Raw genomic sequence first — 69,271 nt, forward strand, 5'->3', positions numbered from 1 at the left:
AGTTGCAGGCTATTTACCTAGCCTTAAAATATGTAATTAGGAAAGGTCATCGTCGCTGTGTTATTTACACTGACTCAGTTAGTGCACTCCAGGCTTTGATCTCGTATGAACCTAGTTCTCACTCTATAGTGATTAAAATTCGCAAGCTGTTTTGCCATCTTTTTGCGAGTAATATTTTTGTAAAATTTTGTTGGGTCCCAGGCCATGTAGGTATAAGAGGGAATGAAGAAGCTGACGCAGCTGCAAAGTCAGCAAGTCCTTCTCAGCATACAATGTTTATTGAAGGAGGTGACTTGAAGCTGGTCGTTAAAAAACGACTAGCAGAGAGATGGCAAAATGTGTGGAACGAACAAGTCCACAATAAACTTTACGAGATCAAACCTATAATAGAAAATTGGACACACAACAAACAGTATGACAGGAGATCTGAGGTCATTCTTACTCGTTTGAGAATTGGACACACTCGACTGACTCATCAATACCTTCTGACGGGTGATGACCAGCCTGTGTGTCAGTATTGCAATTGTACTGTAAGCGTTAAGCACATACTGAGCAATTGCACTGCCTCTGAAGGATTCGTAGGCAGCATTTTGGAAATGCAAGTTTTAAAGAGATTTTGGGCCAGAGGCCAAATGTTGATAAATTACTGAACTTTCTAAAAGTTACAAATATTTATAAACAGATTTAGTTGTTTGTTTGTTTATTTTATATTTACACCTTGTTACTATATACACTTTTAATTGTTATTTATTTTTGTTATCGGTTCTATGTTTTTTGTTTTTTTTCTGTTGTTTTATTTTGTTCTATTTTATTATTGTTATTTATTTATGTATATTTATTTATACCATGTGTTGTGGCGCAGCTTGGCCTGTGTTGCCTTTGTGCAAAAAACTATTACCAACCACCAACTGTTAAAAAACGACTAGCAGAGAGATGGCAAAACGTGTGGAACGAACAAGTCCACAATAAACTTTACGAGATCAAACCTATAATAGAAAATTGGACACACAACAAACAGTATGACAGGAGATCCGAGGTCATTCTTCCCCTCGATGTGGGTTTTTGTCCGTGGTGAGGGGACCTCCCAGAGATGGTTTAGTAACCCTTCTTTACCATCCCCCCTCGATGTGGGTTCCTGTCCGTGGTGAGGGGACCTCCCAGAGATGGTTTAGAAACTCTTCTTTACCATCGCTGGGATCTGAACGCCCACCCACGTGTTTGCCGTGCGTGGTGTCCCGTATGCCGGAAAGGGGGATCCTGGTAGTTGAGGGGCAACATACCGTCCCCAACACACTGCTTTGGCCCCTGCTTCGGATAAACGGGAGGCTCAAATCAGGCTCCGTTTGAGTCAATCGGCTGGTCGTTGAGTCATTGTTGACCTCGGCTTGGAGTCAACCGATCGATGCAGACCGGGCAGACACGTCAGACAAGATGTGCTCTTCTTGACTGCATTGTGAGGGTATAGCTCCTGGGAAACCCTGGTGTGACGGTCTATGGGAGTCTCCCATGTGACGGCATCCCCTTGTTGGACTCCATGGTGGGTGGGGTCACTAGGAGCTGAATATTAATTCTTAAATATGGATCCTAAAAACAACAAACAAGCGACAAAGAACCAGACCTCCAGCCAACCCGCTTACTTAATAGTACATGCAACTGGAGAAAAACCCCTTGCTAAGTGTTCTCCTTTTTTGATTCAAAAGCTATTTGAATCAACCATCGGGCATTTAAAAAAAACGCAAAAATTGAGGTCAGGGGATCTACTAGTAGAAACAGCCTCTCCTCAACAAACAGTAAAGCTTTTGTCAATGAAGACTCTTGGAGACATGGCAATTTCGGTCACACCACACGTAAGTTTGAACTCATCACGTGGTGTGATATCTGAGTTTGACTTAATGTCTGAAGACGAATCAGACATTCAGATCGGCCTCTCAGACCAAGGTGTCACTTCCGTTCGACGCATTTCGATCCGCCGAGACGGCAAGTTGATACCCACAAAACATTTAATCCTCACGTTCAACAACCCTGCATTGCCATCCTTTGTTACAGCCGGGTATCTGCGCTGTGCAGTTCGTCCGTATATTCCAAATCCGCTGCGTTGCTTTAAATGCCAGCGATTTGGACATTCTCAGACGTCTTGCCGAGGCAAAAGCTTATGTGCACAGTGTGGAACTGAAGGTCACGACAGTACTGAATGTAAAAGTACTCCACACTGTGTGAACTGCAAAGATGCCCATCCTTCCTACTCCCGGAAATGCCCTGCATGGCAAAGAGAAAAAGAAATTCAACGGGTAAAAACTGAGAAAAACATATCATATCCAGAGGCTCGTCGCATGGTCACTCCAAGTGCACCTATGCAACAAAAGACATTTGCTGCCGTGTTGAAATCTACTACGACACGTGAGGTTCAAACAGATATTTCTGTATTCCCAAGCGAATCTTTTACACGCCATGCAAGATGCTTATTGATCCCATCTACCCAATCAGAAGAAAAGGAGATCACAAAGACTAAAACCTCTGTAAGTAAATCAGGGGTAACAACCAGAAATGTGGGTTCTAAAAAAGCCAGTAAGAACCCACTTAACAAACAAAGAGTGAAAGCAGCCCTCTCTAAAGTTTCAAAAAAATCAGAAGCTCAATCTGTGAGTGAGTTTTCTGACATATCTGACGAAGAGCCTAATACGGAGGTTACGAAACCAAAGTCACCTCCAAAAGAGAGACCCCCTGTTAAATTAAAGAGGGATACCCTCGCAAAGAATGCTACCTCAAACACATAATGGATTATAAAATAATCCAATGGAACTGTCGTGGTTTCCGCAACAACTTCTCTGACGTTAAACACCTGACATACTCTACCTCATCTCTCTGCGTGGCACTCCAGGAAACACATCTAAAACCTGGAGAAAGAATTTCTTTAAAAGGATTCGATCTTTACCGTAAAGATGACGACAGCCACACCCGCGCCAGTGGAGGTGTGGCTGTACTGGTTTCAAACCGCATCCCGTCTTTACCGGTACAAATAACAACAGAACTGCAAGCTGTGGCAGTCAGAATTTCAATTGGCGTTACTGTCACAGTTTGTTCGATATACTTGCCACCAGATGTCAGAGTCAATGACGATGAATTGGATGCCTTGGTTGAACAGCTGCCAACTCCATTCTTTCTACTTGGTGATTTCAATGGTCACAATCCAATGTGGGGCAGTCCCGACATCAATCGTCGTGGCAGGGCCATTGAGAGATTTATAGGCAATCACCAACTGTATATATTTAATACCGGAGAAGTGACATACTTCCATGCCCCAACAAGAACATTTACTGCCATTGATTTATCATTAGCTAGCCCAAACTTGTTTTCAGCATTTACATGGGGAGTTGGATCTAATCCACTCTCTAGTGACCACTTCCCAATATTTTTAAAATATCGAGGCAGAGAAAGCTGTGAAACAGCCCGTCCACCACGCTGGAAATTTGAAACGGCAGATTGGCCTACATTTTCCTCTTTGGCTAACATCACTGAGGAAATGGTCAATACTGCCGATATCAATGATGCAGTAGAAGTTGTCACATCGAGTATTATTCAGGCAGCCGAAAAAACAATGGGGAAAACGTCAACCAGATATCCAAAACATCCGAAACCATGGTGGGATCAAAATTGTGAGGTAGCATTTAAAAAACAAAAGAAAGCATGGGGGATCTTCAGAAGATACCCCACTGCTGAGAATTTGATAGCTTTTAAAAAAGCAAAGGCAAATGCCAGAAAAATAAGGAGGCAAAGCCAAAGGGATTCATGGAGGAAGTATGTATCTAGCATAACATCTTCCACCAGCTCAAAAGCGGTCTGGGATAAAATCCATAAAATTAATGGAAAATATGCTTCTCACTCTCTGTCCATGCTGGAAAATAATGGCACAATAATCAGTGACATAAAAGGTATTGCTGATTGTTTGGGTGAAACATTTTCGTCCTCATCCAGCAATAGTATGTATACAAAGGATTTTCAGGCTTACAAAGTGCAATCTGAAAAACAATATCTAAACTTCCACTCTCCATCTAATGAGGAATATAATGTGCCATTCAGCAGAATAGAACTATGTACAGCAATCTCTCGCTCGGGGAATACTGCTGTAGGCCCGGATAAAATCCACTACAGCATGATTAAAAATCTATCAGACAATTCCCTCAGTAATCTTCTGAATCTGTTTAACAGAATATGGACAGAACATACTTTTCCAGACTCTTGGAGGCTATCTATCATCATTCCCATACCCAAGCCAGGTAAAGACCACAAGAATCCCTCTAATTATAGACCAATTTCTCTGACTAGTTGTCTCTGCAAACTTTTCGAGAGAATGGTAAACAGACGCCTGATGTTCCTCTTAGAGGAAAAGAACTACTTTTCACCACATCAGAGTGGATTCCGTAGGAACAGAAGTACCACAGACAATTTAGTAATTCTTGAAACATCTATACGCGAAGCGTTTGTTAGACGGCAGCACTTAGTGTCTGTGTTTTTTGATATAGAGAAGGCCTACGATCGCTGCTGGCGATACGGTATACTCCGTGATCTGCACAAATTCGGATTGCGGGGTAATTTGCCAATTTTTATAAAAAACTTCCTGCAGAATCGTAGATTCCAAGTCAGGATGGGCAACACTTTTTCTAGGCCTTTCACACAAGAAGAAGGTGTTCCTCAAGGTTGTATTTTGAGTGTGACTCTGTTCCTAGTAAAAATTAACAGCATAGCTAAGTGTCTTCCTCCCAGTGTGAAACACACTCTGTATGTGGATGACTTTCAGATCTCCTGCCAGTCTAGTAACATGGGTTTCATCGAGAGACAGCTGCAAACCTCGCTAAACCGCATAGACAATTGGTCCAAGATCAATGGTTTTACTTTTAATGCAGAGAAGACCTCCTGTATCCACTTTTGCCGAAGGCGTGGTTTGCACCTGGACCCGGAAATTCACCTAAATGGGGTTAAAATCCCAATAGTCAATGAGGCAAAGTTTTTGGGTGTTGTGTTTGACCAAAAACTGACGTTTTTATCACACTTGCGCAATTTGAAGAGTAGATGTTTAAAATCTCTGAACCTTTTAAAGGTATTGTGCTGCTCATCCTGGGGAGCAGACAAATGTTCTATGCTCAGGATTTATAGGGCCCTTGTTCGCTCTAAGCTGGACTATGGATGCGTTGTGTATGGCTCTACACGTGAATCTACTCTTCGGATGCTGGATCCAATCCACCATCAAGCATTGCGTTTGTGCACTGGTGCGTTTCGAACTTCTCCTGTACAAAGTTTGTATGTGGATGCTCATGAGCCTCCACTATCTCTTAGGAGAGAACAGTTGTCTCTTTTTTATTACATTAAACAGAGATCTCAAAATAAACTTTTAGCTGATTGTTCAGATAGTCAGCTGAGGAGATTATTTGCAGCTCGCCCAAGTAGTGTCCCTACATTTGACATAAGAATGGAGAATGTAAGCAGCACGATTGACCTGGACACAAGCAACATTTCGCAGGTCGAGGTCGATAATATATCACCTTGGTCAATTCCTGTGATAAACGTTGATTTAAGCTTAAAGCAGTTTCTAAAAGAAACCACTCCAGACTACGTTTATAGACAGCACTTCGCAGAAATTCAACATCGTGACAGGAATTTAATTCCTATATACACCGATGGATCTAAATCGGATGACTATGTTGGCTTAGCCTTTGTTTGCCAGGATGAAATCGTGGCAGAACAAATAGCACCGAATTCTTCCATTTTTACTGCGGAGTTGCAGGCTATTTATTTAGCCCTAAAGTATATAAATAGGAAAGGTCATCGTTGCTGCGTGATTTACACTGACTCAGTTAGTGCACTTCAGGCTTTGATCTCGTATGAACCTAGTTTTCACTCCATAGTGATTAAAATTCGTAAGCTGATTTGCCATCTTTTTGCGAGGAATTTCTCTATAAAATTTTGTTGGGTCCCAGGCCATGTAGGTATAAGAGGGAATGAAGAAGCTGACGCAGCTGCAAAGTCAGCAAGTCCTTCTCAGCATACAATGCATATTGAAGGAGGTGACTTGAAGCTAGTTGTTAAAAAACGACTAGAGGAGAGATGGCAAAATGTGTGGAACGCACAAGTCCACAATAAACTACACGAGATCAAACCTATGATAGAAAATTGGACACAGAAGAAACCTTATGACAGGAGATCTGAGGTCATTCTTACTCGTTTGAGAATTGGACATACTCGACTGACTCATCAATACCTTTTGAAGGGTGATGACCAGCCTGTATGTCGGTATTGTAAGCACCCTCTTAGTGTAAAACACATACTGTGCAATTGCTCTGTCTTTGAGAGGTTGCGTAAACAGTATTTTCGAAATACAAGTCTGTCAGAGATTTTGGGCCAGAGGTCAAGTCTGGACAATCTACTGGACTTTCTGAAAGTCATTAATATGTATAAAGAGATTTGATCATTTATTTCTTATATAGTTTTATCTATTTTGTTTTTTTACTTAAATTGTTGTATATATTTGTTGTTGTTGTTGTTTGTTTATTTATCTATTTAATTTATTTATTTTATTCTGTTCTTTATTTATGTTTAGTACGTAATTTGTATCATATGTTTATTGATTTGTCTTGATTAAATTTATTTATCATTCGACCTGGCGCAGCTTAGCCTACATGGTTCTTGCGCCAAAAAACAAGAATCAACCAACCAACCAATTTTCTACACGTTTTTTACTAAAAGAAACATCTGATGGCTTTCCAGAACTCCAAAACATAAAAGTATGACGGCTATAACCGAAACACAAGATGAACATACACTTGAACGACAGGCAACCTGTAGTAGTAGTCACCATAGTAATAATGGTCGATACTAACCACAAACAACCAAACATTTACAAACTGTAGCATCCTACTAATCGGACATTTCTAAACTAAAAACGACTTTTTCCCCTTTTCTTCCCGTTTATTACGGAAGCTTAACTGAATGACGATATCTACAGGAAAATCTTCGTTAGTTCAAAATTCAAGGGACGAAATAATCGCGACTTTGTTGTGATTTTTTAAAATCATTGTTGTTTGTAAGTAAATAGCCAGAGTTAAGTTTATATATTCAGGGTTTTTATCTTCTATTCGTTAATTATTGGATTAATCAGAATGCAATTTTTCCATAATAGAGCTGGAAAATAGTTTAAAATTAATCTATTTTGTTATTTACTTTTTATTTAGACTAATTTTAATTTATTAGTATAAACCCTATAGTCTTGTATTCTAATCCTCTCATAACGGAGGATTAGAAACATGACAAAATAATACACCAATAATACATAGATTTAATCCGAGGATTTTTTAAAATTACTTCTATTAGAAATTTGATATTTTTATAATTGAAAGCTTTACAAATATTATAAAATATTAAATAAAAATTATTCTGGTTCAATTTTTCAAAATTAATATTAGACAAATATTTATTACTTATTGTCAGATGATTCTTGCATTCAAGAAAAATATGAAATAAAAGTAAATAAATCAATGCGAAAACGACAGAATTCCTGTTTAAAAAATTTATTTTAAATTTATACTTTTAAGGACCAAATATTTAAGGATTAATGAGAGTTTACAAAATTCGTAATGTAGTAGTAATTACAAATTGTTTACAATTATAATTGTTCTTTCGTAAAAGTTTGTAACGTTTTCATTAATTTGTAAAATCATTCCAATTTAATAGTGAATAAAACCTCACTCTATTTTATAATATATATCTTTCCACCTCGACACTAACTTTGCCTCCACTCTCATCATGGATTTGGTTAAGCCCGCAATGGAGAAATGAGGGACTGGACCCGTCCTTGATATATTGAGGAATAAAAAAGTCCCATGAAAGTTCTTGAGGTTTTCCACCGGAGAATTCGATGCCAGGTCCTCATCGCAGCAGGATGATGCCTTAACAGCCTTGGCCATCCTGCCATCTGCTATATTATTAAAATAGTGCAGTATATAATCTTATGATTAATAAGATCAACATTAACAACAATTCGTTTATATCAACTTTTATCGTTTTTGAAGAGGCGAAATGAAACCTTTAAAAATAGTTTGAACTTGATTATAATAATGAATACATTTACAGTCATATATAGCGTTTTATTTAATATTATTTATCATAGTAATAATACTGTATTTTTGTTTTTTTCTAAGTAAAATAAAAATTTAAATTTCTCCATGTAGATTCTAAGAAATATGTTTAAAGAATTGCTTTATTAGAATTATTAGAATCGATTGAATCTAAAATTTTTAAAATATGTAATCGTGAATTCTAAAAATCAGTGCTAAGGTATATATTCAATAACTGGATCAGGATCAGGCCACTTTGTGCTAACAATAAATAGTTTAGTTGGTATCATAACTGGTATCAATTTCTCTAATTTTTACCAATAAAAAATAGAACAATACTGCCAATACAAAACATATTACGATAATATCAGGTTTCTCATCCATAACTCTATCAGAAATATCAGGTTTTCTGATACTCACGATCACTAAAAATTGTTTAGTTGGAATCATAACTGTAATGTCGTAGTTTTCGTGTTCTTCATTAGAATTAGATGAGTAAATCATTTCAACAGGTTGGTTGAGGATATTACTACAAATTATCGACGATACTTCCATTTCTACTTCATTTCTTGATATATTATCGTTATTAAATAGCTTGATATTTTTCGTTAAATAATGTTTGATAATCGGAATTCCCAAGCCTTTAATTTTATCTTTGTTTCTTATAATTATATTTGGCCTGTTATTCGATCGTTCGTCTTTGATAGTAAGAAACCAATATTTGGATGATGGCAGCAATGATTCTATATCTCTAGCCGGCGCGATAGTTGGCTGAGGTTCGAAAATGGCATTTAAATCGAATGTATTATTTTGCAAACGATATAAAGTTGTGGCAGCAAATTCTTTAAAAAGTTTCTTCTTGGCATTATCCGTGACGAAAGAATAAGCAAGATTATTGAAAGGATTAGTAGGATCTAGGACCAATGGTCTCTGTTGTAAAATATTATCATCAATATTTTTGTAATCATAATATTCAGTACAAATAATTTTTATCTTGTCTAAATTTATCACTATATTAAGAAAACGCTGGAAAGCGTTTAATATCGAAACATTGCGGTATCTGTTTTCTTGTTCAGTCGCTACGTAAAGAGCTATTACCTCAATCAAGTACGATCGTCCTCTGATATAACCTGATATAAAAAGAGTTTTATTCCAGAATTTTGCTAACCTAATAAAATTATGCACAAATTGTGACTGATTATTTATAAAATTGGCTTCAGTTTCACACAAACTACTGCTATATCTGTATCCATCTGTGGATGGATTCGGTAAATTGCTTATCTCCTCCATTACGAACTTCCTCTGCTCGTTTGGATCCTGACTAAAATTTATTGCAGGTACGACATCGAACTTGATATTGTTTACCTTTACTTGAATGGTATTTTGATATTTAGAGATGATGTTATAATTTTTCCGTAATAAAATAACTTCGAAATCGTCAACGACAGAATCAAATGGAGGAAACTCGTCATTAATAAAAATTACACAATCGAAATCGAAATCTATTTTTATAGAAGTTTGTTTTCTTACACTACCAAAAATACCAACTCTATCGATTCTAAACTGACTGTTCCGCTTCAAAAGTTCAAATAATTTTGTTGCATACCTTCTTCCTTCTTCCTCATCTTCTATTGAAGGTATTAAACTTTGAGAAAATTCCAGCAATTCATTTTCCATCGTCGCCTAATTTCTATCCATTTTGCATATCCGTAATCCTAAAATCCTATTATGGTAGCCGCCGGTGGAAAAAACGAACCGAACCTGATGCTCCTACTATAAATCAGTCTTTAGTCGGTTGCCGGAATGGCCAATCGAAATCGACCGAACAAGGACCATAAACTACAACTACAGCCAGATTCCATTCGTTAGCGTGATCTTGGTGACCTATATTTGAACATAACATATACTTTCAAATAACAAAATACGATAAAATGCTAAAGTTGTTTATTAATTAATAACTGCTTATGTGTAAATTACTGTAGAATTTTTAGGTTTAACAAGCGTATTTAATTAAATTTAAAGTATTTTGTTAATGTTTATTTAATAAGTTAACGAGCTATATTTTTTATTACATGGATACCTTACTTAACTTTCAAATTTTTTTTCGGCAATCGTCAACATTTTCTGTAGACATTCTTTTCAAAATTTAAATTTTTTTTTGTTTACGATATTCTATAATTAATTCTAATTTTATAGTTCATAATTTATAAAAATTCTTTATTAAAGAAAAAGGCAAAACTCTTCCTTGTCTTGATATTTCCGCTAACGGTAGGAAGTGACGGCTTTCTCATTAGTCCACGAGGCCATGACCTAGGTGCTAGGTGAACAAGAGTTTGGAGGCGTCCTTTTTACAGCTCGAGTTTGTTAATTCTGATTTTTTTCCTTGCTGTTTTGCAGTCTTCCTGTTGCTTTTAGTACATTCCTACACTGTTGCCAGGATTATCATTTGTGGAATAATTGAAACTGTCGTCGTCAATTTTACGCAGCTTTGAAGGAAACGAAGAGAAATGATTTCTTCATCCATCTAATTGAAGAACTAACCAAAGCAAGGATAAAGAAGATGCTAGAATCACACACTTTGCAGACACAATTGCACTTCTTCGTAAAAATGTTTTACAGAAAAATCCTGCCATTCTCAGGGCGAATCCAACATCTGAAAACAAAATAGCTATTTGTCACATCTACCGTTCGAAAAAACGAACTAATTTACTATTACATATTGCAGTCAGTGCAACCACAACAGCGAGAAACATCGTGCAAATCAATGTACTAATTGTTGCAAATAACTTTTATAATAATAATTCAGTGTCTGAAATTGTATAAAAACTAGTATATTTCATCATACATTCGTTATATTACTGTCAGTCATTATTCTCGCATGAAACTATAATAAACATTTGTAAAATTTACGAAGTTTTGTGTTCCTGTACTAATGATTTATGCGTTGTGATCTAGGGTTAAAACAATAGAGTCCGAGCGCAAGTTACTCGCGCGCCGCTCTGGTGGCAAATATTTACATAACACATAGGAGTTCGCTAAAGAGTGCATATGCGTTATATCTGAGACATTTCGAAAACCGTACCTAGTTCAGTAAATCGCTTATTGTTTTTTTAATTTAGCTTTTAGTTTTAGTTTAGCTTACTCGAAATTAAACGCCCTTACACGTGTAAAGGTTTTTAAAAAAATTGTTGATTTCGAGACAAATGAGATATTTGTAAAATATTTAGAGTTTAAAAGTTCTAAACTTTATTTAAAAGAAAATAGCATATATTATACACAAATCCAATTAGCTTTATATGTAACAAATATTCAATTTTCTTATTTATTTATCTATAATGATGTACTGTACAAAATGTAATACTTAAAGTAGAAAAAAATGAGACGTTCATTTATTCACTAGAGAAGATGCAAATGTTCTACTTTAATTATTATTTACCTGCAATTGTAAATAGTATTAAGTTTCAGTGTTTTCACAATAAAAAAATTTCACCCATTTATAATTGGTGGCTGCAGATTTACTATTACTGCACAAACAAACATTATTTTATCTACATATGGAAGAAGTGAAATGGGTAATCTACAGTTCAATATTTCAAAAATTTTAATTCTACCAATGGTTCTCTCAACGTGAATTCTTACACGGGCAATTTTGTATGTTTCGTCCATTTCATTAGCACTAAACTGATTTTAATATGGAAAACTTGAGTTTCAGAAACATTGTTACTAGTCATGCAAATAAAAAATTTTTAAGTCTCCAAGTCAAAAAGGAGGCATAATTAAAATAGAATTTTTATTTTCGACACCCAATTTAATTTGAGGAAACCCTCTATCAGCTATAACAATATCTCCCTCCTCCAGTTTTTGTAGAATATCACAATCATTTGTATTAAACGAATCTGTACTTCTTCCTCCATACCCACTAGAAATAAAAGTTATGTCCTGATGGGGCAATTCCAATTAAATATTTTACAGTATAAGCAGATTTATAGTAGGAATAAAACTGCATTTGATGTTGAACTGATGATGGCTTCTCAGTTTTAATTTCTGTACAATCGATGATTACTCTTGTTTCAGGATAATTTTCTTTAAATGATTGAGGTAATGTAGCCTTAATAGATAATTTTGTTGGCCAAATAATCCAATCTTCTGTTGCAACAAAAATAATTTCTAAAATTTGTAACATCTATGTTTTAATGGTGGTTCTATGAATTCCAAACAATGCACCTAATGCTGAATAGCACAAACCCAACTTTAACTTCATTAGAAAAATTAGTAACTTATTTTCCCAAGACAATTCATAAATTCTAACAGGACTGTTTGGAAGCGTGTCTAAAAGTAAATTGAAAACATCGAATCCTACTGATATTAGTTCTTTTAAAGATTGATCATCATGAAAATTTGCTACACCACTAAAATGACATGACCTATGATTTTCTCCACATTCTTTTGAAATCATTTTAATATGGAAAACTTGAGTTTCAGAAACATTGTTACTAGTCATGCAAATAAAAAATTTTTAAGTCTCCAAACCGTTCGTTTGTAACCTCTGTTTGAGTTTCAAAATCACGTTTTTGTTTTTGTTTAGGGTCTAAAAAATTGTTTTCAATTGCTACATCAAAGGTGTCTTCCTGCTTCTTCAAATAGGATATTCCTTCTGTTCATTAGGTGTTTATATCTCTTCACTGACTGTTCGTGTCGACAATTATCTTCATTGCTTCTTTTTTCAGGATAGATTGTTGGATTATAATTTGGACATCTTGGACCTTCACTTTTTTCCCCATCTATAAAATGCATACTGCATATCCGTGCTGATTTAGAGGGTAGCCACTGTGATCCGTTTTTACTAAATTTACAAGGATATTTTTATAAAATTATTCGTGTCAATTTTTTAAAAATTAACAATAAATTTTGTATTTCTTCCTTTTGTCTTTTAGCAAAATTTATCCAAATTTGGCGCTTCTGTTTAAGGTGTAGACCTGCCAGAAAACAATAAAATGAAACTTTCGGCGTTACATGTTTGCTAGTGTATTAGAACGTCCAAACACAACAATTTACTTTTGATTTACCCATTTTTAATATTATAACTCAAATACAAATTAAAAAACAATAAGCGATTTACTGAACTAGGTACGGTTTTCGAAATGTCTCAGATATAACGCATATGCACTCTTTAGCGAACTCCTATGGGATTTTTGCTTGTACGAATGTCATATACGTTATACGAGCATAATTAGCTATCCCTGATCGTTCTATAATAATATAAGACTTTTTATATTCTAAAGAGTATTTGAATGATCGACAAAATGTCATTTTTATTGAAATATTAATTTAACTGGTAGATAGATTTCTTATTGGTTATAAGATGTATTGGTTTCTGGCGCTGGACATGGGCCAGAAACCGTAGTGATGGGCGATAGTCGTTACCTGAAAATTCGAAAGCACTTCTGAAGTCAGATGTTTACGTGACTCTGATCACTTTTGGTCAAAGTAAAACATTTTTCTTCATATTTTGCTGAACTTTGGTGGTTAAAGATTTAAAGATTGACAGAATGGGGAGTAGAGGGATCATGGATCATAACTTAGTTGGAATAAGATTTAATGAAAATTTACTCATTATAGGCATTTATAATTTAAAAAAAATTCAACTCTATCCTCAAACGCTTTTTAATAATTAATAATATAAAAGTTATTTTTTAAATTGAATCTCATAACAGATGTAACTTTAAACTTAATCTAGTAAAAATCCTAACTAACTTCTTCCGCGCCTAAACCAGGATTCCTTCTAGAACAGAACCACCAGAATTGCCCGTGTTAGCTACTCACATTCTCACCTGACCTTCCCCGGAGCGACATAGTCACACACACACCATCAACTAATAATGTATTTAGTGGCTGTAAAACAAATTATAGAAGTGAAAAGGAAACTGTTTCTACCTTTACCAAAAGAGCGACTGAGAAGTGTTTGGCTCTGAAAAATTCCCAGTGATTTGATAGGATTAAAACTTATTATATCAGTTATACGCAGTAATTAGAAATTAAGATTTAAAAGTTTTGTAATTTTATAATATAAACGTCATGGTATTCAATTTAAAACAGTATTATCTTTCAAAGAAAACTTCAAAAATTCTGTTAATATAGACCCATTTTATACAATATCTCAGCTGACCCGGCCACGCGTTGTTGTGGCTCAAAATGTATCTATTATAAATGTCTAACACTTCCCTCGTGGGGGGAATTTCAAAAAATCTCTTTTTAGTGTATATTCTGTTGACGTCACCTATTAAAACGCAATTAAAAACGCAAAAAACAGCATGTAAAATAGTATAAATAGAAGCCGAGTTCTTCACAGTAAGCCTTAATCCTGTCTCTTTCCCGGCTGGAGAATATCGAAAAATCCCTTTTTAGTGTATATTCTGTTGACGTCACCTATTAAAACGCAATTAAAAACGCAAAAAACAGCATGTAAAATAGTATAAATAGAAGCCGAGTTCTTCACAGTAAGCCTTAATCCTGTCTCTTTCCCGGCTGGAGAATATCGAAAAATCCCTTTTTAGTGTATATTCTGTTGACGTCACCTATTAAAACGCAATTAAAAACGCAAAAAACCGCATGTAAAATAGTATAAATAGAAGCCGAGTTCTTCACAGTAAGCCTTAATCCTGTCTCTTTCCCGGCTGGAGAATATCGAAAAATCCCTTTTTAGTGTATATTCTGTTGACGTCACCTATTAAAACGCAATTAAAAACGCAAAAAACCGCATGTAAAATAGTATAAATAGAAGCCGAGTTCTTCACAGTAAGCCTTAATCCTGTCTCTTTCCCGGCTGGAGAATATCGAAAAATCCCTTTTTAGTGTATATTCTGTTGACGTCACCTATTAAAACGCAATTAAAAACGCAAAAAACCGCATGTAAAATAGTATAAATAGAAGCCGAGTTCTTCACAGTAAGCCTTAATCCTGTCTCTTTCCCGGCTGGAGAATATCGAAAAATCCCTTTTTAGTGTATATTCTGTTGACGTCACCTATTAAAACGCAATTAAAAACGCAAAAAACCGCATGTAAAATAGTATAAATAGAAGCCGAGTTCTTCACAGTAAGCCTTAATCCTGTCTCTTTCCCCGCTGGAGAATATCGAAAAATCCCTTTTTAGTGTATATTCTGTTGACGTCACCTATTAAAACGCAATTAAAAACGCAAAAAACCGCATGTAAAATAGTATAAATAGAAGCCGAGTTCTTCACAGTAAGCCTTAATCCTGTCTCTTTCCCGGCTGGAGAATATCGAAAAATCCCTTTTTAGTGTATATTCTGTTGACGTCACCTATTAAAACGCAATTAAAAACGCAAAAAACAGCATGTAAAATAGTATAAATAGAAGCCGAGTTCTTCACAGTAAGCCTTAATCCTGTCTCTTTCCCGGCTGGAGAATATCGAAAAATCCCTTTTTAGTGTATATTCTGTTGACGTCACCTATTAAAACGCAATTAAAAACGCAAAAAACCGCATGTAAAATAGTATAAATAGAAGCCGAGTTCTTCACAGTAAGCCTTAATCCTGTCTCTTTCCCGGCTGGAGAATATCGAAAAATCCCTTTTTAGTGTATATTCTGTTGACGTCACCTATTAAAACGCAATTAAAAACGCAAAAAACCGCATGTAAAATAGTATAAATAGAAGCCGAGTTCTTCACAGTAAGCCTTAATCCTGTCCCTTTCCCGGCTGGAGAATATCGAAAAATCCCTTTTTAGTGTATATTCTGTTGACGTCACCTATTAAAACGCAATTAAAAACGCAAAAAACCGCATGTAAAATAGTATAAATAGAAGCCGAGTTCTTCACAGTAAGCCTTAATCCTGTCTCTTTCCCGGCTGGAGAATATCGAAAAATCCCTTTTTAGTGTATATTCTGTTGACGTCACCTATTAAAACGCAATTAAAAACGCAAAAAACCGCATGTAAAATAGTATAAATAGAAGCCGAGTTCTTCACAGTAAGCCTTAATCCTGTCCCTTTCCCCGCTGGAGAATATCGAAAAATCCCTTTTTAGTGTATATTCTGTTGACGTCACCTATTAAAACGCAATTAAAAACGCAAAAAACAGCATGTAAAATAGTATAAATAGAAGCCGAGTTCTTCACAGTAAGCCTTAATCCTGTCTCTTTCCCGGCTGGAGAATATCGAAAAATCCCTTTTTAGTGTATATTCTGTTGACGTCACCTATTAAAACGCAATTAAAAACGCAAAAAACAGCATGTAAAATAGTATAAATAGAAGCCGAGTTCTTCACAGTAAGCCTTAATCCTGTCTCTTTCCCGGCTGGAGAATATCGAAAAATCCCTTTTTAGTGTATATTCTGTTGACGTCACCTATTAAAACGCAATTAAAAACGCAAAAAACCGCATGTAAAATAGTATAAATAGAAGCCGAGTTCTTCACAGTAAGCCTTAATCCTGTCTCTTTCCCCGCTGGAGAATATCGAAAAATCCCTTTTTAGTGTATATTCTGTTGACGTCACCTATTAAAACGCAATTAAAAACGCAAAAAACCGCATGTAAAATAGTATAAATAGAAGCCGAGTTCTTCACAGTAAGCCTTAATCCTGTCTCTTTCCCGGCTGGAGAATATCGAAAAATCCCTTTTTAGTGTATATTCTGTTGACGTCACCTATTAAAACGCAATTAAAAACGCAAAAAACCGCATGTAAAATAGTATAAATAGAAGCCGAGTTCTTCACAGTAAGCCTTAATCCTGTCTCTTTCCCGGCTGGAGAATATCGAAAAATCCCTTTTTAGTGTATATTCTGTTGACGTCACCTATTAAAACGCAATTAAAAACGCAAAAAACCGCATGTAAAATAGTATAATAGATGCCGAGTTCTTCACGATAAGCCTTAATCCCGTCCATCTCCCCCCGTAGGGAGAATTTCGAGATGTATATTATATAAAAGCACGTGCATATTCGAATGCAACGTTGTGTCAAAATTTCAAAGGAATCTGTAGGAAGAAACAAACGTTGTATTTTATTTATATAGATAGGTAGAAAATGATCTGCTTAGGTCCATTCTCACAGAAAAGCATGATGCCTTACAGAAAAGCAAACTTAGGTCGTCGGAAGTTAGCGCCATCTGTTGGACATAAAAGCCTTAATCCATATATAAATATATTTATTGAAAGGGGGGAAATGGTGATCTTCACATATGCCACAAACCTTCGCGGGAATGTATTAAATCAAGATTTCAAAAGTTTTGTAATTTTATAATATAAACGTCATGGTATTCAATTTAAAACAGTATTATCTTTCAAAGAAAACTTCAAAAATTCTGTTAATATAGACCCATTTTATACAATATTTCAGAATGAATTTTTCTTCCAAAATTTAATAATTTATTGTGTGTGTAGGCATAAAGGTAATAAATGACATGACCTGTCACCCTTCAGCAGCCGGAAAATAATACAGCGCGATGATATACAGCAGGGATGGGCAACCCGCGGCCCTCGGGCCGCATGCGGCCCGCAGTAATATGTTTTTGCGGCGCGCATGGCATAAAATATGAATAAATATATCAATTTCCCAGCTTAATGAGATATTCGACAAAAATTCAAACATTACTTTCTACAACTTATATTTGTGAAAAGTTTTTTCGCAATGAATTTAGTAAAAATTAAAACAAGAAACCGGCTAACAGACACATCGAAACTAATTTAAAACTAGCAGTGACTGATATTTAACCAAATATTTCCGATATATTACGTTTAGATCGGTGCCAGAATCTATATTAAGTATACCTATGCTAATTTATAATTATATATGAATAAAAAATTGTGATTTATCGACAGTTTCCCCCTCTTTTCTCTTGTGTGCGGCCCGCGTCAGTTCAAAAGTTTTGAAATGCGGCCCTTACGTAGAAAAAGGTTGCCCATCCCTGATATACAGGATGATATAAGGAAAGACGAACAAAAGAGAAAACAGAATGTGTGACGTGACTTGACATTTTCATGGAAACGGAAGTGATAGACGATTACACTGGGTGAAGGGGGATTGTGTGCCGGATTATCAAGAGTTTGCTGTATTTAAAATGTTGTTTACACCTCTGGATAAATTATAATCATTTTAATTCTTATCACTTTTTCTTGTTATCTTCGATAATTATAGTTCGTCTTTTGTCGATTTTTTTTTCTTCAATAGGTACAAAATCTGATAGATTTCTAACATTATAGTTTTCATATTTTGATTATTGATTTTTATAAATTATCATCTTAAATTTAAAAAGTTTCTATTACATTTAAATACGCTACGAAAAGATAATTCTTGTGATACGTTCAAATTTTGAAGGCAACGAGTTTACAAACTTAAGAAAAAAAAAATTAAACTATTGATTATACATAGAATTATTGTTTGGAATACATTGAAAATTGAACTTACCTCTACGTACAGTTTATAATAAACAATGAAGAATTAATCCCATTTAATACTAATGATAAGCACAAAATTACCAGCTGGCATTTCAAAAGTAGCATGGTAATCGTTATGTCCTTTATAACATGGATATATTTCTGCTGTAGATTGGTTAAGGATATTTTCACAAATAATCTTTACTATTTCAACCCCCATTTTGTCTCTTGTTTGAATAACAGTGTTAAAAACATTTATATTTTTCGTTAAGTAATGTTTAATAATTTCAATTCCAATTCTCTTCACTTTTTTGTCGTTTCTGATAATTACAGCTGGATTCTTGTCTGATTTTTCTTCTCTAATAGTAAGAAGCCAGTTGCAAACGTGAGGTAGACATTTTATATCTTCTATTGGAGCCGCCTGTGGTTGAGGATCAAAAACAGAGTTGAAACTGTAATCAGAAACGAATTGCTCTAGACGACTTATAGTAATAGCGGCAGACTCCTGAAAATTTTCTTTAATCCTTTTACTTTGTATAAAAGGATAAGCGAGATTATTATAAGGATTGCTAGGATCGAGTACCAATGGTTTCTGTTGCAATATATATTGATTGACATCGTCAATACTGTAGTATTCTTCGAATATAATTCTTAAATCGTCCAAATTCGTTATTAGTTGCAAAAAAACACGAAATGCTCTCCGTACAGAGACAGTCAAATGTTTTGTTTCTTCTTCCTTAGCCACGTAAATAGCAATCGTTTCGATCGTCGACGACCTTCCACTGAAATAATCTTTTATATATAAAGTTTTATTCCAAAATTTTGCTAACCTGATAAAATTATGGACAAATTCTGATTGATTCTTTACGAATTCCGCTTGAGTTTCGGCCAGACTACTGCTGAATATATACCCTTCTCTAGCTGATCTGTCTAATCTACTTAGGCCTATCATATTCATTACCATCTCCCTTTGTGAATTTGGATCTTGGCTAAATTGCGTGGCGGGCACAATGTCATATTTCGTGTTATTTAATTCCAATCGAACAAAATTTGGATTTCTGGTGATGTTCGTCGAATTCTTCTCCACCAACAGAATATTTACAAAATCTTCAACAACATCGTCATAAGACGGAAGAACTCCGTCGATAAAAATCATACAATCGAAATCAAAATCCACTTTAATCGCCGTTTCCTTCTTAATGCTGCCGAATATCCCTAATCTATCGATTTTAAATTTGCTTTTCTTCTCGAGAAGTTCGAATAATTTACTTGCCTTTCTTATCCCTTTTTCCAAACTTTCTTCTGAAGGAATTAACTTTATTGACAGTTTCGTCAACTTTTCTTCCAGTACAATTTGCTGCGTTAACATATTGAAAATATTCCAACGTTTATTTAGCTAGCTCCTAAACATATACTGTATATCTGGTTTTTAATCTTATCGTTATATGCTATATTTGTAAATTAATCAATAGAGAACGAAACAAAACCGAAATTTTTATACGATTATAATACGCATTTTCTTTCTATAAAATTTGATTTTGCTGAAATTTTGCAAAATTAAATCCTATCGAAATTTCGGTTTTGTTCCGTTCTCTGCTGATTTATTTACAAATATAGCATAGAATGACTCGCTGATTTTTAATCTTATCAGTCACTATAATCAGCCTATTACTATTTATAGTGATGATCCATATGTAATGTTCATTATCAGTCTTATTAGGGATTAACAAATCCACCTTTTCGACACACAAAATTCCGAAAACGAATTAATTGCATCTTGTTATTTAATCCTTATAAACGTATTACGCGCAACAACAGTTAACGTGTCCGTATACAAGCAATATTCATTCATATTATTTAATATTCATACGGGAAAAACAGTTCAACATTCAACCCCTTAAGACTTTTATATTTATAAATTTAATTTTATAGAACAAAGTTATAGAATTTATTATAGTTTTTAATGCCATTAAAACGGGAATTATATAAGTGTCATAAGCGATAATAAAACTATTCAACGACAGCAGTAAATTAAGTTATAACGTTATTCAGTAACGGATCAAGAAGCACCCAAAGGAAATGCAACAAATATTAATGTCGTATATATCAAGGAAACAAAATGTCATTCTTGTAGCTACACTCCACAATGACATATCAATTGGTTTTGATCCTGGAGAAAAAAGATTAGTATTATCAATTCCCAAGTCGTGGATAAGAATTTAAGAGCAGATTTTTTCAATCGTAATTGGAGAAATTGCTGCAAGAATTATAAAAATTGTTTTGAATGTCCTTGAATCTTCAACAGAAGCTAAAGGATTTCGTTCCAATACTGATCAGGAAAATGACGGTGGTCCATCGCCAGGGCTATCCGCGAAAAGACAGAGATATGCAATGTGAATTTATAATGCAATGTGTTTTTATACCGAAACTGGTATAAAAAGACTATCGAGATATAAATGTAAGACTGCCTTATATATTACGTCCCAATTTCATCTGTGATTCATGCTATAAATCTATTGATGAAAATACTATTAAGAATGAATTATGCAGATTTCATATAGCCTACGTTTTTGTTCTTGAAGGGTACAGTTCTATAAAAATAATTTTTCGTGGCGTTGGATGGACAATATGAAAAGTTAATCGGGTAACATTTATTTTTTACTAACTTTAATTACAGGTTGGAGAGGAAAAAAAACTGAAATCGAGTATTAAAATTCTCCGCTTTTAAAGTTTAAATAGTTAATTTGCATAAGCGACGTTCTCCTTGTTAGTGTGCTAAATTCTCATATAATTATAAATTAGATATTTACTGTACAGGATAATGTTGACTAAGATCTTTTGTAAGGATCTTATATTTCTTTTCTGTAAGTGTAAAAGTTTACTCGAATTAGTTCCAGAAATTTCTAAATTACACCACTATTGATTTAAGAAACCAATTTGTTTCCACTTTAAAAAAAACAATAAGTCTATTAATTAACAAAAATATTAGTGATCAAATATCTTTTTCGTTTAATCATCACAGTAATAAATCCAATTTTGTAAATTATGTTAACAATTAAATTATCTTTAATACAAATCACAATTAAAATAATTTTATTACTAATTATATGTAACTCCCAATTGTACCAGCTGCAGCTAAAAAACAATACTGTTGTAACGTGTATTAATGTTCTTACCTACAATAATTACGTATAAATAAAACTATGCATTAATTATTTATGAAAACTATTTATTTATATTCTGTAAATTGATACAATTGATATTAACTGAATAAAATATAATTGCATATCTTACATGGCAGTTCTCTACATAAATATATAAGTTCAGAGAGAATAATGAGAATTCAACAAAAAAAAAAATCATCAAGCAATCAAAGGAATGGTAAATTTTATTTACAGATTTGCTCCCATTAATATCCCTTTCAAATATTCAGAATAAATTCACTAGATAATAAAAAAATAAATAATGCAAGTTCTATATATTTTATTTAGATATATACCATATTCTATAAAACATTTTCTCTGCCAAAATAGTTTAGTATTTTTATTGTTACTGCAAAAAATATAATTTGTCTTCTTTACATATAACAAATGCAAAAAAATTATTTAAAAAAAACAATATATTTGAAAATATTACACACACATTTATATATAAAATTATATGCTGCTTTGTCTACAAATTTCAACACAAACACACATCCAATTCTACATATTTTAAAATATTTCTTCTGACATTTTTTTAATAGTCAATTTGATATGGTTTACTTTTAATCCAAATATTATTAATTTCTGCCATTTTGTACAACTGTTCAATTCAAAACCTAAGGATTGTTAAACCCTTAACTGCCAGCATGCTTTCTCACAGATTTTTATTATTTAAAGATATGTGGCATATTTAGTTTTTGATAGCTTAAAACATCAATTGAAAGGAAACCCACACAAATCTTACCGGAAATTCTAGTGGTCCTGATCAAAAAGTCTCCATAGGCACAAAGTTGTAACATGGACAGTTTTTGAGTTATCCAAGATGCAAAAATAGATTAATTTACACACACTGTAGTAAATCTTTTTTTTAAAATATATAATGATAGGCCACAACAGAGTTCATTTTTCAATTGTTATCAAGTTTTGCAGAAGGGCACCCGTGCAGTCAACATATATATATAGAAGAGTGTGCTGTATCTACTACTAGTGTGATTCTGGTGCCACTCGAGTTCATGCCAAACTCAGTTGTTGCACATAATGTATGATTTTACCCAGAAGAAAATCCAGATAATGTGTCCATTATCAATAAGATTTCAAAACATATATTTTAAACCAAGAAAAATTTAGGGCCTCACAAAATGCACACAAATTATGTTTTTGAATTATAAGAGTCCAAGATACTAAAACTGTCCATTTTTTTTACTGTGCCTATGGAAACTTTTCATCAGGATAACTAGAACTATAAAATATCAAACATTTGGCCAAATCCACTGGGTCCCATTTTCCACAAGGTTTGTGCAGAATGCTTTGTTTTTTTACAGTGCATTATAAGGTAAGTTTGAAAAATAAAAATACATTACAGAAACTTTTGTTGCAAGCATATGGTACAATAATGTTATAATCATAGAATTGATATTTTATACCTGAAGATGTCTACTGAAAAGTAGATGAAAACATTCGTGATACAATGTTACCCCAAACTCCAGCAATTAAATTGTGAGTAGTTTTCTGTTTTGGTATAATTAATGATAATTCCAAATAAAAAGTCAAATAAAGTTTATTCTAAATGAACATTTATATTTTGAAAATAGAAAATAGTCTGTTATAATAGAAATAATAATTAATTATTTTGTGCATTCAAGACATATTGGCTTCTTAAACATCTTTTTATTTGAGAATCAATACTGGCTGATTTACAAAACCTTTCATATTCACTTATTTTGCTATCAGTATTATGAGAGAACGACCAACCTTTAACACCATATTTACAATTACTTTCTAAGTCACTTTTATCAGTAAAATACTACTATAAGCAACATTCCTCAGAATCTGAATCCCCATATAAAAATTATTTAGAAGTTTTGGAAAAAGCAGCCAATTTAGACATGAAAAAATATATTACACTCACACTGTGGTGCAGTCTCTCAGAACATCTTATACTATTTTTGAACTTGTGAAAATGGAAAAGTATTGGTCTAGAAATAGCAAACAAACATACTATTCATTGGCATGCACACACTAACTTAAAAGTATATAAAATAACAAACTTTAACTTTATACCAGTGACAAATCCTGAGTTGAGCAGTCTGAGAGACTGTATGATAACAGTTAAGGGTTGAACACCGTTCAATCTGAGTAACAGAAAAAGAATTAGTTAACAGAAATTTAATTCATGATATTAAATCAATACTTAAGAATTCATTTATGATTTTACAAGTAATCTAACAACAAATTTCTTATAAAATTTTAACACTTCATATAGAAATATTACTATCTAAATATTTGCTTTTGTTAAGAAAGGCACTTTTCATCCTAGGAGACTTTAATCCATATTTATATATATATATACACACACATACCTGTATAAGCATTTATAAAAACCAAAACTTTTTCTATCAATATAACAACAAAATAGAATTCATGATATTTTACAACACAACTGCAAATATGGAAAATTTAGTTTGTGTTAGGAAAACATCTTCAAAAATAATTTTTATAGAATGATACACAATTGAATTTAAATGGATTATTATTTTTTACTCCAAAATTACAATATAGACAATTTTAATTAAATAAAATATATAGAATGTAGTAAAATTCTGGAATTATAGCTTAAAAATGTATTTGCTGAATTAAACGATTACAGTCTTGATAACTTATTGGTTAAATTCTAACATTCCAGGTTAGTAATTGATAATAATGACTCCTAAAATTGCAAGAAGACACAAGACTTTTTTTTAAAATAACAACATTTTACATTATTATGGTTTAGAATTCAAACGCTTGTTTCAATATGCCTAAGGGTCCTAGAATTTTACTACTTTCTATAGCTAAAGAACGAAATATTTTACTTCTCAACCAAAAATAAGGTAATCAATGATTAAGATTTGTTTGCTTAAGATATTTTTCAAATTATATTATTAACTATATTAACCAATTTCAATGTATATTTTATGCTGATTTACTGCTAAGCAAATACTTACTTGATATTCTGTACTGCTTATGCTATAATGTATCAATTAATTACCTGTAACAAACTATTTACATCAGACATTTCATTAACAAATACAGTATTGCATGAGGAGAAGAGGAGATTGTCTAAATTATGCACGCTAACTCATTTTTGATTGAAAATTGGAATATCACACCAACAAATCAAATTTTTCAACATAATCCATACATTCCTAGAAGTTCAATATTTACATGAAAATAATTATGTAATCTATGATACTGCTTTAGCAAATGTGCTCATATTCACCATAAAATTGAAAGCTAGAAGAATGGTTTATTATAGATGCACAGCATCAAGTTAAACATTACACTGATTTTAATTTACAGAATGCAATGAATAATAAATGATCAATGTTATGTACACGTGTAAATATTTGTCGTTTCACAATCATGCTAGGATCTACTTTAAATGCAACAAATTTAATTAATATATATCAAAAATAAAATAATACTATCCAGAAAGCATCTCTAATAATTATAGAGGAGAACTTTACCCAATTCAAAAGAAAAATATTATAATGCTAATAATGGCACAAATTCTAAATGAATTCATTCATATAAATAAAACATTTCCTTCTTTATCCATGTATATAGTATTATATAATTATTTGAAATCATTAATTCTGAATATTTGATGTATAAATCATTTTAAATATTTTTTTTAGAAAAATTAAGAAACATTTTCTTCATTTGCTTCAGTTTGAGTAATTCCAATCAATCATTTTCATATAAAGCACAACTGTAACTGTACTTTGATTAGATTGCACATTATATATAAATATCAGAACATTATTTAACATAATTAAAATAGAACTATTTCTTCTAGAAAACATTCAGTTAACGTATTCATACATGACTAGAGAATCTTGTAACTTTTGAACAATCTAAATAAAAAATTTTTTAATTAAAAATTGAAAATTTTTTGCATTTATTGAAAAGAAAAAATTTAATAATACCTTTTGATAAAATTCAATCTGCCCTCTTAAGAAATGCTGCATAACCTCTTTAAAATCAGCAATTCTTTCATAGTGAAAGTGTTTCATTTCAGCCAAAGTAGCATAAGAGATAACATCACTTCTTACACATACAGCATTAGCTTCATTAAATTCTAATTTTCCTTCTTCTAATAATTTCTGATATTCTCTTTTCCTATTTAATGCTCCCTTCAAATTATCAAAAAATTGTTTATTTAAAAGTTTCATATTAATTAAAAAATAATTTTTCCTACATCTAAAATGCAATCCTTTAAACTTACTTTTTGAACATTAAGGATGTCGGGCCAAGCTGCTAACATTCCTTTATATTCATGCATCATATCACCTAATGGCTCAAAATCATTCTTTGGCTAAGAAGAAAAAATATATATATATATAATAATTTTTTCTTCTTATACTTAAATTTTCACAATAAAATATATATTTTTTAATATTTGATTACAATAAGTACCTGATCTTCAAATATTTTTCCAATTTCTTCAAATGTATCCCCTGTATGTTTAACTGCTTTGGTAAGTTCACAAGAACCTATAACAAAGATGATCATGTTTATAGCATTTACATTTTATTTTAATCAAGAAATATTACTTGTTTAAACATACTTGGACTCTCATCCAAGTCAAAAGCAGCTCCAAGTTCTCTAAAAGTAAATGCTATTCTACTAAATTCTTTCTTGTATGCTACAAAAATAAAAGTGATGTAATAAATCATAAAGATATAACTTTGAATTAAAAAAAAACATATTTTTATTTATATGCAATGCTATAATTGATTTTGGTCAAATTATTCAACACATTGAATAATATCAAATATATAATCAAAATTTGTCAACAAAAATAATGTAAGCAAACTAAGACTGTTCACATCAATATGAAATTAATGTAACATTAAAAAAACATTTTAAAATCAAGTGAAAACTTTCAAACTAACTAATCTTTTCATAGTTTGAAAAGTTTAATATAGTGGAACCCTGTTTATCCAGATTATAAAACAAATCCCTGCCTCAGAAAGATAGACATATGGAAAACCTATAAATGCAAAAAAATCAAAAGAACTCGTAATTACATTCTTGCCCGAGTGTAACAAGGGTGGACTGGTTTCCTATGAATAAGCATACGATGTTCATCATTATGCATTCTGAGGGAGTGTTCTTTGAATTTATTTAATGTTTTGTTGAACCAGAATTTTGCAGTAAGATTAGAAAAAATCTTATTGCAAGTTTTATTCACTCAACACTAAAGCCTCTACCATTTCCCTGAGTTTCAATCATCACACATTTGTGAAATAAAGTAAACACGATGAAAATGACATCTAAAGGAAAAAAAGTGATTGTTACATTAAAGACTATAGAAATATAAAATAAAAAGTCTATAAACAGTGTTATTTATGTCATTAACAATATTTTTCCAGATTAACTGGATTTTCAGTCATCCAAATCAGTTTGAGCCAGATAAACAGAGTTCCACTGTAGAAATTTTTGTTAATGTATTAACATTGATAGAATACATTAAATTAATTTAATTAATCAAAAATACAATTATGCAATATATTATTATTACCTCCAGTAAATTTTTTAACTTGATCTTGAGTTATATTAAAAAGCTGCTTAACATTATCATCTAACTTTATAACAAATTTTCCAAAGTTATCTGTTTGTTTCTCCCTAAAAAAGAAAAATTCTCTTATTAAAACAAGTAAATAAAAATATTTACTGTGTAATTCGAATATTTGATATTAAGCACTACAGTAGAGAGTCGTTAATCTGAACCCCAGTAATCCGAATTGCCGGTTATCCGAATGATTTTCAGTCGGACTGTGTCGTGCTGAATCGAACGTTTTTGATACTAGATTTTACTTCTAAAGTATAATTTTCATGTTTTTATATTTTTCAATATATTTATTTTGTTTGTACAAAATAAAGAAATAATTTTTAACGATACAATAGCCTCGATTATTATTATAAAAATTTTCGTTAGGCTTAAAATTGATGAAAATTCAACACGTAGCAAAACGACAAGAAAATTCAACATGAAGCGACACACAATGGAGAAAAATTTGAACATCGGACAGGTTAATATATTTTTTCGTACATAATCGGTTATCCGAACAACCCGTCCCCAATTGATTCGGATTAACGACTCTCTATTGTATTTTTAATTATAAAGTTCCACTCAATCTTTAAACTTGGAATCTTATATAAGTTATTTTGAATTTTTTTACAAAATAAAATTTAATATTTAAAATTACTGTAACATTCTACTTCTAACTAATAATGTTTCATAACAATATTAAAATTTAAAACTTTAGGTAATTTTTATGATTAAAAGCAAAAGTACTTCAGGAGAAACAGATTTAATTGAAACAACAACAGTTAAAAAACAGTATTTACTGAAAAACTGATTTTTTCATATATAGATTATATGATATACAATGGGAAATTATTATTAAAAGCAAAATTATGATTCTTTATCTATTATAAAAATCATTAGATACTAATAAAATGTATGTAAAGTGTATTATATTTTATCATTTGTTTCATCTTTAATTTTTTAAAAATAATTTCATTATATATTCTATTTCATCATAAATACAGGTATCACTTGTGTAACATGGTAGTTGTGTTCCAAAAAAGTGCCATGTTATGCAAATCCATTCTATACAAAACAAAGGACTAATGCAAAACGTAGGGTTACTTATATTCCAGAATAAAGTATATTATTCTTTTTTGTTACCAAGAGAAATGTGTTTATTAAAGCAATCAATAATTTATTTCAAATCACAATTAAAAGTACTGCATTATGCATTATTATTAATTTTAGTTACATGAGAGCATTTTCTTTTTATAAAGTATTGTTGTCATCTCAGCTGTTTTGTTGGTCTTGATCAGAAGTATCAGCAACATTTTCATATTTTTTTTTATCATAAAAAATTTTTATGGATGACAAAATAAAAATATGTTATTAATCAAAAATTGTTCTAGCTGGTTGCATTTGTTCAGTCAACTACTGTGCGACTTTTTCCAGAATGTGTGTTTAAATACAGACTTGTTTGAGTACAGAGATACCACTGTATTTTGTTCAGAATTTTATGAACGAAGTATTCATTCATAGATAAGTAATACCTACAGTTAAAAAAGTTTAGTAACACTTACCTAAAAATTTTTAAATATGAATATTAATCTATAAATAGAAAACACAATGACAGTCTTAAGAGTTAAAGTCTGAAAACAACAATAATGATGAAAGTTAAGACAGTATAATTTTTTTTCTTTCTTATCAGTTTTCATTAAAGTAAATCTGACAAAAGGAACAAAACAAATTGAAAATTTCAATATTCTAAAATCAGTGGGCAAATTTGAGACAACATGCATGCTTACTTGAATAAAAAAACATACATACAAACAAACATTGAATAATGAAGTTTGCATTTAAAAATTGTGAAATTTGTATGGAGGATTTCCCAAGCCATGTTAGTGTGAAATGAAGGTCGTGTTGTACAAGAGATATCCCCAATTTTTAAACCGTTTTAGAGTGAAATTGTGTTGTATGAGGGCTACCTGTATATTACAATTTATTATTATCATCAATTAATTTTGCTAGTTTATATTACTTTAGTTATTTGTAATAACCACAGAAAACTTACAAAGAAAATATAACTTGCTAAGTTTTCTAACTCTAAGTGTAATAATTTTCAATGTTTTTTATACTGATTAAGCATATTTAAAAAGTTAAATTTACAACTGATGACAATAACTTAAAATAATAGTGATAAGTTAGACTAAAATGGAAAAAGAGATTAAAGTTTTCAACTTGTAAATGGTCCTTGTATAATTTTAGATTTATAAAAATGTTTAAGTTCAGAATAATTTAATTAAATGTTTATCTCATCAAATTCTTTCCAATAAATTTTAAATATCAGTGTTAAAACAACATTCTGCAAGCTTATAAAATATTGTCTGACATTAAAATGCCCACTGTTTAATTAACTCTTACAAAATTTCAACATTGCTGGAATTTGTATTAACAAGAAAATTACATCTTTCATTATATTTTTTATGCACCACTATATTTTATCTACCATGAGAATCTATAATTATTATAAAAATATTAATAGCGATTAAAAATATAATAATTTGTACTAACACTGTATTGGCATCCAAAGGAGATTCTGGTGCTTTAATTGCATGAAATAAGGAAGCACCAGTTAATTCATCTCGCTCAGATTTTCTTTTACCTGTTTTCCATCTCTATATAAAAGAAAAAGATTTTTAATTTATAAATTTATGTATATTTTTAAAAATTCTTAGTGTTAACTTTCTTTTAATGGTAAAATTTTCTATGGATGATTAATTTATATAATTTTAATTATTGATATCACTTCTTACAGAATATTCAATAAACTTTAAATCTGATTAATTCAATTATATATTATAACATTAAAAAATATTTACTTTTTCATCAGTACATGTTATAAAATGTTTCCAAACTTCAGATTGCGATAATACTGGATGACGGCAAATTCTATTCACCCACATTTGTAACTGGGCCATTCTATGCTCAATAAATTCTTCTTGGTATCTACCTAAATTATAGAAAAAGAACGTTCAAATTTATTATTATTACAAACTTAATTGTTCCTGTTTCCATTTCCAAATTTCATTTCATTCCAGAATTCATAAAAAAAAACGTTTATAGGCAAAAGAGATAAATGTATTAGAAATAACAGAATAACAGAGAACAAGAATAAATAATTTTAAAAGTTAGTTATTCTATTACATTGACCGTAATTACAGAAGGAATTCGTCATACAGAAGTTTTAATATTCTATGTTCTCTTTAATGTTAATTTTGAAATTTTAAAATGCTGTAAATTACTTAATTTAATAATTTAAGAATTATCTTCAATCATTTCAATGATTCTAATCAATTTATTTTTTATTTTAGTTTTTCATTTTTTCTGTGAGGACTATGAAGACCTTTTTTTTTACCAAGATCATTGTGTAGTAAGCTAGTCCACAAAGGAACCAGTCAGATAATAGAGTGTCCAAATTATTTGGAATAAACCACCTAACCCAGACTCAAATCCAGATTACCAGAGTGGCAGACTTATGCCTTAATTGCCTCATCATTATAATAGCTTATTTCGATTATATTATTATAATTTACACCAAAATTATGTTGATTAAACTAAGTTCTGAAAATTATTCATTTGTAACAATGAATGCAATGTTTATATTTTAAGCTTCCTGTAGCAAGATTATTGACATCTTTTTCTCTACTAGAAAAAAAAACATGTTATACATTCCAAAAAAAATTATTCAAATAATTTCTTTTATTAACTGACTGTTTCCAATCATTTCATCAAAAATTTGCTTTTTCTTCTTTAAATTAATTAATATTCAGTGGTTTTGAAGAACTTTTTTTTTAATATTTGCATAGTTTTATAAAATTATATCAAGGATTAAAGAATCATTTGAATATAATAATTATTTACTTTTAGATTTGTGAAATTTGATAACATTTAAAAAAAATTAAAGTATTTCAAATCTAGGCTATTTTTAGTTGAAATTTTACAGTGAAACCTGGATCTATCATTCGTGTATCAACCAACTTGTTTCCTATCAGTCCAAAATCAAAACCAATAAATATATATTATAGTTAATAGTTGCAAAATAACTTCAATTATTTTGTATTTTTTCAAATAGATTAGAGCATCGATTATCCGACTTAATTGGGGACTGGGGTTGGTCGGATAACCGAAAAATGTGAAAAAATACATTATTAGTATAGTGTATTAGGCCTGGTTTAAACACTAGCCTCCCTTTCATGGTCGAGCCAGTGCTGCCAGCTAAAACATGCAAAAATTTAACAAAAATAATATTAAAGTAGCCAAGACATAACCAAATATTGTAGCGCCACATCACTGGCAGACATTTGAATTTGCCAACTAGAACGTGGTCAGTTAACCGATAAACCGGTTAATCGGGGGTTGGATAATCGATGCTCTACTGTATTAACAAGTAGGCTAAAATCATTATTGATGTTGAAATTAAATGAAAATTAATAGCATAATCATTATTGAATAGTTACTTTAAATAAATGATTTGTTAGAAAAAGTATATTAAAATTTCATAAAAATAAATAATTTTCAGCTAATGAATTTCAGTTTTACAAATTTATTCACAATCTCAAAATTTTTTAGAGATTATCCTTTATATGGTATACAGTTACAGTCTTAACTAAAATCATATAATGAATGACCTTTATTCTTATTGATCATATCGATCATCAATTTAGCAATCTTAAAATATATGATTCAATAATATTTTATTTTCAAAACACAAAAATACAAATTAAAATACATGACTAGTTATTAATTTTCTTATTTTAAATGCATATTAAATATTATATTGTATTATATAATTGATAATCTGTATTTAGAACAAATGTTTAACAAATATGTCATATGAAATTTACCTGATATTTGCTTATCTGGAAGTGGAGGAATTGGAATCAGAGTGAACTTGTCTTCTAGTCTTTCGTGTAACCAATCAAAATGTTTATAACGGCGACTGACTTGTATATTATTAAACTAAAAAATTAGTTATAATAGCATATTTTCAAAACTTAATTTATAGTTGTTGAAAACTATTTTACATTAAAAATTCAAAAATTTATAAGTTTATAATATAGAAAAAAAACTAATTTACATACCGATGGAGTAAGCTTATATATAATGAAACTTTTCAACCCTTTTAATTTACTTTCTTTTTTAGGTGAAGCAACAGAGCATGTATAAGGAGTAGGATTAGGAGACCATATTATTTCACTTCCTGTGTCCTTTAAGAAATAATTAAAATTTTTTCAAGTTTTCTATGATGAAAATATCTTACATACAATATGATTTTTAACATAAGTATTAAAGATCAGATAGCATGATGAATATGAAAGAAAATAAAATCTTTTGAAGTCATTAAGTACAATTTGCAAGAATAAAATCATTAATATTTCATTGTTTATATAGTAATTCATTGAAGGAAGAATATACTATAATAAAAACTGATATTTTAAAGTAGAATATTTGAAAACGACTGTACAAGCATACTAATTATATTAAAAGTAACAAGATCTAGAAAAAGTTTCAAAATTGTTCTGAAAATACTTTTATGAGATAGCAAGTCAAAAATACAGAACACTTGTTTTCTATTATTATTTTTATTTTTCTATTAAATGTGGTTGTTTGGAATATGGATGTCAGTTCCTCATAAGGCAAGTCCATGTTTGTGCACAATTGTTGCTTGTATTGTCTCTTTGTAAGCAGTGCAGTATGTCTAAATTTGTACAACTGTCAGCAAAATTGACAGATAAAAAATGATGCAGCTGGAACAGTGAGCAAACAACATTCCTGGAGGATGGACTATCAATACAGAAAGATATCATTGGTTGTCAATCAAAACAACAAAACTGTATTTTCTAAAATTTTACAGAAAAGCTAAAAAAATACACAGTTTTGAAGAAGCAAATTTTGAGTTCCCTGTTTCCTGAAATGAAAGAAGTTGAAGGATTGCGGGTTCCAATTAGCAGCACAAGTAGAAACTTCAGCAATGAAAGATTTTAAGGACATCACAAAAAATAGCTTCCATGACTTCTCTGATTACTAGTATGGACACTGGCAGAACTGTGTGTGGCTGCAGAAAAAGCTTCCAGATAGAAAGTGTGACCAAAAAAAAATTGTAATAATAAAATCTGTACCAAAAGTTCATTAAATTACAGCAGAGAAAATTTTTGATATATTAACATAATATCAGTTATAACAAAAAAACTTAAGAATGAATACAAAGAACACAGCTTTTTGTTAAGATGACAACATTTTATTATTATAAAGCATATTTTTGATAAAAATAAAAAACAATATTTCTGACTACAAGTATAGTCAGAAATATTGTTTTTTTAACACAGGCTTTTCTTGAAAGAAATGTGTGATAACACAACAGTTTGCTAGAAGCAAGATGTGCCATAACACATTTTGTTGGACAAAAATCGTTATATATATATATATATATCAATACTTACAATAAGTCTGCTTATGACAAGTTACAAAATTTATTCAAATTAGATGCAAATACAAAAAATAACTGTTCTTTAATACAATAATGATTTTTCTTGAGTTTATTTTTCATTATTTTTGCTAGTATTGTCCCCAAGTTATCACAGATTTGCATATTAAGAGGTTAATAAAAATAATACTTCAAATGTTAAAAAATTGCTTTATTACAGTATTAATTTTCCTAGCAGTTCTGTGATAATTAGATATTATCTTAACAAAACTATCCAAATTCTGGATCAAAGGCTAACACAACAATTAATTTTTGTTTCCATTTCAATACCAATTATGCTAGAAATTGTACAAAATTATCAATAAATATCAGTACTTCTTTATATTGTTATGATTGTTCACACTTAAACATAAATTTATTATATATAGTATATATACTTATTCCAGAAACAAGTTTTAATTTAAAAAAAATTGATACATACCAAAATTTCTATCCATTTATCTGAAGGAACAACAGTTTTTGTTTGTCCGAGAATGTATAATTCCCCACCAGATTTAACAAATGTTGAAAACCTGAAAGCAAATTATGAGTATCAATAATTTGCTTAATGAATGTTTAATTTTTATGAATAAAAATTTTACATTTCTCAAAGAAGAATTGAAAATTTTGTAACTTTGTTAATTTCAATTAATTTCACTACTAAAACAAATTACATTAATTCTTTAAAATCTGAACAGTTTAGTTCAAAATTAGAACTTAAAACAATACAATGCATTTAAAACATGTTATTTTAACACTTTCTACATAGTTGCAATCCTGTCCTATTGTCAAGAATTATCTAATGTGTGTTTTTTACAATCACATGTATAGTTAGGTTCAAAGACTGAAATCGCTCATTGAGTGAAAAAAATGACCACAATGCATTGTGGTCATTTCAAAATGGCCACGAAGCAAAATTCGTGTCATGGCTTATGTGATATTTGACCACGACTCGTTCTGGTTAGGTTAGGTTAGGTTACTTGGTTACTTTCAACAACATGTAGTCATTTGTGAAAATCTGTTGTGGTGCTCGATATGTCAACTAATTTACTGAAAATAATTACTTTGTCAGGAACTTTTATTAATAAATCAGTCTTTTTTATGAGAATCAAGAATGTTGCAGAGTTATTTATTTTTACAAGAACTATTACCATGACATTTCAAGTTGCATTTTATGTTCTTTAAGCGACATTTGCATTTTTTATCAATACAGTATCTTTTACAGTGACACATTATAAACCCTTGCTTACTTCCAGATGTTAACATGGATGCTGAGTGAAGTGTGAAGTTGAGGATATGTCCTGCATGTTAATAAAGTTACTCTCAGAAATTGTAAATTCATTACGAGCATAAATTCGATCAAGAAGACCCTTTTTTCTTAACTGATAGAGATCTGATGGATTAATGCTCATAACAACAGCTTAAACATTTCTGAGAGCTGTACGTCCCCAATCAACATCAGGCACCCTTACTAAAACATTTGAACCAATTTCAACCTGTCCGAGTAACCTAGAAATAATTTAAGTGCTACTACAAAATATTGTGGCATTTGATAATGAAACAGAACAATCAAAATTGACTGCATATATAATTTTTTATATTCCAACAAAATTAGAATGTATAAGATATGAACATAAAATTTAACATTATATAAACAAAATACTTTAAAACAAAAAATAGAATCTTTACATAATTTTATTTAATGTTGTTGTTATCAAAACAAACTATTTAAAATTAGAATTTTTTCAAATTCTACACTAATATTACAAAAACATAACATAGTACAGAAAGCAACAAGATGTATTAAATACACAGTATAATTAAGAACTAATGTTTCCAAATTTTTTAAATACAGTCAAGTCTGCATAAGTTGACACCCAGATAACTCGACACCATCAGTTGAGTAGTCAGTTTTCTGTGATCCCGACCGACTTACATAGGCATTAATATTAAAAAACTCCGGTTTACTCGACACCATTTAACTCATCACCACTGGATAAGTCAACATACTTTTGCTGTCCCACACTCCGATAAGTCGTCACCCCTCCTGAAAAAATGAATTCACTCCGCACATGTGATGCAAACTCGATTTTTTATGCAGTTTTTTTATGGGTTATCAGATAAATAATATTTACTGTAATAATATATTATTATTATTATATATATATATATATATACATATTAATCAAAATGCCTTAACATTTTATGTATAAAATAATAACAGATAAACAAAAAGAAAATATACAATCTACATCAACGTCACACCAAAATCCAATTTTGCATTTTCTCATGCCAGAGGCATTAAGAATCCTTAGACGTTACTTGCCAACAATTGACAATTGAGAAGATCATGTTTTAAAGTAGTTCGTGATCGTTGAAAAACAAAGTCGAGACAGTTAAGTGCTCAAAACAAACAACACTATACGAATTTTTCAGTTTTTCGTCTACAGAGTAATCGTAAATGGAGGACACAATGTATTGTAAGCCTATACTACTGTATAACGCACTACTGTATTTTATTAATTGTAGTTTTGTGGTTTTTTTCCAACTTTGCTTTAGTCGTCACATTAGATAACTCGACACATTTCCACTTCCCTTTGGGGTTTGACTTATGAGGAGTCGACTGTATGTATTTATGATACAATACAAAGCACAGTGAATAGTACTGTGGAAAAATAGATAGATAGGAATATTATGTGCCTATTTTCCCATAACATTTTTTCTTTTAAACAAATGCATTTATTGATTCTTTGTTTTTTTTTTAGTTTATGTATTTTGTATACTATTACCATTTGGAATAGTCACATCTATGATATATGTGATCTTATTTTGTCAATAAATGTAATATCTGGAAATGTACAGATGGATTGTTGAGGATGCAAATATAATGATGTTATTATGGTGTGTATTTTTAGTATGGTACTCTGAATATGTAATAGTTGTCATTTGTAGAAGCTTTTATTATGTAATATTTATTGTGTGATTATTTCTAAGAAGAATAAAATTCAAATTAAATTATCAAATTATTTGCTGTTTATATCATCTATTGTTAAATAATTAATCTTAGTAATTTTTTCAATCTTAAAATCAGTATTTTTCAAAAACATGGGAGATAAATTTAGAGATAGTCTGCAACAAATCATGCAATAATTTTTCAGATATAATGGTTGTGTATTATTTTCCAGTTATAAAATTTTATAATGATTTGTCAAAGATAACTGATGATTTTTTTTAACCTTTCTTAAACTATAAGCTAAATTTGTAGTTATGAAAATTTTGAAAAAATGTATTGATTCGATAGAGTGAAATGATTCATGTTTATCATATTAATTTAAAACTGTTACTTATTTTTAATTATTAAAAACAACAACAAAACTAACAATTCTATATTTGGATAGAGAATTAAAACATTGATGCATCAAGAACACTTAAGAAGATAAATTGAATATATATACAAATGAATGTAGGGAGAAAAAATTAAAGTCATATCGTTAGGATAATTAAAAAAAACTAACAAATGAATATTACAAAAACAAGAAATCAAAAAATTATCTTGTTGGTTTTTGTAAATTATCAATGATCAAACATTAAACAATATTTTGCTGTTTTATTTTATGCAATAACTCAAAATAACTAAATCATACCTGTTTAAACGTTTCCTAACAGTCCCTTTACCACTTGGATCAACCATTTTATTAGATGTATCAACATCCCTATTAGGAACAGCAAATCCAGAAATTGGTGGTTGATTCTGAGGTGCATCCTAAAAATTTTAGATCTTTTTTAATATGTAAAAGTTTAATTAGCTTACTATTAAAAAACATCTAAGGATTATAATGTAAGAGTACAATATATATTATTATTCTATACTAATTTAGTTATTTAGCATATCTTAGTTGAATACATATGATATACTAGGTATCTAAAAAATAAGTAAATTAGCTTTTACTTAATAAAGAGAGTAAACATGTATTTTGTTCTATGAACAAATTATTTGCTCTCATGTTTGTTGTAATTGCTTCCCATATCTCTTTCTGCTACATAAATGGAAAGAGCTGGATACAATCAGAAGAGCTGTTTTATTAATGTCAGAAATATAGTACTGTTCAGAGGATTTCTTTTCTTGTGTGAATGCTTTCCATCAGTGGCTCTTCCACTGCCATTGTGCTAACAAATTCATTATGGCAGAAGCATGGAGACATTGAACATCGTCATACAAAACAATGGGCGCACAAATTCAGAAATTTTGAAATTTTTTTCACAGTATCATATTTTGTGCACATCATATGTCACTTTCAGCATCAATTTGACATTCCCAGATTCTTTGTGCAAATTCTTTGTGCAAATTTTTTGGCCAGAGAGAGAATAATCATTCATGATTATTTGAGGTCTGATCTATACAATCTTGCCCATGTTTCATTTAAAGCAATGATCTTGTCAAAAAATGAACCTCATGTTTGATGTAATATTCCAAATGGTCAATGGCAAGAGCAGAGCAGTACCATCTGTGAATACAAGTAAGGTGCACCCATCAAGATACAATTTTGTGGTAACTATGCATGTCTTTCAATACATTCAAAACAGTTTTGTGCCATATTTCTCTCTGAAGCTAACTGCCTTGCTGTTGCTATACCTCCATCAGTGATTGAATCAACTCCACATGAAAACTTTCCAAGCTGAGCCAACTCAAGTGTGTGTGACTGGACAATCAAAGCAGTTAAAGCATTAGCCTACTGCTCTAAGAGATTTGAAATTGAATCTAGGCAGTCAAAAAACAGCAGGAATTTTTCATAGGCAGTTAGTCCCAGATATGTCAGGTCTCATATCTCACAATCCAGCTACTCCATTGTCGGTCTGGCCAAACCCATGTGCTATCTCAATTCTGATCCATAAACATTGTTTAAACTTGAAAAACACTTCTTTACAGTAGTCCTGTTTGACAGTAACGCTGTAATGGTTTGTAATCTTCTTCCCTATACCTAGCATTTGGGCCACAATACCATATACAGTAGAGAGTCGTTTATCTGAAAGCCAATCAACCAAAACGTCGGTTAACCAAAAGCTTTCCAGTCAGACTGTGTCGTGCCGAATTGAACGTTTTTCGATACTACATTAACTTCTAAAGTATAATTTTTTGTTTTTATATTTTTCAATATATTTATTTTGTTTGTACAAAATAAAGAAATAATTTTAACGATACAATAGCCATGATTATTGTAAAGGTCGCCTTTGGCGGCCTGTGTCAAAGAAACCGCCCGACTGAGGTAATTGCTCCCACCTGGGGTCGGGGCCATAAACGGCCGGAAGAATCAAAGGTGTAGCGTCTCCACTTAAGGGACAATGTGTTGGCCACGTGCCGGCCAGCTTGAGAAAACTAGAATAAATAAAGCACGGACGCAAATGTGAGCTACGTCGGCGGGGATAGGGCGGACGTCTTGGAAGGCTCTAAGAAGGGGAAGGAAGTGATTGGTCGCAGGAGGCAGTGCCAGAATCCCTTAAATTGGAAGGGTGGCAAAAAAGCGAGGAGAAAGGGCGAGGGACCTGGTACGTGGCGGTCTCTAACAACAGGCAGACCTTTGAGGCGGATAGAGAGAGTGTTCTCCTCTTGGAAAGTCCTCTGGAAAAAGGTTGTTGTAGAGACGGACGGCCACGAGGTTAAGCCATCTCCGGAAGAGTGACTCGTGTTCCCCGGCCAGCTAAGTCGACGTGCGGCACCACAGCTTCGATACAGTAGAGTACGTAATGTTATTGCATAATGTATACCTTTGTAGATATTTGTAAATAAACTGTATATAACTAATTATCGAGTGTGGAGGTGTGACTTTCAACGGACCATCAAACGGACAATCTCGAGGCGTAAAGAACGACTCGGGACGGAACATTTGTAAAGATCACGTGACGAGTAAGAAGGATCTTCACTGGCGCAGTCTTCGACAGGATATTCTTGCAAATCTTCAGGAGATTCTCGCAAGACGACAGGAAAGTACTGAGCCCACATTCGAGATTTGGATACTTACGGAAGGAAGAGTAGCCGGAAATCAAGGCGGAACAGAACTCAACATTGGTAAGTTGTTCTTGATTATTTGTATTCAGAATGCCGGGACGCGGAAGGACTCAAGGGTCAAAAAGGGGTATGCCATGTTCTGAGGATCAGGGAGGTCGGGCTGATCTTAGTCAATCCCAGGAAATGGATACGGAGCCAGAAAGGGAAATTTTGGATTCCGAGGTCGAGGTTATGGACAACCGGAATGAAATAGAGGGGCATGAGTCTGACGAGTTAGAGAAATTACGCTTACAGATTAGACTAGCCGAGATAGAAACTAAAAACAAAGAAATAGAAACTAGAAAGACATAGAAAAAGGAAATGGAAACGCAAATTAGACTAGCCGAAATAGAGTTAGAGAGAGATCGTCTACGAAGTGATTCTAGGACTAGTAATAACTCTGAGCTGGGAGGTAACTTGGATAGCCTAGCTAGAAAAATCAGATGGGCTTTACCTAAAATGCCAGACAAGGAGGCGGAAGTACCGTCGTGGTTTCGGGCCGTAGAGGTAGTGTTACAAACGTACGATGTGCCGGAAGAACTTCAGGGGCAGCTAGTTTTAACGGTGCTATCGGAGAAATGTAAAACGGCGTTAAATAGGCTTACGGCAGACGAGATCAGGGATTACCAAACCTTAAAACAATTCCTACTAGACGAGCTGAGACTGTCTGCCGCTGAGTACCTCAAAGAGTTCACTTCCGCTGAAAAGGGAAGCAAAGAAACGTGGCCCCAATTTGCAGCTAGAATGGAGGATCTATATCGGTATTATCTAAATAGTAGAGGCGTAGATTCTTTTGAGCAGCTAACAAAATTAGTGGTCTCGGATCACCTTAAGACTAAGTTAGATGCCGACACTAAGCGTTATGTTTTGTTGCAAGAAGGTAAAGGCTGGTTCCCACCGGAAGAGTTAGCCAGATACGCAGATAAGCATGCGGAGGCTGTGGAAAAGGGTGACGTTAGACTTATACCTGAACGCGAAAGGGATAGAACAGTCACTAGAACTGGAGGCATGAGCGCGAACAATGGAGGATCAAGAATGAGATGCTATGTCTGTGACCAAATGGGTCATCTCAGAAGGGATTGTCCTCGGAGAAATATTAAAGAGGAAGGACCAAAGCCTAAAGCAACGCGAGCGGTTAAAATAGACGAAACAGTAGAATCGGACGAGCAGCTAGTAGCTAGGGTAAAGGTGAACAGGGAAACGATCAGCGGAAACGTACCCGTTAGTAGAAACGAAAATCTCCTGCTCACTTGTAAAGGTAATAAATTTTCTGCAATAGTGGACACGGGGGTAGATATGACGGTAATTAGGAAATCTGTAGTGCCTGTTTACGTGTCGCGGGCAGCGAGAAAGGTTAAGTTGATCAGCGCATTTGGGCAGCAGGTATCAGCAGTGTTAGCGACAATACCTGTAAGACTAGAAGGGAGGTCGAATAAAAAGAAAAATGATTACGCTCCAGCCTTGATAACTTGCGCATTAACTGACGAACTTAGCTGCGGTACAGATGCATTACTTTCGGCAGCCGATTATTGCGTTTTGAGGAGAGTCGAACGGACGAAAACGAATAGGCGACGGAAACCAGTCGCGAGGGTTACGGTTGCGAAAGAAAGCGGGGAAAATAGGACGAGCCCCACGACAAATAAAAAGAGCGATGCTAGAAAATATTGTAAGGCGGGTCATAGTCGGCAGGCAAGCGTTCCCCTTCGGCTAGTTGACCGCACGCCTCTTAAGGAACAATCGGTCCCTAGGGCATTGGTAGCGCGGGATAATAAGGCAAAAATCGCGCACAGAAGAGGGAAAAATCGTAATGAGATCGACGTACTATCCAGACGGGAAATCAGGAGCAATCCGGAACCCCCAGATCGTACAGACAAGGCAGTTTAATTTCGGTATTAAGTCCTTCGGATAGATGTAATCAGTATCTACCAGGCGATTCTGAATGCAATGTGACGGGACAATTTGCCGAAGATGTTATTGACTGTGTAAAATATCTTTTTCTGTAAAATATTAAATACTGTATATTGTTAGTATAGTTTATTATTTGTAGTAACTTGATCCTTGTAATAAGAAAGGAGGAAGTGTAGTGTAACAAAATAATTTGTACGGTAAAGATTGCTGTGTGTCGCGGTAGTATTGTTTATGTCAAACAGGCTTTTGTTGAAGCGCAGTTTGAACCTTGTCGGTGGGAGGTGTAAAGGTCGCCTTTGGCGGCCTGTGTCAAAGAAACCGCCCGACTGAGGTAATTGCTCCCACCTGGGGTCGGGGCCATAAACGGCCGGAAGGATCAAAGGTGTAGCGTCTCCACTTAAGGGACAATGTGTTGGCCACGTGCCGGCCAGCTTGAGAAAACTAGAATAAATAAAGCACGGACGCAAATGTGAGCTACGTCGGCGGGGGATAGGGCGGACGTCTTGGAAGGCTCTAAGAAGGGGAAGGAAGTGATTGGTCGCAGGAGGCAGTGCCAGAATCCCTTAAATTGGAAGGGTGGCAAAAAAGCGAGGAGAAAGGGCGAGGGACCTGGTACGTGGCGGTCTCTAACAACAGGCAGACCTTTGAGGCGGATAGAGAGAGTGTTCTCCTCTTGGAAAGTCCTCTGGAAAAAGGTTGTTGTAGAGACGGACGGCCACGAGGTTAAGCCATCTCCGGAAGAGTGACTCGTGTTCCCCGGCCAGCTAAGTCGACGTGCGGCACCACAGCTTCGATACAGTAGAGTACGTAATGTTATTGCATAATGTATACCTTTGTAGATATTTGTAAATAAACTGTATATAACTAATTATCGAGTGTGGAGGTGTGACTTTCAACGGACCATCAAACGGACAATCTCGAGGCGTAAAGAACGACTCGGGACGGAACATTTGTAAAGATCACTTTGTTTGTACAAAATAAAGAAATAATTTTAACGATACAATAGCCATGATTATTATTTTTAAAAATTTACATTAGGCTTAACATCGATGAAAATTTAACAAGAAGCAACAGGCAACAGAAAAAAAATTTCAACATGAGATAGGCTAATATATTTGTTCGTACATAATCGTAATGCGAAAAATAAGTTATCCGAACAACCCCAGTTCCCAATTGATTCAAATAAACGATGCTCTACTGTACTTACATATACTTATGACTTCCAGTCCATATACTTATGACTGCTAAAACAGCAATACCCTTGTGTTCATAGACAATGTGAGAATAGTGTTGCAACTATTTTATATTCAATCCTTGTATTATAACAAAATTAGAATTAAAAACTTAGTAGACTTTTATATTACATTTAAACCATTAAATTCTTGAAATAAATTTAATTGTTCTACATTTTACACTATATTTTCAAGACATCCTTATAATGTGACAATTTTTTAATCTATTTTTAAACAGTTTTCTTTATGAAATTTTAGTGGAGACTTTTCAAAATAAAAATTATCTGAATAAATTTTACTGAGAAGTCTAGATCAATTATTTAATTTTTATGATTTTATTTCATTTTATGAAAGTAATGTTGAAGAAACACAAACTATGAAATGAGCATTTATTTACCAGTAATAAATTCTGTTTCTGTATTTCATACTCAATAAATTTTTATTACTACTGTTCTTTCAAAAGAAAGCCTTATTATGTAACTTCTTATAACTCATTTATTTCACTTTAAAAGTTAATTTTAATTCCATTTTTTATTATGGTTATTTTTTACTTAAAGTAATGGATATATTTTAATTGCAATAAAATTTATCATTGAGGTTTATCATGTGAGAATTTTAAAAATCTGATGAATTATTCAATGGAAACAAATTAAATGAAGATATTACATACAATCAATAAAAGTTCAACCAATATAATTTTAGAGAAAGAAAATTCATTTGATTTCATTAGATTAGTCCCTATATATGTTTACAAGATATAAAAAGATTTTATCATTTCATTTCCAGATTTTTATTAAAATCAAATTAATGTACTTTAAGAATGATAGGCAATATGAATTAAATATCTACGAACTTCATATTTTCTGATATTTAATTCCAATAAATTTTCCATAATTCCAATAAAATTATGTTAACATTTTAAGTGAATTTTATCACTTAAAAAGTTAACATAATTTAAAATAAATAATTTTACATAATAATTTAATTTTTATATCATTATAAAACCATAGTCAAGTAACAATCTGATAAATTTTGACATTTTGACTGTTAAATTTTTAGTACTGTATTAGTATAGTAGCCAAGTTAATTTAATATGGGATTATAATACACCATTAATTATATCTTACTATATAAATTCATAAATATGAAAAATAAAGAATATGAAATTAATAATAAATAATCTATTATCACAAAATTAAAGAACTGTTTATAGATTATATTAGATTGAGTCACAAATAAGTTCAGTTTACAGGTAAATGACTGTCAAATACTTGTGAGATGATGTGTTTATTCAACTAAGTTTTATTAGTGGCTATTAGCAAATAATCTCTAAATGTAAATTTTAACACGAAAGTATCAATAAATGTAATAAAATTTTATTTCTGAATTCATTTAAAATGAAACATTTGAAAGTGCACACATGCCATATCCTGTTGTGGGAGTTTAAACTCAGTAATAACACTACAGAAATGGCAAAAAAGATTTGCAATGTCTATGGGCAGTGGAGTAATTTCAGACAGAGCAGTTCAAAAGTGGTTCACAAAATTCCATTCTGGTGATTTGTCCTTAAAAGATAAAGAAAGACCAGGCCACTTTTCAGGTTTTGATGATGATATTTTAAAGGTCTTGAGTGAGCAGAACACATGGCAAACAATGAGGGAGTTAGAAGAGAAGCTGCACACATCAAAATCAACCATCAATTCTCACCTTCAAAAACTAGGAAAAGCGAGCAAACTGGGAGTTTGGGTTCTGCATAACCTCAGTAAATGGAATAAGGCTGACAGAAGGTCGATAGCTGTTACCTTCTTTTCTTGGCATAAAAAGGTACCTTTTTGGCTAAAATTGTTACGGGTGATAAAAAGTGGATCACATTTGAAAATGTCATTCAAAAAAGACAATGGGTTGACATAGATAATTAGCCTGAAGTGAACCCCACCCCAGTGTGCACAAAAGACAAATTTTGTGTGTATGGTGGAATCGTCAAGGAATTATCCATTTTAAGTTGTTGCCATGCAACAAAACTTACTATAAATGTATACATTCAACAGTTAGAACAGCTTTGGCTAAAACTTCAAGAAAAGCATCCTGCACTTGTCAACAGGAAAAAAAAAATCACCTTATTGCATGACAATGCAAGGCTACATATAACAAAGATTACACAAGAAAAAATTTTGAAGTTTGGCTCATCTGTTTTGCCTCATACACCATTCACCAGATCTGGCACCAACAGAATTTTCAGGCACTGTGAAATGCTTTACAAGGGCAACACTTCCAAAATAATGACCAGGTTCAGGAGTTCGTCCAGGAGTTTTTTGTTTCAAAACTACCAGAATTTTATGCAAGGGGGATTGACAGGTTGCCCAAAAAATGTCAAGAAGTCATCAATAATGACTGTAAATATGTATTAGATTATTGTTGTACATTTTATTGGCAAATAAATTTCAGTTTAGAAAACCAAACTTATTTATGACTCAACCCAACAGATTTTTGGAAAAAGTCATATTTATGATAAAATTACCTGTCCACCATAATTTGATTCATCATCATCCCAGTCATCATCCCAATCATCAACAGGTTCATAAGATTGTTGATTGGCATCTGTTTGAAAAGACTGTTGTGTGTTTTGTTGATTGTCTTGAATGTAACTTGGAGGTAACGGAGGTGGAGGCACTGATGGAGGAGGATTAGAAATTACCTGAATAAAAAATAAGATCACATTTTCATTAGAGGAAAAAATTAACACCTTTATATATAATAAATTCAAATACACAAAGTTAATTTATTAAAACTATTGAATTTCTGTTTATTAGATTATAATATCACTTACTTCTACATAACCTGCAGGAAACAGTCCACATTCCCCTTTACTATTTGTTCCTTCCCACCATCCTTCACCTACATCCTGTAAGAAAGAAATTATAATTGCAATAATAATGTTAAAATGCAATATTACTTTAAAATAAAACAGAAATGAATATTTACATTTCTAGTCACTGTTAAAATTTCATTGGCCCAAACACTTAATTCACCTGTTCCAGGCTGTGCATCAAAGTCGTAGAGTACTCTCACCTGAAGAAAAAATAAAATAAACAAACATTTTTATTTACCTTTTAGAATCTGTATCAATTTAAATTATTTATATCATTTTTATACTTGCTTCATTAATATTGAAATTTAGCAAAAAGGTGTGGTAACTCAAGACTAAGTCTTTTACTGGATTATGCAACTGCAGGAATAACAAAATACCTAATCTTTGACAGCTGCTCTACATTTTCGTATATTATTAACATATTTTCAACATTGTGTACTACACGTAGTGCAGTTTCATCTTTCATGTTAGCACCACATTAGTTTCATTATTTTATAGTATTAATACATCAATATTGTAAAATACAAAGCTACTTAATTGGACAATATTTTTTTCTTTGGAGTTTTTTAATGATATGTGGCCATCTATCTTTGTACCATTTTGAGTCAAACATTTCTTATATCATTTAAATTATCAAAATAGGTTAAGAACATTGAATGCATTTAGTCAATAAATAAATAAAATTATAGTTTAAATCAGTGTTACTCAAATTGTGGTCTGAAAACAATTTATTACTGGGCTGTAAAGAGATTTTAAATAATTTCATTTATGAAATACATAAAGTCTTTTAAAAACACATTTTCTTTATTACTTAGTGCTGGGGTAGACTGGCAATTGAAATCAACCTGAAAAATTACTTAAAAACTGCCAACAAACCCATTTTTTCAAAATAATTAGAAGCAATTTTGTTGTATTTTTCCAACTAATTCAGTCTAGAAATTTTTTTAAAATGCATTTGAACTTCAATCTCTAAATTTCATAATCACTTTTATTTAATCTCACAAAAATACTGATTTGTGGGGGATTGGAGTGAAAAAAAAATTGTAAGATTGGACATTCTCCAATAAAATTAAAACAATTTTTCCTTATAAAATAATTTCTTTTCTCAAATTAAGAATTTATTTTTAAAGTAAAATAATTCCTCTTTGAAACACTTCAAATTAATACAGAAATCAAGGTAAGCATAAAGATAAATTAATGTTTATCTGTATCTTTTTCTTCTTAATTTTTCTGGATTCTTCATGTTTGCCAAGTTGATACTAAGATTTTGAAAATCTACTAGGCATGGCTGTCCTTGAATGCTAACTAGAAAACCAGAAATTATTCTCTCAAAACTGCTACAAATTTATTTATTTTCTACTGATCTTTGTAAGAAAAAATCCATGTCTTTACAATGCCTGTTCCAACAGCAAGTTCAAAACACACTTAGTGTGAGCCACAGGTACATGGAAGAAAAAATTTAAAGAGTATAATAATTAATCATCACATACTATCTGCAGAAAAAAAAATTATAATTATCTAGTTCAAAATAAATAATATTCTAGAACTCTAAAATCAATTATTTTAAATGCATAAAGTCTAATAAATAGTATAGGGTACCAGTTCTGGCCAGAAAACAAATTTAACTTAAAAATATAATCACCACATATTCAAATCTGTCCAATAAAACAAACTTTTATTGTTAACTGTTCACATAGTTAACAATAAAAAAGTTTGTTTCATTTGTGATTATATTTTTAAGTTAAATTTGTTTTCTGGCTAGAACTGGTACTACACTGGCCAAAACTGGTACATCTACCCTATATGTTTCAGGAGAAAGACTGAAGAAACATTTTCCATTGCAAACTTGTTAAGAGTAATTATAGATAATTTGAATGCAAGCTCAGTTTTGCAAATTTTTTATGGTAAATGAAAAAAAAAAACAAGAAGAGATTTGGACTAAAAATTACTGATTAATGGAAACAATTTTGAAAATGCATTAAATTTAATGCTACAAATAAATTATAAAAATCAATTTAATAAAAGACAATAGTTCAATTATTAATTTACTGAATTTTAATTCAACAAACAAACTAGCAATTGGATTTTTGTAGAAAATATATTTTTAATATCTAAAAATTAAATTTACTCCAAAAATAAATGATAATTTAAAAAAAGCTAAAAAAATACAGTTGATGTAAAGTTAAATTCTAGACAGAATTATATCTAATAAATCTCTCTGTAATAAAACACTTTCTATTCATCTGGCATTTTTCAATAATGAAAAACACTTAAAAATTTTTAAAATATTTTGATATTCATTTACCATAGAACATGTCTAAGAAAAAACTATATTATATTGTATGATTTATTTTTACTATGATTAAATACTAAATAAAATTGAATTTAAATAAATTTTATTACATAATAATTAAATGTTTTTTATCAAAATAACAACATTCATTTATTTCAATTATTTACATTAACAAAAATAAAACATACAATATTTTCAATATGCTTTTCCAAATTTATTATTAAAAAAATATAAAATATATTTTTTTAAAATTCTAATAATTCATATTTTTGCTTTATAATGGCTACAAAATTTTAGAACAGTAAAATACTTGTCAGACCAAAAACTGTCCATTATAGAGATATCTACCCAAGAGATTTTTGTACAAATTACCTTTATGAATAAAAATAATGTAGACTAAATTCAAACATATAATACATACATACACCATGGAAAAAATATTAATATGGCATATTATATCATAAAGGGTCAGAAGGGTCAATATTACTTTTTAAAATATTCAATTATGTATGGTACATGTTTTTTACAATTGAATAGGGGCTTCTACTTCTCAATAAGCATAATTTAATCCTGTGCTAGCTTTGTACCATCTTCATCTTTTCTATCAATGCAAAACTATTTGAGTTTGTTTATATAATTCAGAGCCTATCTGTATGACTATTGATGGCTCTGTTGCAGGTATTATTGTCTGTGAAGCGAGAGCCATTGTCGTCATCATTATTCTCCCTTTCTTGAAAGTGACTGAAGGACTATTTTTGTATCTTGGCTTGTGCACTCAATTTGGATGTCAAATCTATGTTGATATAATGGTTTGCAGTGATGATAAATCTGCTGCATTCATGAGACTGTGTTGTCTTCATCTCATTCACAATAGCTGCTGCAAATTGTAAGCATGCTGGAAAATGTTCAAACCACTGTCATAATTCCAGTTTTTCCATAACTTTGTAATTTCTCTCACAATCCAGGCCTTTCTGTTTGATTTCCATTTAACATCAAATTTCCTAATATCTATATTCTTAAAACAGTTTGGCATCTTTTCCAATTACAGGTTTTATTGCATTCTCAATTCACAGTTACATATGACAGACCTGTTAGTTGTACTTTTGCTCATTTAATAACATGATTCATTCTTGAAGCACAAAAGAACAGTCCTGTTTTGTCTACATTCAAAATGTTTTCTGGAGAATGACCAATAATAATGGAAGAAAGCTTAGCCTCTCACTGTGTTATGTAATAACAGGTTGTGCTTTTTGCGGTACCAGTGTTGTACTTTTTTGTGCAGCAAATAAAATTGATTGATTGTGTTATGTAATACAGTTTCCCATAAACAACTTTGCATTGTATGTCATTTGCTATGTTGCTTTTGAAATATTTCAGGCCATCCATTTGAAACATTGAAATCCACAGAACCTAATTCAGAAGCAAATTATAAAGCTTTCACTTGTGACTGGCCCTGATATAAAACCCTAAATTGGTTACCAAACAGCCTACTCAGAAACAAATCCAGAGTAATTAAATACACAAGAATCTTTTCTCTTTCCAGAAAATATATAAATAGAGAAACAAACATTTTTGGTCTGATTTATAGGCCTGCATCACATTCACTAACATTCTTAATAAAAATTTTTTTTGGAATGTTGAATTACAAATTCAAATTAATTTTTCAAATATACAAAAAATTTTTTAAAAATACATCTGTGTATTAATACTTGTCTCTTAAATTAACAATAAAAATGACTAGTTTTTATAAAAGTAACATTAAATCATTATTTTTACCACAGGTGCAGGTGGTCAAAAAAGACTGCCAGGCTGCCAATAATGACTCACAATCTTTATGATTAATACAGTTCTTTTATAATATAGGTTTGAAAATTTCTAGAATTTCCAGAGCTCTCATAAATTCTTTGTTGAAGGTCAATTTAATTTATTGTGTTTTGTCAAGTTCAGTTTCCTGGCACATAAGGTTAAAGATGTAACAGGCTTATTCTTTTCAATGTTGTATCAATGCTCTCTGATTCTTTTGTTGATAGATCTATCTATAGCACAGATATATACTAGTAGGGTTTATACAAAAACAGACTTTTTAAAAAACCGATTTTTGAATCTCAACTTTTCTATGGAACTGGTTTTAACTGGTTTTCAAATTTTTGCCCAAAAAATGGAGATAAGGGATATTTATAACTTATTTTAAAACTTTTTCATTTATTTAATATTAATATTTAATATTATTCATTATTTCATTTTAAAAATATAACAAAATAAAATTGACTAACATCTACACAAAACAAAACAAATGCCAGAATATCACATTAAACTATAAAATTTACTCCATAGAAAACCACAAAGAAAAACGAACAACAATAAATTCCTACAAAATATTATTTTATTTCTTATTTTTCGTAAGAAAATATAATTTTAGAAAGCAAAGAACATCTATAGATCTATTGCTCGACTGTGTCCTTATTTTGCACAGAAAATTGTCAGAAATAGAAAAAACTCTCTCACTTGCTACTGAGCTGGGTTTAATCATCTTTAAAGCATTAAATAATAAATCTAAATTTTTTTGTTCTTCTGTTTGTATCCTCTAATACTGAAAACTCCTTTAGTGTCTTAGGACTGGACAAAGTCACTTTTTCAAGTTCTTGAAGATATTTATGTGATTGATCTTGTGCAACCCGATTTTGGGGGGCTATAACTCATGAAGGGTTGCTTGTAGAGGTATGGTTCCTTTGACTTTTTGCTCCTATAGATATGCTCTACAGCAGGAATGGGCAACCTTTATTTATGTAAAGGCCATACTTCAAAACTTTTAAACTGACATGGGCCGCATACAAGAGAAAAGAGAGCGAAATGTCGGTAAATCACATTTATTTATTTACATATAGCATAGGTATACTTAATTAGCTTCTGGAACTGATGTAAACATAATATATCGAAAATATTTGGTTAAATATTAGTCACTGCTAGTTTTAAATTAGTTTTGATGTGTCTGTTAGCCGGTTTCTTGTTTTAATTTTTACTAAATTCATTGCGGAAAAACTGTTCACATACACAAGTTTTAGAAAATGATGTTTGAATTTTTGCTGCATACTTCCTTAAGCTGGAAAACTGATATATTTATTCATATTTTATGCAATGCGGGCCACAAAAAATATTACTGCAGGCTGCGGGTTACCCAGCCCTGCTGTACAGCTCTGATAAGGTCCCAACTGTCTCATTCAGAAGTTGAATTGAGCTGAATTGGACACTTTTTAGGAATAGGGGAATTTTTTTTTTGTTTTGTAGTTAGCTTTATGAAACAGTATTTAACAATATTCCCATTTTATGCCAGAGATGATGATGTGTCAAAATGTTGATGCTTTTAATCAAATAATTAATTAATTTTTACATTTTAAGTGTAGGCTTAAAAACTGTTTTTTTTTTTTTTTACATGGGAAAACCCGGTTATAAAATTATACAATTTTCTTCAAAAAACCGGTTTTTCAAAACCAGGTTTTAAAAACTGACAAACCCTATATACTAGTTTGTAATCAAATCTTCTGCCTGTGATTGGGGAGCTGTAACCTCACAAAGGTTATACTCCTGTGGCCCAATTTAAATTTATTTGATCTTTCCCATTGCATAATATTTGGTATACCATACTATCACATTTATAGATGATTTTTGCATCCACATTCTTTGCAATTTCTTTACATATTGATCTGAGTCTTGAATTGAAGTTAACTACTATATATCTGGACTCAGCTGAAGTATGTCATGTTTGTATAGAACTATAAAGATGTGATTGCAATTCTGTTTTGAAGATGTAATTTTGCACAAAATTATTCAACAGTTTTTTAGGGTAACCATGAGAAATTGCCACTTTTTTAACGTGTTTGCATTCTTGTTTTGGTTTACAAATCCAGAGTAAGCAGAAGTTTACACAGAGGTCTATCTTCTTGCTTATGATACATTTGATCAATAAATGCATCTATCTCTATCACTGATTGACATTAAAAATTTCAATTTGTTATAAAGATGAAAATGACACATGATGACAGTATGAAAATTATAAATGTGAATAAATTTGTCCAAGGAATTGTTTTTGACCAACCTCATTGATGTAATATATGTTAATACCTCATATACTGAAAAGCATTGTTTCTGCTAATTATGATCATATACTTCTTATGGATTGAGGTAAAAAACACACTAAAAAACTTCCTATAATGTAAAGTAACTCAATGAAGAAATTTTACTATGTTGTCATAAAATTGTGGAGTCAAATGATTTTAAGAACTTGACATGGAATACAATATTGAATTTTTGCAAACTGCAGTCAAAATTATTGCAAAACTCAAAACAAGAAAGTTGGCTTGAGAATCTACTGTACAGTACATTAAGAGAAATTGAGACATAATATATAGTGCATTTCATGTGTCCATGTCCATAATAAAGTGTGTGTGTAAGAGAGAGGTATCCATTAATTTAGAGAGATTTCACTGTATATGTCACATTCAATGTCATATTGAGTGCATTGCCTGATAAAGCAGCTTAAATGGCTTTTTTAAAAGACAGTTTAACAACAACTGCTTTAAGTCAGCATTGCTGCAAAGTTTAGAAGCTCTGAAAACAAAATTTAAGATTGTTGCCATAAATGATAAAGTATCTAAAATGTTTTAGACTAGGGAATGCATATGATCAGTTTCCTCTAATTACAGGTATACCTCAAGTTATGTCGTTTGTCAAAAAAGTATATGGAAAAATAAAAATCAAGTTTAAGTCAGTTTATTCGACTTTAAATCCATCCGCCACAAACATTAAAGTCGTAATATCACTAGAAAAGCATTGAAAGCACATAAAATCATATTAAAATATGTACATTTACAGTAAATGTCAATATAATCATCATAAATCCTAGAGAACAAAAACATGAAAACATCTGTGTTTCTGTGTTGTCGTCTTATTTAGTGGTCTTTAAGTGCTCATTATTGGCGTTTAGTTATGATGTAAGTCAAAACTACGACTTACATCGTAACTACACAAGTAAATTCGACTTACATCGCCTCTCCTGGAACCAATTACCGACGTAAGATGAGGTATACCTGTACTATCATTTTTATAACATCAACTACAATTGTATGTCATTTCAGAGTATGCATTTTGATTTTTATATAACATTTAGAAACAAAGCAGCTGTAAAACTGTTTCCAGAAAAAACAAGACTTGCTTGAGAAGACCTCCAGTGGCTTTACCAGACAATGTACCTCATTATAAATATGACATTCAAAGTCCTGCCATACCAATATGGTAGCTCCTTGCACAGTACTGTGTTGCTAGTAATCTTGGGATATTGCATTTTTATGGTAGCCTCCCTATTTATGCTAAATCTACATAAGCTATCAGTAATGTGGATGACCCATACTCAAATTTCTGGTTTCATCTCTGTAGATATACAGGGTGTCCACAAAATAAGGATAAAACTTCAATATTCTATTAAAAGAAATACACTTGTAAAAAAATTTTGAGTTTGATTATCAAAAGATCAATCAAGTTTTTTACCCATATGGTACATGGTGTCAAGTGTCTCATAGAAGGAAAAACTGTTGAATGTGAAAATAAACCAAAAATGGCTATGCCACAAGAAAAAGCAGCAAGTGTTTTTTGGTTTGCAAAATCAAAATCATTAACAACAGTTCAATGTAAGTTCCAAACAGAATACAAAAAACAGCCACTGTCATGAAGAAGCATTGATAAATGGATAACAAAATTCAAATCAACAGGAAGTGTGCAGAACAGAAGAAGATATCACACCCTGTGATTTTTTATTTTGGAGATTCATTAAGGATATTGTTTATAAGAACAAGGTAACATCACTAACTTAACTCAGAAAACGCATTGTTGAAGCCACCTTCTTGGTTACACTGGACATTCTTAGATGTACTTGGATTGAATTGGACTATTGTCTTGATATTCTGCGAGCAACCAAGAGAGCATATGTAGAGATTTATTGATGATTATTAAAAAAAAGTTTCACATGTATTATGTTCTTTAACATTATAAATGACTTGTTATTTCACGTTTTGTTTTTGTAACAGAATATAAAAGTTGTATACTTATTTTGTGGATACCCTGCATATATATAATACAAAGCTAAAATTACTAGGTTACTGAATTGATTTTGAAGTCTGAAATATCAACATAGGCTTTCTTGTAGAATGTACCTTTATTGAAGAGGAATTGGGAAGAATTCTAATCCAAAATACATTTAAATAAAATATCTGAGAATTAATCGTCTTCCAAGTAATTCTTGAACTCGTGTCTTTTGAATCCAACACTTACCTAATATTTCAGTTTATTCATCCAAAAAACTCCTTTTAAGTAGTTATAAAAGTGACTATATATATAAGAAGATATGCACATAATCACAAATACAATCATAACTCACTATTTAAATTCCTGTCAAAACAAATGGGTTATTTTTTAATACCTGCCATATTATTCAATTTAGATATAAATTTATTCAAAGTGCATATCTGAAAAATTCAATTGTCATTCTAATGAAAAAGGAAAGTAGGAGTGACTCTTCCAGTAACATGGTTTTGCACTTTTATTACAAAATGTTATGATCTTAACTGTTGTTATAGCAGATTCACTATCTCATTTGTTTAATTTCATTGCTGTTTTTATACAGTAATATTTTAGTATAAAAATTTATATTGTTATTTTCATTTTTATCCACTGTACATTTAAGAAAAATATAGTTCAATATATATATCAAGTGATCAAAAAATTCATGCAGTTTTTGAGGTTAAAATTGAAACGTGTGTAAAAGGGTGAATGAAGGTACTTTATTAGTGTAAAGTTAGCACCATCGTAATCTACAACCTTTTCCTAACAAGATGTAAGTTTGTAAATACCATACCAAAAAAGTCCTAATCTTTAGAAGTGAAGAAATCCTTCAAGTCTAATCCATCTGACAAACAATGCGATAATAAATACAAATATGTCGCCTTGTATAGCACTAACCAGAAAAATTTTTATAGAACGCCTGAAGAAAGTCCTAAGATGGATTGAAAACGTTAGTGTTACATTTATAAAATTAACTGCAAAGCTATACAAGGTTAGTGCAACGTATTTATATCCTTCAAGTTTGTTTCCAGTTCTGTTCAGTTGTGCATATGATTGTCAAGTGCAAAAATAATAACAATAATAATAGCGAGGTTGAGGCCAAAGTTTTAAATGCGAAAACGTGTACATCGGACGTTCAGCGCCGCTTTCCTGTAAGCCTAGAAGTTTGACAATGGTGTTTGGAAAGTCAATGGATTCCATTGACTTTCCAAACACCATTGCTCGACATTCCAAATGCCATTGTCAAACTTCTAGGCTTACAGGAAAGCAGCGCCTAACGTCCAACGTACACATTTTTGCATTTAAAACTTCGGCCTCAATCTTGCTAATAGTCTGATGATGATATGACTGGTGAATATGGAGGGTGGGATAGAATTTCCCAAATGAGGCTGTGGAGCTTGTCCTGGGTCACTTAAATAGTGTGAGGCTGTGCATTTCCTAAATGAACACAGTGTTTTTGCAATTAACAAGCGCAGGCTGTTTTTGGAGCATTGTATCTTGAACCTGTTGAAGTTATGTCAAATATACACCCACAGTGCTCAGTTAGCCAAAGAGAAGAAGCTCATGATGAATGATTTCAGCTATAGACCACCAGATACAACAAAAAATGTTTTCTATTGATGGATATTGGGCTTTGGCAAATACAGCATCAAATGTTCCTTTATTGGTTATGATCTGAGATTCACTATATGATAACCAATGACAGGAAATGTTTGTTGTTGTTATATGTAACTCATTTTTCATCAATGTCAACCAGTCCAAAAATGGCCTATTATTATGTCATGAAAGCAGAAACAAACAGACCATGAGCCTCTGGAACATGTTGTCAGCACTCAGTTTATGTAGAACTCATTTGCTCAGCTTCCAGGCTTTTCCTAGGTAATGAAAATGCAAATGAATGGTTTCATCACTCTCACTAAATATTTTTGTAAGCTTGTTTGTCTCAAATACAACAACTCAATGGTTGCCACTATCAGTTTATCCTCATCAATAATGCTCAGTCTTCCCCCATGAGGTGCTTCTTCAAAAGCATCATCATCCAGCACAAACTTTCAGAACCATTTTTGGACCATAAATTCACTCACTTTGTTCTCTACAAATCTTGTAGGCTGCTTGTATTGCATTCATGACCAATTTAAACTCATATAGTAAGCACCTTGAATAATTTTATTTAGAGTAGCCGTGTTTTTCACATTCTTCAGTTTCATGACAAACTGTCTTGTGCCTTTTTGACATCACTTGCTTGATTCAGTGTGACATATTCTATTGGCTTTGTATTGAATCACATTATCATTCTAGTAATGATAACATTGAAAAAAACCACAAACTTTTTGGTCACCTGATAATACCTAATAAAAAGGAATTGCACACCTTATTCATTGTATTACTACTTACAAGCATATCCTTATGATGTAATTAAGATAATTGGTTGATATTGATTGCTAATAAGATATTTGGAATTTGTACTGTTTAACATGTCAAAATCTTAGGCTGATAGATAGATAAATAGATATTTTTCAGTATTTTAGTAACATTTAGAAAAATTAAGGTTTTTTTGGATGACCCAGGAATTAGCTAAACTTTTCCCATAAGAAATAATGAAAAATCTTGTGATATTCAAATTTATGATATTTGAATACTTGTTTCCAAGAATGCATTAAATTCAGATAATGACTATGGCTAAATAAAAACATGCTCTTTAATACAAAACTTAAAATTAAGAAAGAACAAAACTGTCTTTCAGCATTAGAGTTGTTTACTTGCAAAGTTTTTAATTACAAACAAGGACATGTCAATATGTCATCTTCAGGTTGAGTGTATATCATTCAAATGAATTATTATTTTTTAAAATTATGTTAATAGATTCCAAACATGCTGTTTAAAAACAACATGCTATGATTTACATTAAAAAAATTATTATTCTTTCTAGCTGGAACTATTATATAAATTTATACTATACTAACCCATTTCACATGGAAACATGTATAGATTTAAACAATGCCATTGAAGTCTGTTAATGTACTTTCTAAAAAATTGTAATTTGAATGGAATATGCTCAACCTGACAATGACATTTTGAAATGTCAAAAGTACTTGTTTGTAATTAAAAACTTTGCAAGGAAGCAACTTTAATGCCAAAAGATAGTTTTATGCTCTATTTACAAATAAAAAGGTTTAAAAATTTCATATCAAACAGAAATGTTTGATAGGAAAAACCTGAAGTTTGTTAAATCAAGGGCTTATTGTATTTTAGATAATAATTATTATCCATTTACTTTTCATCTTTTAACATGAATCAAATATCATGCTGAGAAATTAATGAAATTAATCTTTCTATTTAGATTAATTAATGAACAAAAATTCATAGATCAAATTTCTCAGGCACACTGATTTTGTTTAGTAGATATTTTTAACATTGCAATGCAGGTATCAATTATATGCATTGCAATTACTTTCAATTGAAGTGATTGACCATACATTAAAAAAAGAAATTAGAATTCATGAAAATAAATTTTTAGAACAAAACTGAATTTATCAATATATCAGAAAAAAATTAAAATTACTTTTTATAATTCTTTGACATGTAACTAATTTTATTAAATATAAGAATGAGAATATAAATGTAATTTTATTTATTTTTTTAATATTTCATTATATCTGAAATTATAAATTTTATTTTATTATATAGTTTCCTCTTCTTCGTATTTTAAAAGTAATTTATTATGAAAGACAAAATAGTCTATAGTATTTTGTCTTTATAAGTTATTATTATTAAAAATTGTAGGTTTTATTTTCTTTTCTTCAAAGATTTATACAATAAAGAACAGAATTCTAGAATTGCAGTAATAAAAATATTACTATACTATTACTGTACTATTTAAAGTAATTTATTGCTATCATCATCATTTGATATTTTTACCATAAACTGCAAAATTTTTCAATAGTTATAGCTGCATTAAAGAGCAATCAACTCTTTCTATGAAATGACCTAAATTTTATGGTAAAAAAATAAAATGAAAATTTAAATGGATTAAATTTAACTTATATCAAATATTCAATATATAAACTATGTAAAATGTTTTTTTTAAAAAAAGATTTTCAAAATGTAATTGATAGTTTCTAATTATTGTAAGTTAAATTTCTTTTATTATAAATATATCTTTGTATTTTATGTTTTAACAACATTTACAAAGCTTCACTTTTTTCATTTTTAAACCGAATAATAAATAATGTTTATGGTACAGACATAAATGTTTATCAATCATTCTATATTATTAATGACATTTATAATTTTAGAACAAGTGCCAAATGTTCACATAAAAAAATTTAATGAAAATTGAATATTATTGCATTAAATATTTGATTTTTTATCTTTATTAAGTTTTTTTTCATACTCTATTAAGAATATGAAAAAAAAACAAACAAACAATCTCTAATTTAGTTCACATTAAATATTGATATGAATTATTCATTTATTAATACAAAAGATTTTAATTATTAAGTCTGTCTGAATAAATTTTGAAAATATTTAATTTTATTTCATTTGTGAATTACAAGATATAAGTTAGCAAATCAAGGAATGACAGATGAATACTAAAATTGGAAGAGTAATTACAATACCTAAAACAAAATATTTGTAAATATTAGAAAAAAATTATGATTAAAAAAAACAATAATTTTCTCACATACCACAATGAAAAATGGTACATCTTTGATGATATGACAAGCCCAAATGAATTAAAATGATTCTTATAACTATTAGCTATTAACTGCATTATTCTTATTGATACAATCAGCACATTGAGCTTTAGCATTCAAAACTGTTTTTGGAAAATAATAATTTTAAAATCTAAATAAAAAATAATTTACAGCACTAAATATCAACATTAAAAAGAATCGATGATCAAATGTATAATACATTTTGTATACAGTATTTACATAAACAAAATACATGTGTATATAGTTCAATGTATAATTCTTACATCAAATACTATAGACTCACATGGCTGACTAAAAAATTTATTAAATTTGATTAAAACACTTCAATATTTGTCTGATTAACACATTTAAATATGAGAAAACAGTCTATCCTTCAAAAATCATTTGTTGCTCCACTTACAGAGAGAGGGCAATGGTCTTCATATTAAGTAAAGTTTAACAAGACAATCCCAAGTTTATTTTGCCATTTTATCTAATCTATTCTGTCAGACTGTAGAAATTTCTCATTAGTTAACAAGCAAATAGTTTCAGTTATTAATAAAGAATGTGACAGATGTCTTTTCAGCATGTCCAAGTAGATAGAGATCTATTAAGATTGTAACCAACTTATAAGCAGGAAACTTAAATGAATAAATGGCATCCATGTGCTTTTTAGTCTGAAATCGACATATTATAAATATTCTATTTACCTCACGTGACCACAGCCTTTAAAGTAGTGTAAGGTATAAGTTTAAAAAAATATATACCTTTTTTCCCTCTTAATTATATTTACAATACAGACATGTCTAGCATGTATGTCTCTATTGTAAATATAATTAAGAGGGAAAAAAAGTGTATATTTTATAAACTTATACCAAATTTAACAATATTTAATGACAAATCAAGATTCAAATAACAAAATCTCAGATTACGTAAAACATTAAAAGTCAAATTTTGCTTAATTTAACCGTTCGTTTCGCTTACAAATACTCACGAGTTATAAAATATTAAAATCTAATTCAATTAACATCGTATTATCCAAACAATTCCAGTATTTAGTTCCATCGAAATTTCCTCACCTGTATGCCATCCGCCATCTTCGCTCGGTACTGACTACCAGGGGGCGTAAACGAAGACACGTCATCAACTCATCATCGTTATTATGAATCATATTTAAATAAATGTACAGTATGTAGCCGATAAGATCTCGGAAGTGTCATTAAACACTATGAAATAAAATTAAAACTATCAACTAGTTACTCGGTTATATATTAATTAAGGAAATTTAAATGACACAATATATTAATCACGTGAATACATTGCAACAAATAAAAAAAAAGCATTTAATTATAAAAATTTAAAATACGTCACTGTTCACGTGAAATTTTTAAAATTATATTTAAATTTTACACGTGAGTATTGATGCATTTTCACTGACGTATAAATTACAAAATAACAGTTTAAAATAATATTTAAATTTATTATTATTTTTTAAAATGTATACATTAAAAAAATTTTAATGATAATAATAATAATAAAATTGAAGAAAACACTTTAATATTTGTTTTTATAAAAAAAAAGTAAAAATTTAATTACTAAACACTAAAAATATTTAATTATTTCCATCCTGTTGAGCTATAGGCCTATTTTAAACTTTTTTCTTTATAATTTAAAGAAAAAAACATATAAATTACACAGCGTAGTTATTTATAAAAATATAGTTATATTTGTAAAATTGTATAAGATAATTTTCGTATAAAATAACCTGTTATATAAATAATAAGTAGTTTTTAAAGGAAGTAACATCAATAAAGATAAAATCTAAACACGAAATCTTAAAAAAAATCTTTCCTTTCTGCTTTCACGCCTGGTATATAAAGCATGGAGAATCTTTATTTCTTATGAATAAGATACGCTCTTAATATTACTATTTAACACGGATTAAAAAGAACCTTTTCTTTATAAAAGATGCAACAATGCTACAACCAGAGCCGTACCTCAATAAAAAAACAAATAAATAAATATCCACATAATAAAATTAAATAATTCCTCTACAATCTACTCTCATTTTAAGGTTAAAACTAGTGCCTTTAACTTGTAAAAAAATTAATATATCTAGTATAAAATATCTAAACTGTAAAAAATTATATTTTATATGATTAATTCTACTACTTTAGTCATTAGTTGACATAATAAGCACTTTGAACTGTTAAACGGATTATAGTCACAAAGTCTAAATAATGTTACTAATACTAAAGTTAATACATTGTTTCTGTTGGTAATTTTTCATATATGATATAAATAGTAATTTAATCGATATGTCGTATTTAAAATAATTAAAATATAATATTATGTAACGGTAATTTATCTATAAAATAATGTATTACATATTGTAACTATAGCATATTTATACATTGTGCTATTACACAGCTTTGTTTCTGCGCTAATAATTCCTATCAAAGCGAATTGTATAGAATATTGTATAGTAAAGTTTACCGTTTACTATACAACACATGATAATACTTCACTTTTCTTTGTTTTATTTGTCTTTTCTATTAAAACAAAAATTATTGCGTTTCTGCGTATTTTTATTCGTGTAGCTTTTAATAAAGTATGTATTTTTACTGTACATAGAAATTCCACGTTTAAAACATCTGTGGAGTAAATTACTCATATAGACTAGGAAGAAGCTTTTTATCTAATCAAAGGAAATTAACAACGTATAAGGTTTTTCCATGCTCATCAATTGAGAGGCCCTCTTTTTCTTTCTGACAATGGTAGAATTTTAGATATAAAACATCATAATATATATATATATATACAATCGAACTTCTTTAATGTAATTTTTTATAATTGTTTTAAAGAGATGACATTAAAAAATTTATGACTAAGGTTCTATTTTTAAATTGTTATTTTACAGAGAACGACCTTCAATTATTTCATGTATTCTAATATTTTATTAATAAGTTTTTATTCCGACCCATTGGATAACTGGATATAAGAATCGAGTTCCAGCTGTATAATTTATAAACATATGGTTTAACGTAATAAATTTATTAGAGAAGTTGCTATAAAGTCATGGTGATAACATTTTAATAATTTAAAAAGTAATATTTTTGTGATAATTTAAATAATTCTTTTTATTCGTAGATATGAATGATCGCTTTAAAAAATTAATAATTAGACAGTACTCGAAATATTCATGGAATTATTATATCATGAAAATGTGATATTAATCACTAATGTTGTTAATTATTTTTCTTATCATCTCAAAAAATCATTTTCTGTAGTTCATATTTTCCAGAAAAGTAGTGTGTAGCTTTGATTTGTTAAATGAGATTTCCAGAAGAAGCGAATGTCTGTATCTATAACTTACATAGAGATAAGACTGTTTACGTATGATATCATTTAACAGAGAAAATTAGAAAATAAATAGATTTTATGACACATTAACTAGAAATTCAAAATTCGTAATATTTTTATTATTTATTTTTATAATTAATTATTCTGTATTTTAAAAAATTAGCACGATATTTTTATTTGAATAACACGAAATATAGCCTAACTTTTATGGAACTTAGTCTTTTATTATTGTATTTAAAGTATTGTTTTTGTTAATCTATAGATTTTATATACTTAACTATAGCACAAAATTTATTAATTCTTTTAATAATAAATGATTCGATTTGCTAATTATATTAGTCATTTATCATATTTTATATAACCATTGTTTTCTGAGCTTTATCTCAGAAAAAAAATCTTTGATAACATTGTGACTCTCTGAAAATAATCATGAAAGAAAAATCTATAAAATATTAATTAATATTGTCAATATTTAGAGAAAACTATTCTCTGTAATATAAATATACATACGGTATATTAAAACTGCATGTTAATCGCACCTTCAAAAATAAAATCGGTTATTTAAAAACACAGAAAAAAAGAATACGGAACATATTTGGAAGAGTGCAAATCATTCTGAATCGGGAGCGTATCCTGGTTTTTGAATTTGTACAAAATAACAACTATGTATAAAGAATTTTTAAAATATTTTTACAGAATTATTAGACATTATACTAAATTAAAAATTAACTTATCAATAGAATGTAAATGATAAGAAAATTAGATAATTGAAATACAACTCATATAAAATGTTTTTAAAATATTTACCGTACTTTTTAATAGAAAGATTCGAGTAACTTTTAATTTAGAAGAAAAGGAAATTTAATTCGGATCAATTATTATGAAAGTTATGATTAATCAAAATATTTACTTGATCGATACTGGAATGAACAGAATTTCTTCTCACGATCTATTTTATAATAGGCTACTAATATTCATATACAGTATATTTTTCCTAAAAAATAGATTAAAAAATTTATTTTTAAGATGGTTTCGCTAACTTTTACATACAAAATCATTTTTATTAAATGATTTTGATTTGTATTTGTATTTTTGAAATGATTTGTATTTGATAGAATGCCAACTACAAGTTGATGACATTTAAAATTTAGATTAAATGATAATAAAATGAGTAATATAAGTCCTTGTACTATCTGTTGATTGATTCTAAACAATTGAATTAAATATGTTTACATTTTGATTAAAAACCAATGCTAAATAGTAATGAATGATAAGATTTATTTGCGATATGATTAAGCATTTTTTTTAATCATTTTAATGCAGCCTAATGCATAAAATGTCATTTCTTAATTTCTACTTATTTCATATTTAATAAACTTATATTCTTTATGTATATTATAATGAATTCAAATTAAAGTAGAGCGTCAATTATCCGAAATAATCGGGACGGGACATATAACGGATAACCGATCATATTCGGTAGGGAAAGAATAAAAAGATAAATATTGTAACCCAATTAAAATAGATAATCGACAATCGTTATTACGTGAAAAGTTCGTAAATTCTGGAATTTGAATGTTTGAAATCGATTTCTGTTAATCGATTTGTATAATACAGTAGAGTCTTCGATTGCGACAGCTCTTCTGTAATATACAAATTCGATTTTTCAAATAAAAAGGAAAGGTTTTATAATTCAAATTAAATCATTTTATTTTAAAAAAAAACTGAGTGAAAGTAGTCTATGATTAGAAATTAAATGCTTTTATTTGGAAAGAACCGAAATTTTAAATATTTAGGCTTTAATTATAGGCCTAATTTATTCAAGTAATTATAGAGATCGAGAACTATTTTTACTTGTATTTACTAGTATTTATTAGAGTTTACTAGTATTTTTGATTTCAAGAAGATATATTCTATATATAATTTATATTTGAAACACAGTCATATTTAATAAGATACATTGGTGCCATCTTTTGAATAATAAGCAAAACTATAATGTTTTATCGAGATTTAAATTTTATTATTCAGTTCTATCAAAAATTTTTTCGTTCGGCTCTTCGTTGTGAAAATAAAGTATTTATTTTATTATTATTTTAATATCAAAATTGAAAGTGCGCGAAAATTAACGGCTTCTAAAAAGTAATAGGAATAGCAGAAAAAAAAACAATAAAATACGTAATACTTAGAAGGAGGAACATTAATAGTTTTTAAAGGTGAAAGTTTCTCTTCCTAATATTTTATTGTTTTTAAAAGCCCTTTCTGATATTTTTGTAATATTTTCCCGTTTTAATTAAATATAAAATGTATATAACAGTGTTCAAGTGAAAATTAAAAAAAAAAGAAAAGCGTATAACAACACGATATCATGCTTCCATAGACAATAACGTTAATTAAAAAGTGTCCAGTTGTTAATAAATTTCTTTCGTGTAATATTATTCTACTTTATTTTAAACTATATATTTTCTGAAACTTTAGACTACTACATTTCATACCAGAATTAATGAATTCGATTTATGCTGAAACCATATTTTGCTACAGGAAACGTCTGTGGTATAGGCTAATACGTTTTTAATTGTCCGGATATAGATATCAGAATATAGCCTAAGTTTCAGCATGATTATTACAGAAATGATTTTAGGAGAACCTTTTGAAACCTTTTCTTATAGAAAATGAAGTAGAGAATTGAGAACTTTCTTCTGTTAACAAATGAAGCCCTTCAAATGAGTTGTTTCGTAGTTGCTGTAAACAAAACTGCTACTAAACAAGTCATTTTGTGTACTTAATTTGACACGCTCTTTGATGTTGAGAAAACAAAAAGTTTTTGAAGCCAGAATAGAGTTACGAAATATCCTTTTTTGAACCGGATAAACTGTTAAATATGAGCGTAACTATTAAGTTTATAATGTAAATTTAAACGGCACGCACTATTTGTTATAGGACATATGACCGAATTTTATCTTATTTCAAGAGAATCTGATCTCTATTATTTATAAGGTATTTGTCAGCTCTGCAATGGAATTCGTAGAGAATCTATTGAGAGTAGGGAAAACGATTAAATGGGAGTGAAAATATGTCCAGTCAAATTACAGATAAATTAAGGTCTAGATTAGGCCTGGCCAACCCGCGGCCCGTCACGTTAAATTGTGTGGCCCGCTAAACGATATTATATATCTATTAAAACTTTTGTTTCCCGTTATGTGTATACCAAAACAATTAAAAAAATGAAAATTTGCGTGTGTCATTGTTATAATGCGCAAGTGCGAGTACAAACTCTTGGTATAACAATAAAATCTTATTCATTTTATATTTGTTTTACTTTTTTAAAAGCATGTTTGCCTAAATTGTGGCCCACCGTAATGTTACACGTGATCAAAGTAAACCGCGAAACAATTTGGGTTGGCCAGGCCTGGTCTAGATGGATATACGCTTAATAACTTTGAAAGGTATAAAAATTAGATTATTCTTTCTCGGGAAAATCAAACTTTTAAATAAAAGTAAAGTCTAAAACTAAAGTCATTGCAATGAAATAAGGTTTGCTGTTTGTTATATTTCCTGAAAATAAAAATTACGTGAAAGCACTTTAACGCCTCAAAATTCATAGAAAACTTCAGAGATTTTTTCAGTTTATACAAAAAATATTTAAAAACACATTTTTTAACATCATATTTATAGCAAAGAAGATGCTAGTATTATGCAACCAATTTATTTTTGCTCGTTGACGTCAAAATTTGAAACTCTGTTGATATGGGAATTATACAAATACCATAGAGCAAACATTAGTTAATATTTATTTTATATTTAGAAATAATAATCTTGTTTTGACATCCTTAAATTATGTCACATATTTTTGGACTTTTTTAATCTCATATCTTCCACTTTCGATATATTTCATCATAAATTACGAGTATCTCTTATTCTCTTATTGTATCAGAACGTTTGTTCCAAAAATAACTCTTGAAAAGAATTTTATCTGATAAATATTTTATAACTGAGTTGTCAAACTAAAATTCATTAATAGAAATTAAGTTTAAAACAGAATATATTTACGTTATCATTTTGATTTATCGGCATTACACTAAAATTTAAAGTTTTATTTTTTATGTGGTAATATATTTTCGTAATATTTTGTTACAAATCATTAGATAGCAAGTCATAAATTTATTATTTAATTTAAGAAAATGTCTTATTGTAATGTCAGAATTAAATATGCTACCTCTGGGTAACAATTGCAGAATTTTAGTGGAAAGAATCTGTAAGGTCCAAATACAAGAAGACCCTCTTATAGAAAGAAATGTAAATATGGAAAACGATATTTTATATTATACATAAAATATATAATGATAATATAAAAATTTTTTAAAATTAAAATAGAACTTTATCGTGCTATTATATACTCAATTTTCATGCAAACATCTGAATATATCTTTGATAAAAAGAGAAAAAACAAACATTTCCTTAACTGAAAGGCTGCGCTGTTTGCCAGCATCACTAGGAAAATAAGACAATTTATTAGTATTGTTTATATAAGACACGGATAAGTATCCAGAAATTTTGCTATTAAAATATGCAAAAAATAAAGATAAAGTGAATAGCTTTTATTTCAGATTTAAAATGAATGCTGATGGGAGACGGAGAAGATGGATTACGTTACAAATGGAAAACAAAAAGAAATTTGTTCAGAGCTACCCAATATTTTTTAAAAGCTTCGAAAGAAATATGTATAATTAAGACACGGAAATGGATACTAGCTTTTTTTTAATATTGATTTTAAAATAAATTATTCAATAAAAAAACTCAAATAATGTACTTATATCGTTCAGCTACACTATACGAAAATTCTGCCTTAAAATTATTGTAAGTGAAAAAAAATCATTATTATTATTATTATTACTATTATAAAATTAGTAATAAGGCAGAAAACTAAGTTTTTTCATTCTGTATCTTATTATTGACAATTTAAACATTACTGTAAAATATTTATTTTATAAAAGAATGCAACCTAATGAAAGATATGATACACAGAAAAAGGTTTTCAGCGAATATAATCAATTTTTATAGCAAAAAATTGGAAAAACTTTTTCATCATTACACAATTGACAAAGACAAAATGTAGAATTTAGATTTAATTTCAGAATGAATCCAAGTGAAAACAGCTATTTTGCTATAATAGAAAGCTATATTATCAATAATAAGTTACGTGTACACTGTACTTTTACGTTATAGAACGGGAATAAAAGCAAGACTTGCCAAAAATAAAATGCTGCCATCTGTTATCTAATTTTAAAATTTAATGCATTCGTTTATTTTTCTTATTTAATCTTACTGCTGACAAGATGGAAAAAGTTCGCCTTGTGGACAGCAAGAAGGTCCTTTTTTACCGTATTCATCGGTTCGGCAGAGCCCTTAATAAGTCCCTTAGGCGCTTACATACGATTTGATATTCGAATATGCAACGCAAGACTTCCATTGCTATTGGATACCGACCCTTCGAATATTATCGAAAGTATTTAAGCCCTAAGACTCGAACCAGTTTCTGGAATATAATTATATAATACATTAAATAAATTACCAGGTTAAAGTATTTTTTATTTTCATTGTTCGAATATAAAAGTCAATATTATATATTTATAATTTAAAATGCTACAATATTATTTTATTGTTAATAATTACTTTAATAATAAATATTCTGTACAATACATGTAATTGGACATTTTTGAATATTTTTGATTTAATATCTATATTCAAAATAAATATTAAATGAACTAGTAGAAGACAGATTCATTTATATAAGAGATAATTTTATTATGTAAATGTCATATAAATACAATATATACTGTATAACAATACAGCATTTTGTATATTGTAAATGTCTACTTTAATTGAGGTTTTTTACACAGTGTTTCAAATGAAGATAGTAAGAATAAGAATAATATGTCGTTCTGATATTAAAAATGAAAATAATCTGTCGTAATCTAAGTTTTGAAATGTTGAGATGTGATACCGATGACGTTAATTAACCCGTCTCACTATCTTTTAATGACGTTTTACAGCTTGCATGTTTTTTAGAACAAACACGTGATATTAATTTTTAAGAAGAGCAACAGTTTGGGAGGTCATTTATGTTGCAATTAGAGAGCAGAGATCAGATTCTTCATCGTTGAAAATAAATAAATAGGCAGACAAATATTCTGTTGAAATTTACATAAATTCGAAATATATGTAATGCTTTTCTTAAGTATTTTTTTTTTTTTATTATTAAAAGATAAAATTACAGATAAAAATCTATACAAATATACACAATGAAAAGAATTTTCCAGATGATAAATACGATGGAATATTTTTATTTAAGAAAATAATAATAACGATAACTTATAAACATCCTAAATAACTTATATAGTAAGAAGTGAATATTCATTGAGTTATAGTAAATATGTAGATTTGCTGATTGAAAGGTTATCTGTCCAATTGAAAGTTTTAAGTTTAACTTATTTATTTATTATTAATCTGCTAATTTTTAAGTGCATTACATGTGTTTAATAACAAATAAAAGTTTAGATATATGGATTTGAATCTGTTATCTTTCTGTCAAAAATATTTTTCTGTCTTTTTAAAATTCATTAACTATTTTAAAATAGATTCAACTCTTAGATAAATATAATTAAAAATTAAATGTGTATTCGTAGCATATATAAAATCAAGGACATATCCGGAGGGGTGCTTATGGTGCTGCAGCTAGCGCCGGATAAAGGGTCGGGCAAGCCGGGCGACTGCCCGGGACGCCAAATTTTGAGGGGCGCCGATATAAAAATAAAATATTTTTTTACATTCATTATTTTTTTAGATTTTATAAATTAAAATTGATCATTTTTCATGAGACATCGATTTTTTTAGCAAGCAATAAATTGTTTTTTCTTTAATAATACCAAATAAAGGTCACACCGCTAATTATTTTATTATT

The 69,271-nt window shown here is 30.2% G+C and overlaps 3 protein-coding genes across 3 annotated transcripts; 1 reads left to right on the forward strand and 2 right to left on the reverse strand.

The window, feature by feature from the left end:
* Positions 1-4,564: 4,564 nt before the first annotated feature.
* On the forward strand, positions 4,565-6,460 carry LOC136985555 (uncharacterized). Its single transcript, XM_067282860.1, has one exon. The coding sequence runs from the start codon at positions 4,643-4,645 to the stop codon at positions 6,458-6,460; it is 1,818 nt and encodes a 605-aa protein (XP_067138961.1). The 5' UTR covers positions 4,565-4,642.
* Positions 6,461-10,520: 4,060 nt separating this feature from the next.
* LOC136985520 (inactive 2'-5'-oligoadenylate synthase 1B-like) lies at positions 10,521-19,920 on the reverse strand. Its single transcript, XM_067282811.1, has 2 exons — positions 18,525-19,920; positions 10,521-10,758 (listed from the first exon to the last, which is right to left on the reverse strand). Exon 1 carries the CDS (start codon positions 19,860-19,862, stop codon positions 18,558-18,560), a length of 1,305 nt encoding a protein of 434 aa, XP_067138912.1. The 5' UTR covers positions 19,863-19,920; the 3' UTR covers positions 10,521-10,758; positions 18,525-18,557.
* A 1,781-nt stretch (positions 19,921-21,701) lies between these two features.
* Positions 21,702-60,176, reverse strand: SH3PX1 (sorting nexin 33-like protein SH3PX1). The gene is made up of 16 exons (XM_067282879.1): positions 60,030-60,176; positions 45,963-46,049; positions 45,808-45,882; positions 45,499-45,675; positions 37,442-37,560; positions 34,240-34,330; positions 32,416-32,541; positions 32,179-32,293; positions 30,154-30,284; positions 29,846-29,949; positions 27,263-27,366; positions 26,306-26,383; positions 26,155-26,231; positions 25,964-26,053; positions 25,665-25,871; positions 21,702-25,592 (listed from the first exon to the last, which is right to left on the reverse strand). Exons 1-16 carry the CDS (start codon positions 60,045-60,047, stop codon positions 25,542-25,544), a joined length of 1,650 nt encoding a protein of 549 aa, XP_067138980.1. The 5' UTR covers positions 60,048-60,176; the 3' UTR covers positions 21,702-25,541.
* Positions 60,177-69,271: the final 9,095 nt, after the last annotated feature.

Source organism: Centruroides vittatus, unplaced genomic scaffold (assembly GCF_030686945.1).
Source record: "Centruroides vittatus isolate TY-2023 unplaced genomic scaffold, ASM3068694v2 contig_971, whole genome shotgun sequence".
Taxonomy (NCBI): Eukaryota; Metazoa; Arthropoda; class Arachnida; order Scorpiones; family Buthidae; genus Centruroides; species Centruroides vittatus.

What these genes read in the sequence shown, in the direction of transcription:
- LOC136985555 (XM_067282860.1), top strand. Translation starts at nt 4,643, where the DNA reads ATGGGCAACACTTTTTCTAGGCCTTTCACACAAGAAGAAGGTGTTCCT.
- LOC136985520 (XM_067282811.1), bottom strand. Translation starts at nt 19,862, where the DNA reads ATGTTAACGCAGCAAATTGTACTGGAAGAAAAGTTGACGAAACTGTCA.
- SH3PX1 (XM_067282879.1), bottom strand. An exon ending in TTTTAACAGTGACTAGAAAT is followed by an intron (nt 45,883 to 45,962) that starts GTAAATATTCAT and finishes TCTTTCTTACAG; the next exon opens with GATGTAGGTGAAGGATGGTG. An exon ending in AGTTAAAAAATTTACTGGAG is followed by an intron (nt 26,384 to 27,262) that starts GTAATAATAATA and finishes TTATTTTTGTAG; the next exon opens with CATACAAGAAAGAATTTAGT.